Genomic DNA, 72089 nt, shown 5'->3' with positions numbered 1-72089 from the left:
GGCCCCTGCGTTGGCTCCTTATAGCGGTTGAGAGCTAGTTGGGATAGATGGTATATCGGCGAACATTGTTGGAGTGATAGCAGGGAGTTCTGCCATCGCTGTGTCAGACGACACAGTCCTAGATGTTGACGGTTGTTCAGACATTTCTAGTCTATCCAAAAGATTACCTAGAGATTCTACAGGAGCTTCTGCTGGCGGTAGACTAACTTCTGATGAAGAAGGATACAGAGTGATCCCGACTCCAAATTGCGATGGAGTACTAGTTGGAGGATCTTACGCAATCTCTTCTATGGCAATCAGGCCAGGTGGAAGGGGTAGATCGTTAGGTCCGTAGAATATTACTGGTGCCAAAGAAGGTATGGAATCGGCAGCGACAAATGTTTGAGGAGCAAAACTCTCTGAACCGGTTGTAAATGGAACTGGTTCGGTAACACAAGCGTTTACTCTTAGACTAGGATCAGTACTACTGTCCTTCTATGGCTGTTGAACTTCTTCTATAGAGGCAGGGATTCCAGAAATGTTTGGAGTAACCGGAGTCTCTGATGTTGTTGGAACACTTGTTCTAACTTTAACAGGAGATTTGGAACCGGTTAAACGAGTTCGCTTTGTCCGTACTAGCTTTGATTCTGAAGACAAAGACAGTTGACTGTAAGCCTCCACGAACGACGAGGTTTCAATTGAATTTCTTCCACGATTGCGGATTACTCGATCAATTAAAATAAAGGGGAAGTATGTTTCCGAATTAAATGAATTTTAGACGCTTTGACACAACTTGTTTTTTCAATTTTTAAGAGTCAAGAAAAAACAAAAGATGACTCTAGTCTCCTTCGATTTTTAATGAGCCTGAAGTGACAAGTGCTCAGATGGACCTTTTCTATTAAAGAGTCTGAAAAGGAATGAAAGGGACCACTCTAGAAATCTAGGTAGAGGGATTACCAAACCAATCGCAAAACTGCAGAATACTTTTTACGGTACGGCAGTCAATCTTCCTGAATGCTGTGTTCAGTGCATTGCGATCGATAGGGCGGCAGGCACGGCTTCCTATGGATAAAGGATTAAGCCTATTGGGGTCTCCCAAAATATACTCGATGGTACGTGGGAGCACAAGTCCGTACTGGCACTTATCATCTCAAAGTGGAGGAATCACCCAACCATCAGTGAGAACAACAGTTACCAGGCTTTGCGACGCCGGAATACGTCTCTAGCCTAGACTTCTAAATGTTGTGCGTTAAGTTCCAAAGCGTTGTTAGTTTCATTGAATTTATTTTATAGTTGATCTTGTTTATGAAGTTTGCCTTTTAGGTTCACCGCGAGATGTAGATGTAACTCCTAAAATGCAATCTAAGATGATAAACAATCTTTTTATCTTCTTTGAGCAATGAAAATCCTAGCTACTAAGGAAAGAAAGACAGAATCTTTTCACAAAGAGCAAAGAGCACACTCTAAATGCACTTTCCTAAATCAAACCAATCAGACTGTCTATATGCAAATGCACATGCATGTATTTGTTTTTTACTTTCTCAGTATATGAATGATAAAAAGAAAGTTTATGCACAAATCTGAATTCCTTTTCAAGCGACAAATATCAACAAGTTTCTTTTAGAAATAAAAAATGGAGACGATCACAACACCTTACGATTTTGAAATGAATACTTGTTCTTAACACTAGAAAATTACAAATTCAGACCAAAAACAATAGTAACAGAATAAGCGACCATCAATAGCAATCAAACTCTTTCCTACGATTGAAATCAACACTTGCGACAGTTTCAAATCAAAGGACGATAGTATGATTGCACTACTTTTGCAAAGGAGAACTGAAAATGACTCAACAAACACACAAAAACATTTACAGTTCTTTTGTACAAAGGAGGCGGAATAATAGCAAGGAAAAGTGGTTTCAAACAAACATATACTAATCACAGGGAACAAAATTTAGGAATAGAACTGGAAAGAATGAATCACAGAAACCAACACTGCTCAAAGCCTAGTCTGATCAGAGCACCTGTACACGGGGAATTTGAAATGCAGCGCACCTTCTCCACTCAGGAAGTGCGATGAAGTTCAGATTCTCTGAATAGTACCTACACTGGGCCAGAAACGAGATTATGTTTGGGTTCCGGGTCACAGTTTGCAGTTCAGTTCATGGGTTTTGGTTGAGCAAAAGGTAATCAGTAACGCAACAATTAGGGGTAGATCTAAGGATGATCTAAGAGCTATCACAAGGGCAATCAGAGAGTTTGTGAATCAGTTGTTTAAATCATAAACAGGTCCCGTAGATGGACTGAAGTAGCATTTATCTACTTTGCATTTGCTATGGCAAATGCAGTTCGAATGCTACCTGTAAGTTTATGAAATAGACAACAAGGAATGATAAAAAAACAAACAAACTAACACCTCCCCAGCAGAGTCGCCATTTTGTTACAGGGAAAGTGTCTATATAGAATTGCTCTATCTCACTAAGGTGTGACAGCTGCCTTAGAAACAAACAGAGTAAAGCTACTTTCGTTTTTCCTTTATGAATTATAGATAGAGAGGAACAGAAAGACCAACTTCTGTCTTGCGCTAATCTCCTCATTTGATTCCTCTCTTCCTTGACAATCTTTCACTACTTGTTCCCTTGCACGCCCAGCTTCACAAAGTACCTATAAGATCACAGTAGCATAGCACTATACAAAGACATGGATCTATAATCATAAACAATCTAGGATCAGATGTAAATTGACCATACAAATGCAACAAATATCAATGACACAAGAGTATGGAGGAAAACTTGAATAGCTTTTATTGATAAACAAGAAAGAGCCAAGAGGAGTTACAACCAGTTGTTCTGACCCAGCATCAACCTCTCAGCAAGGAAGCCCCTCTTCACCTCATACAAAGCTTAGATCACCCAACAATCTGATGTTTGTCTTAAGAAACCAACAACAATTCCTTACAATATGCAAAATTCCAGCCTCTGGATCTCTGGGATGAGGGATCCATATATAGATATCTGTAATGGAGATGAGTTAGCTTATGATTTGATTAGTGTCTTCCCTCTAATAGTTCTTGCTTCCACTTGGAGATTGATGATCTCTTACTCATCCTTGGTCAAATTCAGAGAGGCAAGTGTCACAGGAGAAGTTTCTAGAAGCTTCCATTGCCTCTCCACCTCGCGGAATGACACTGCCATTTGTCATTTCTCACCCATCGCACCCCATAGAAGGGCTTTTTGAAATGAAACACACCCAAACAGTGTATTTATGTGAGATGCAATGCACTTGGCCAGTGGAGCAGCTGAAATGATCCTATTTTGACCAATTCTGAGCAGTTTTTCATGGAGAACTTCTGGGAGAAGCAGTAATTTGTTGACCTTGTTCCTTTAGGGGTTAGAACAACACTTTTAGGGACTTATGAGCCCTTGGTTTATGGACATTTCATGCTTGGGATTGTAGGGCTCAAAAATGTCTATAACACAGCTCCTCCCTCATCAAATTACTGAGAAAAGGAAAAAAGAATAAGGACTCAGGTGAAAACCTCTAGGAGGCACCTGAGTCCCATCATTAGGTTGAAAACCTCTTGAGGCGGCTCAATGATGACTAAAACAAAAAAAAAAATAGAATAAGAAGATTCCTAGGTGAAAACCTTTCTTGAGGTGCCTAGGGAAAACAACTAGGGTGAAAACCTCTCAAAGGCAACCTAGTTGTTTTAAAATAAATAAATAAATAAATAAATATATATATATATATATATATATATATATATATATATATATATATATATATATATATATATATATATATATATATATATATAGATTAATCATGAAATTTCTATTCGCAGGTGGGCAAGAAGGACTATCAAGGAGCAAAAGAGGATCCCAAGGAGACCCCTGCACTCACATATTTATCTTTTTCTCTCATTACCCTACATCCCTCCATTATTTTTTTCATTTTTCCACTCCATTGCTTCAATTTATAAAAAGATTGTGTTTTCTACAGGATCCCCTCGAAACCTACAGGATGACCATGTAGGAATTATAGTGACCCAAAAATCCTACAGGAAGCAATCCGAAGGCAAGTGATGGACTTGTTAGGTCCCTAAAAATCACCCTCTTCATGTCTATCACCACACCTTGTCCACCATCATCATCCCTGCATTCACCATTCAAAAAAATTAGTTTCAAGAGTTTTTTTAGTCTTCAAAAAAACAGGAAAAGAGGAAAAAGAGAGGAATAAAGAGTATCACCTGAGTATTCTTTGCTCTCCACACTCCCAGTCCTTCTTTCCATCCTTGTCACCATCCTCACAGCCCCAAAAAGAAAAATGATTAAAGAGTTCTGAGGGAGAAGCAGCTACAAGACATCCTGTAGGAAATCATGTAGCAGCTTATCCCACAGAATACCAATCACACTAGCAAAAAGTCTTCACCATGATGATTTAGGAGCTCCAAAGCAACAACATCATATCTTTAACCACAACTACCTACAAAAAGAAATAATCTATTAGCAGACAGCAAGAGGAGGAAGAATAATGGCATGTATCAAATATACACAGCAACACCTCTGGTCTTTGACAACTGCAACATAGGATTGGAACCACAGATAAGTATCCCACTCACTCTCTCATATGCATCATGTAGTCAAAAAAATATAACAGTTACGAGATAGTTGGTTATAAGTGAAAAGGTGGCCAGTTAACTTGGCCACCTTCGTTCAGTCACACATGCACAACCAAGGGTCCTCTCACACGTGGCTACAATCAACTCAAAGAGAGAGAAGGAGTAGGACAAAAAGCGGTTAAAATATGGATCTATAAGGTGGGAGCTGATTACAAGGAGTGGGAAATGATGAGGTGGTAGTGGGGACCAACAGTCCAAAAATGGAAACATACCTTTGCTTCCAGCACACCACCTCACCCCGAATAACCATAAGAGGAAATAAAACATCATTCCCATGCATTCATGCATTTCACCTCCTCTAAACTCCCTCACTCAATTTGCTCTCATACCTATACAACCCACTGGAAGCAATACTCCATCGTTCACTACACAAAAATTCCTACAGAATTGCAAAGGAATTCCTACAGGAGCATGCATAGGAATTCCTATAGGATACACAGAGACTTCTATAGGATTGGCAAATAAGAGATCAGAAGGGATATCATGGGATTTGACCACTCGAAACAATCCGAAGAGGTAGGATCTGTAATTACATCCCTCTTTGCAAGTAAATGAACCAAGAATACTCTAAATTTGGTTGAATTTAGCAACTGTGTGAAGGGAATTTCATATATAGTCATCTCTATTTTGGTTCTGCATTTGAAAATTATTTGAATCCTCTCATTTTCTCTTCAAACTTCACCAGCAAGATGACAGGAGGGTTTAATGGGAGAGAGCCCATGAACACTGTGAGAATCCAAAAACAACCCCAAGTGCTTGAAATCTTCACAAGACATAATTGGATGGGGTTTTTCGAAAAATTCAGAGGGTATGATGATGAGGTGGCTCAAGAAATTTCTCTCTCCGTCACTCCACACACCAAAATCCATGCCACTATTGTAATAAGGGGCCTCACTATAGATCTCACCCCTGAGCTCATCAACACAGTCACCACACTTCCACTAGGAATACAATGGAGGAAAGAAGACAAAGGAGATAGCCAGGTTTCCAAAAGAAAATTCTTTTTAGAAGGTGAGGAACCCACTGAGGACAAAAATGGAGTAAGGAGGGAAAGTCTTCCATATCCATGGAATGAGGTAGGCTACCAACTAATCAAATACATCTCATGTGAGGGTAGGTATAGTGTTTTCTATGGCTATCATTTCAGGATCCTTGAAGAATTAAGATTTGGAGCAGAGACACCCCCTCACCAAAGGCTCAACATACCATACTTCTTGCTTCAATCACTCATAGACTCAATCATCAATGTGAAGGAGGGAGTTTCCGAACAGTTAACTCACCTTGGGTTGATTAGGATCCTCATAGACAATGTCCTCTAGAACCTCAGAACTCCTATAACATGGACAATTTTCAGAGACATGCCAACAGAGGATGACATCAAAGCTCTCACTTATGATGTTAATCCTACTATCAGTGAAGAAGAAGTAGAATAGGAAGAGGAAGATACAGAAGGAGATGTGGACGAGATGGATGAAGAAGGAGCTGACACAGAGGAAAATGATGAAGAATAAGAAGAAGAGGGAGAATAGAAGGAGAACGATGAAGAAACATAGGAGGAAATTAAGGAGAAAAATGATAGAGATGATGAAGATCTACAATAAGAAGAAGACAGGAAGGACATAGAGGAAGAAGGAAATGGAAAAGAGGGGACAAAAAACAAGGAGTCACCTAGGGTGCCTCCATAAGCCACTAAGAGAGAGGCAGCAACTTCCCTCACTGCTCTTAGCACCCCAATCAAAAAAAAAGGAAAAAGACAGAGGCAGACTCCACTATATTTCAGGACAAGAAAGAGCACAAGAATAAGAAAAGGGAAGCCACAAACATCAACCAAAATTCCTATTGTGATTGAATATTCCCCTACAAAAAAAGACAAAATGCCTTCCCCTAAGTCCCCTATCACCTATGTGAGGAGGCCTACTACTATATCAACTTCCTCACAGGGTAAGGAAATCCTACAAGATCCATAGAAAAATCTATAGGAAGCAAAAACAGTCCTACAGGATAGTCTGCTGAATCTATAGGAGGCACAAAAATTGGAAAGGAAGGTAGGAGAGCAGAAAGAAACTAAAGAGGAGAACCCAGATACAAAAGAACACAGCCCCCAACCTAACCTGGACTCTTATTACAAGTTTATTAAAGGAGGAAGGGTCATACCTCAAAAATTTTCCATCCCACTGTTCTTCGAGCTTGAGAAGGAGAGGGACAGAACTCACCGATGGATGCATATCACCAAATGAAAGAGGGTGGAAGACATTAGGCACATGGAAGAGAAAATCAGTGAAATGAGTAGAGAGCTAAGTGGGTTTAGAGACAGAGAAGTTATAATGAGAAATCAACTAGAGACAGAAAATGCATGGCTGAGGGGACAACTACACGAAAGGGAGAACCAATTGGCATGTATGGCTAGCCTCTCCTTGGAAGCAATCTAGTGTAGGATGCCAGCTAAATCCTATGCTCTCTACCTCAAAGAACAATGGATGAAATTTCAGATTAAGACCCTAGCACAGAGAGGAACCATGACATTTCAGGACTACAGGCAGCTTATTGATCTTTGTGATCAAAGTACATTAGAGGATAGGGCCAAAATGGCTGAGTTTTATTTGCACAAAATGTCCCTCATAGACATGAATGTATGGGACCCTAATTCCAAGCCAGGAGATCTATAATTAATGGCTTTGGAATCATGGATTAACCATGAGGAGTCAAGAGCTACAGAGATGTAAAGGATATTGGCAAGAGAGAAAACTGAACCTCTTCTGACCAAAGCTGAACAATCAAATCCCATGGCCCTCATTAGTACCCATAATTTGACTGCAAATGATCCTCAGCGGGCACCTAGATATCTTGTTGCCAAAGAGCAAGCAATTTCACATTTTGAGGACATGTGTAGGTTGCTAGGAGATTATAGTATACATGCTTGCCTGAGGAGATGGAGCACACTGCCATACAACTTAAAGATAAGAGAAAATCACTCTCATCAAAGGTTAAGTGAGGCACTCAACATGACACTTATGTATAAAAATCTATGCAAAGGTTGAAGGTCAATTGGATAGGCCTAAAACTCAACCCACCACTACTCTTAGGGATGCTAAAAGGGAGAAAAGAAGAAGAAGAAAAGAGCCAGTGAGAAGAAGTATAAAATAAAGCAGGCTTCTATGAACAAGAAGAGGAGACCACAGCAGAGGCATGGGATGTCAGAGAGGCTACCGGAGCCATGAAGGATATGGATATTCACTAAGTTTCTCAGAGGATGAGCAACACTTTCAGTAGGGGTGAGCATGAGCCTCATCATTGGGTAATTATATGGGCCTTAATTCAACTCCTAGCTTAGTCAAACCAACTATTCTCATAACTTATTGCATGCTTTTGATTATGTTTTGTTTATGGGGTGAGTTAGAGTTGGATATTATGCTTTATGGTCTAATGTGCATTTAATGCAGGATTAAAGGAGAAAATCAAGGAATTTTGGCAAAGACCAAGGTCAAAAATCGAATGGGATAAGGGAGAGGGATTATAGGAGGTAAATCCTCTTTTATTATCCCTCCATTCAAATATTCCTCCATCAGCTCGAAGTGCAAACAACCAAATCATGAGGACTAGAAGGCAACCGAGCAAGTGAGAGATAAAGCAACAGTTATCTCGAGTTTGGGAGTTGAGCCTCCCTAATTTTAAGGAAGTCATTGGGGACTTTAGATGTATAAGTAGAGAGGCCTAGGAACTCAATAGGATTCAAATTTTTTATTGTAAAACTCTAATCTATTTTTGAGCTGCAAGACTTGTGACAATTCTTTTTGGTGTAATTTGTTGTCTAGGACCCAACCCTAGCAGCCAAGGCTCCTCTTGGTTGTACATGTATTCTTAGTGTAGATTCATAGCTTAATTGTTAATTTCCTTATTAGATGCATTTCCATTACAAGTAGTGTATATTAGACTGGTTGTGTGATAGTTTGCTTCCATTTGTGCCTTATTTCAATTAGAAGGTTAGCAAGGATTAAAAGGATCACCACAAGGTTGTTAGCAGGTGTCTCGGCCTCACTTCCTCCCTCTGGGACCATGACTTGAGGAAGGGACCCTTAAGCAACCCCAAAAACACAAATTTCTTGTTCTTTTATGAGCTTTTGAGTTTCTTATCTTTAAGTCAGTATTTGGTTAATGTTGCAAGGTAGATTTCATTGTCATATTTTCTATCTCATTTCTGTAGTATCTCTCTCTCATGCTTTCATTCCCTTCAACAAATTTCTTCATGCATAATATAGGCAGTTGATTCATTAGTACTATTTTTTTAGTTTATGAAAATGTATGTTGTTGCATAACTTTTTGGAAGACACACATGTTTTATGCAGAGCAGTTGCTTTAGGAGGAGACAAAGACTTCATAGCCAGCATCCACCTTAGCCATTCCTTGTTTTCACCATCACCCTCACTAGTTTTTCATCATTTTTCATTGAAATTTTGCCAAACACATTGAGCGAATCTAGCCATCTCTTATCTTCGATATTAACTCTTGAGTTCTCCTAGACCTTCTAACACTCCATTCCACTCATCACACACCTTTCCTAAGCCTACTAACACCTCCAACACCTCACATTTAGCTCTCAGCTGTATCCTATAGGTTTCCTTTAATTCCTATAGGATCATCCTGTAGGTTTCTAGTACATCCTATAGGTTTTCCTGAAATGACTTGTTTTGAGGCCGAATTGATGGAAAACCTATAGGAAGTCACAAAAAGCTTCCTAGGGACCCTCCACACCATCCAACCACTACATAAACTTTCTAGCCATCCTCAAACACTCTTAATCCACTTGTCACATCCATAAGAACAATTAGATTGCATACTTGATTTTGCATAAAAAGACCAAAAAAAGTGAAAATAGATTTAGTTTATTTTCTTTAATTGCACATTAGTCTTGTTTGATTCTTCTTACTTTTGCAACTTAATTAGGGTATGGTGTGGTTTAGCATTTCATTTTGGTCCTCTCCATTACTGCAGTAGACTAACTCTCTTAGAGTAGATTTGTCTTTCTTCCATCAAAGAATCAAGCTTCTTCTGACTCCATGAAAGTCTGGCTTAGAACCCCAGTGGTCTCTTGCCAGCTGAACAGTGACAACAGGTAGAACCATCACTTTTACTTGTGCATACATCATTGTCACCTCCAAGTTTGTACGAACCCCAGGTTGATAAGTAAACATGGTAGCCCAGGACTTGTAGCATCCTTGCTACAACACTGGAGTGCATCATTAATCAAGAAGAATCTAAATGCAGCACATGATAGAAGAAAAGTTATGCAGATCATAACGAGTTGTTTAACAAGTTTCAGGTTGGGGAATAGGTGTACTTACGCATCAAGCCCAAGAATATCTCCTTGAGGATTGGATCATGTGCTACGTTGGCACCTCAATTTTGTGGACCTTTGAATATTATTGAAAGGATTAGACTAGTAGCCCATCGACTTGCACTACTTCTTATAGTGAAAGTCCATGATGTTTTTCATTTGTCATTTCTTAAGAAATATGTTACAGATGTTGATCATGTTGACTAGTCTGTATTACAGGTGTAGCCAGAAGGATAATTCCAACCTGAACCTCAACGCATTTTGGAGTGAAATATTCTTAATCTCTAAAACTAATCAATCGAGCGGGTTAAAGTGCAGTGGAAGCACGTTGGACCCAATGAAGTTACTTGGGAGATGTCGGATCAAATGGGGGTTACGTATCCTTCTCTATTCGATGGTTGAGCGAATGTTTTTGTATATTTTTTGGTGTGATGCTTTGGTTTATGTACATATGGATGTAAATACCACCATGAGATGTGTTATAAAGCTCCAATAAGTGGTATGTGTGTCTTGTCATTATGGTTTGAATGTTGTTATGTTGTCATGTTAGTTTGCTTATCAAAATGTTGATCATGTAAATACTGCAATGAGCTACGTTATAAAGCTCCATGGGAAATATGTTTTTCTCTCAGAAATATTGTTGGTTGTAGGTGTCATTGAACACTAAGGATAGTGTTCCCCCAAGGGGGAGGGTTCTATAAAAGCCTTGGCCAAAAATCCATGTAATAAAAGCTAATAAAGGAAAAATAATAACCATTATCATGGGACACATATTCGAAGTTGAATGTTGGAAACAAATCATAGTGTGGGTCTTCATTTGGTTTATTATGGCTATAGAAATTAGCAAAGGCGATGGAAAAAGCTTTGGAAAGGCAAAGTGGCATTTATTGGCATTTTTATGAAAATAACGGAAGATAGGAGAAGAGGAAGGTGAAAGGTCACATGTTTCATGTGAGGTTGAAAATGAAGGAAAACAATGGAAAATTAAGAAATTAGAGGCCTCATTAATAAAAAGGCTTATGAGGATAAGTTCATGGCTTTTGTCACTACAAAATTTTGTGAGTTCAGTTTTGGATCTAGCATTCTATTCTCTCTCTCTCATACTTTTGGATACTTAGAGTTTTCTTGGAGCACTCTTGGAGGAGTGTGGTAGACTTTGGATTTGCAGCAAGAAGGAAAGGGAAGAGCAAGAAATAACAAGAGGACATTGGGATCAACAGCTACAATGGGTTGCGCTTTCAAGTACCATGTTGCATGTGTTATTTCCTTACTAGTTTTGGCATGCATGGAAAATATATGTGGTTTCTTGGTCATGATTTGTCATTGGCATGGAGGATTTATAGGATTGATAGTAATTTTTCCTATCCTTTCCATTTCCTGGATAGCCATGGTGTCATGGGACTCTTTCCCTTTTGTTTTCTAGTTGGTTCTTATGTTCCTTTGGTTGTGGGTTGAGTTATTAGTTCTTGGAGCCTTGGTTGGATAAATGATTTAGAGCCCTGTAATAGCTTGGGTTGAGTAATTAGTCTTGGAGCCTTGGTTGGAAAAATTCTCTGGATCCCTTGGTGGGTTGAGTTTTTAGTCCTAGAGCCTTGCTAGGAAAAATTCTCTATACCCCGACAATAGATGTGGGTTGAGTTACTAGCCTTGGAGCCTTGGTTAGAACAAACACTATGGAGCCCTAGACAGTTTGGGTAGAGACCAATCCAATGATGTTAGTGATTTCTGACCATGAGGTGGAATCACTAGTTTAGGCTCGAGGTGATTTTTCCTTTGGAAGGACTTGTTTGGTTTTGATGGATTTGGTCTATGAGATCCCACATTCATGCTTGGAATATGGCATGGGGTGGTTTGTTGAAGAGAGATTTGGATCAATTAATTTATGGTCGGGTGGAACATGGAGGTCCCAAACCTGGTTGGCCTTTGCATTGATTAATAAGAGCTCTCTTTCACCTTGTTATTTTATGGGTAAAATACTTGTTTACATGTGGCTTATATGGTTGTTATATTCTTGATATTTCTATTGGTTACGAGTGAGTTTTTTACACTGAAAATGTATGGCTCTCATCATGTTTTGGTTAATCAATGAATACATAATGAATATATGGCTTAATATATGGTAATGCAATTATTGTGATGAGGTGTCAATGCTTCTTAGTGATTCTCAGATAAGTATGAGACTCCTATGCTCATATATGTTGTTTAAAACTATAGAATGCATATTTATGACATGTTTGACGAAATGTATGTCATGACTAGTAGGGGTCCAGTCAAGTCACTGTTCGAATATTTTCACACATATCATTGTTTTGATGTTATTTTTCATTTATGGAAGTTTCATGGAGTTCCGGGTAGTGGCCTGAGGCCTGGCCTAAAAAACTGGCATAGGATCTGAAGTCACTGGCACTGAACTACCTAGAAATGTCCCAAGTATCATGCATTCCTTGCTGTGGGAGTAAATGGAGGGATCCAATCACATTCATACCCATGTGAAGGGAGTTACTAAGGATTTAATGCAACAAATTGTTAGTTAGTCGCAGTGGCTAGTCACCTAGATGGGATGGATGCCTCTCGGGGGTTCTGTTGCTAGTGTAGAAGGTCAGGTTGTTTGTGTTCCATCAGTTCCACTTCCTTAACTAATACATAGGGAGTTGAATCATATCATAGTAACTCTTCGTCACATGTTTACACCAGCTGGACGATTACTTGGGTAGATGTGGGAGGAGGGTGTTACAATTCCTTGAGGGATGTTAGAATGGACTGTGAATTAGAGGATATATTACTTGCATTAAAAACGAATGCTAAAACTTTAGTTTCATTTTCCACTTATATAAGCCTATCTAAACAATTTACATGGAAGTTTTTAGCCCACACTATACAAAATTTCTTAACAATTGTAATATTTCCACAAATTAACTAGTTAGAAGAAGGAGAGGATGTAGTTAAAGGGTACCAAGTTTAAAATAATAAGTATTTTTAATCATCTTTAACCATCCAAGAATGGTTAAACATAAATGGGATGTCTTTGACTCAACCGAGGGGAGAGAAAGAGAGAGAATCAGGTTTGTGATATGATACTAAGAGAAATGTGGACTTTAGAAACAACCCAAAATATACAAGACCTTCAAACACTAAGAATTGATCCAATTGTTTATAAACTTCATGGCCATCTTATTTTCTATTCATACAAGTTGAAACTAACTTAACTAGCTCAGTATCATTGAGGAAATGTTTGGGTAGAAACTTGAAAAATAAGGAACACTATGGACACCTCTGAAAGATGGGACCCCATACTTCCTTAAGAAAAAGAGTAAAAATTAGAGTATTTCTCACTATAGTAAAAGAATCTTCGAAAGAAACTAAAGAGATCGGATCTCCCCAAAAAGGTCACATGATATGAATAAGGAAGAATTCACAATGGGAATAGGAATACAAGAATTACAATCTTTAATAGCCAATTTTAACAAAGTAGTAGAAACAAGGTAGAAGAGGGGATGTCTTAATACGTAAATCTCTAGTCAATAATCAAACCACCCGAAAGACCATCCACATCCACATGGAAGAAAGACCAATTTTTCAAATAACTCTCATGCGCCTGGTTGGATTTGATACCAATACACACAGTCTCTTGATTAGGAAAAAAATCAAGATTACACTTAGAAATGGTCCTTTGAGTGCTAATTGATAGCAGGAATCACCCAATCTTTGTGCATTGAAAGAAATCAAAATCGTTAAATCCCTGTCGAAATGGTTACATTAAATATAATGGTCTAAGAATAAGATGTTTTCAGTCCTCACATAATTTTGGATAAGGATTTATCTCGTGCTTTATAAAGATTTTATTTCCGGTCCTATAGGGTTCAATGAAGGTAAATCCAATGAAAAACCTCTACACGAAGGAGGACCATCCTTTAGTTTTTGTCGAGGTTGTTCGACATAGTTCTTTTTTCCCACTAGAGAAAACAAGGAGAGAGTAGAGACCTAGCCTGAGTTAAGGAATGAGACATGGGAAGGGTCTAATGTAAAAGTGAACTCTAGAACCTCTAAGGGAGGATAAGAAAAGGAAAAAATGGGGGAAGACCTTCTAGGGGAGATAGAGAAGGAAAGGGAAATGGATGCAAAGGAAGGATTGAGAGAAGGAGGAGGAGTCATATTAGAACTTGGGGGGAGGGAAGGAGGCTGACAAAAAATACCAAAAGACTGCTTGAATGCAAATAATCAAGTAGTTAGTGAAGGCATATCAGAGAAGGAAATTCCATATTTTTCGTGATAATTAATCCTTGAAAATAGAACCTTTTCATTTGGGCTAGAAAGTGCCTTCAAAGAATTCAATACTTTAGCTAGAGAAGAGATTGGTTGAGGAGGGCATACTTTAGCGAGAGAAGAGATTGGTTGATGAGTGGAAACTTTTATACAATCTACTTGGAGGTTCCCTACTTCATGGAAAGAGAATAACTTGAATGATAGAATCCAATAATCAATATTTTGTACCCAAACGTGACCCTCCAAAGATAACTCCAGTGGTGTAAGTAGGCCCTCTACATTAAACTCAATTTGAATCCAAGCCCAAAAACTCCTCCTTGGCTTTCCAATCTGGCTCCATGATGACAACGGTTCCAATATTATTCCCAAAGAATATTAAAGAATCAACGTTCCAGAAGGGAATGTAAAATCCTAGGAGTATTGCCCAAACTTTTAGCACCTCCACTAACTCCTAGATTGGAAAGGACATGCACCAATTCAAAACTTTTCCCAAAATGTAGTGGCCCCTAATAAAAATATGATATGTGCGTGCATAGCCTAAAAGGGTCTTTTATGACTCTAAAAATCCATGAATCAAGAGTAAATGTCTTGAACAAAAAACCATCAAATCTACCAACTAACACCTTACTGCAATAATCCATAATGGGAAAATATATTAATAACCAAAAAATCACTTTAATATGTATAATGTGATTCATCAAGAAAATATTTCAATGCCCATGTCAAGTAAAATATTTCAATGTTAACTATATATTTTATCATATATGGTTAAAAAAAACTTATGTGTTATATAATGTGATTGAAAATAAAATAAATTCTTATGGTTAAAACATTTCAGAGAGTCTCATTAATTTACATTTCAACATCTTTTGAGATTTGTTTTTTGATTTGTCCAAAATACATCATAGATTTGTTGGAGTCATATAAAATAATTGAAAAAGAATAAAAAATCTGAGTTGTCTTTAGTGAGACTTTTTGGAAGTATTTATGGTCGGTTTTTCCGGTCTAATTTCTCTAAAATCCGACAGGAATTTATTGAAATAACAAGCTTGATGGGCAACCCCTACACAATCGAAGTGCCCCAGAGGTTTTTCAGGGTGTTGAATCCATATATATATAGTCAAAAAACCAATTTAAATAACACAAATCAAGATTTCACCTCAAATTTTTCTACTGATTCTAGCATTAGAAAGTCCCAAAAATTGCACTAAATACAGCGCCTAAAAAATCTTGTAGTTCAAACATTTCAAATAGTCTCATTGATATATATATATTTCGAAGTATATACTAATTTTTTTTATATATTTATTAATTAAATATAAATATAAAGTTTTAATAATTACAAATATTAATTATTATTATTTAATATTTATATGTTTATTACTTAAATTTAATTTTTTCATTAATTATAAATTATAAATAAGTATTATTTAAATTTATTTTAGTATGATTTATATATTATAATTTTTTAGAAAATGCTTTATAATTTTACTAATGTGGTTTATAACATTTGGGGTTTATGACTCTTGGATTTTATAATATTTAATTTATAACATTTAGATTATAATTTTTGGGGTTTATAACATTTTGATTTATAATATTTTATTTTAAAATATTAAAGTTTAATATTTGGGTTTATAATATTGAATTTATAATATAGGGTTTATAAATTTGAATTAATGATATTGAGTTTATTATTAATGTTTATAATATTGAGTTCAATATTAAGATTTATAATATATGCCTCTAAGCATATGGAAATTATATTAACCACATTCATTAATATGGTTGTGCATTGTGCATGTTAAGATTTAATATTTGGGTTTGTAATATTGAATTTATAATGTAGGGTTTATAAATATGAATTTATAATATACCAATTTATTAAATTAAAGTTTAATATTTAGATAGGATTAATATTTGGGTTTATAACTTTTGGGTTATAATATAAGATTTTTAACATTCAATTTATAATATTGGATTTAATATTAAAATTTATAATATTGAAATTATTATTAGTGTCTATAGTATTGAGTTTAGCATTAGAATTTATAATATATAGCTCTGGGTATATGACAACTATGTCAACCATCAATCACATTTACTAATGTGATTGTGCATTGTGCATTTCACATGAATTAATGTGGTCACATGAACTAAATTTACTAATATGGTTGTGAGTGTGCTTGGTTATGAGTGTATTTGAAATCTGCCTATTGCATTAATGTGACCACATCAACTACATTTACTATTGATCTAATTATATGCTAAATTTATAACATTGATCTAATTATATGCTAAATATACATATTATGGTTTCTTTTGAAAAATTTATTATACCTACAAAAGCAGTTATATTGTTTTTGTTTTTAGTTAAAAAGGATTGAATTTCAATTTGTTTCGAAATTTCTAAATAAATTTAATAAAATTCATTAAAGTTTTGAGAAAATTAAATATTAAAAATTTGAATTTCTATTTTGTGATGTTTAAAATTGAATTGTAAAAAAAAAAACGTATTTTATAAATAAATAAAAAAAAAAATATTGTATACAACCAAGTGTCATAACATTTAATAAAGAGTACGCTGATTTAATAAAGAGTATGTCCACAAAATTCTAATAATGTGACTAATCCCAAAGACATTTATCTACAATATGGATCACAAAATATTTTTATTTTTTTTGAATCTCTCTTCTTTCTTTAGCTTGTAAAGAATCTAGAGTTAAAACTGCTCGTTTGGATCCTATCTCCAAGGTTCATCTCCTATTCATCCAAGGGACTACTAATAGGATTTCCCATGTCCTTAGGTGGAATAATGTTTCTTCTTCGTTCGAACCTCTGAGGACCATTAGAAATGCTCTTGGTTCGGTTAAAGACCCCATCGACCCAAAGGACATGAAAGGCATTTACCTCATTCCATGTTCCTATGGTATTTCGTATATTGGGGAAACAAGTCCATCTCTAAACTAGAGGATTTGTGAACATGCTATAGACATAAAACACAATCGTTCCCACTAGTCAGCTCTGGCTGAACATGTGGAGAAATCCAAACACTATGTCTGTATCGATGAATCCAGAGTCATTTCCAGGGTGGATCATTTTCCACCATAGGAAGCTTAGGGAGGCTATTGAGATTGAGAAGCATCCTAGCAATCTCAACAGAGATGATGGTTGCAAACTGAGTAAAAGTTGGATTTCGGCCCTCTCCTTATGATCCTCTTATCCTTCTTTCATTTTTATTTTTTTTTATGTGTCCCCCCTTTCTTATTATTTTAACATATTTTAATTCTTTCTCTTTCTCCTTGATTCTTCCCTCCTCTCCGTTTATTTATATCCTCTTTTCTAACGCTTTTTAATTAACATCAAATTATATTCATTAATAATTATAGTATAATATTTTAATTGAGTTTCCCTATTATTTTTAACCCCCTTATGATTTTATGTCTATAAATCTATAATATTTATTAATTCCTATCCCTTTGAGATTAATTTGACCCATTTTTTCAACTTTTTAGTTTTTTTAGGGGTTATGTTGAAACTATTATTATTTTAATTTTGTTATTTTTAAATATTCCTATTTCTATTAACGGATTAATATTACCCATTACTTACAGCTTTATTATTATAAACACTATTATTCTTAACTTTTTTCCAATATATTTACCTCTCATCACATTTTTTCAACATTTAGTTTATTTAATAATTTTTAATTAAATTAAATATATAAATAAATAGATTATTTACTTATTTAATTAATTTCCCACTGCTAGTTTTCATTTTATAACTTTATTACTATTATTAGTATTTTTAACATTTATTTTTATTTAATAACTTTTAAATAAAAAATATAAATAAATAAATTACCTATTTGTCTAACTAATTTCCAATGACTAGTTTTTATTAGTTGACCTTGGACCATGATGCATACCTGCTATTTATACCTGAATATTGCATGATTTTCTCACCTTGTCCTCAGGATGAACCACATTAGTTGGCCACAATGTATCCCTACTATTTATACTTGAAGATTGCATGATTTTATCACATTAGTTGGTTCAAAATGTGGACCAATTCCTAATGATGTGATTAATCCGAAAGACATTTATCTACAAAGAGTACATCTATAAAATCTAATTATTTATGCTTAATAATTTATTGGTACACCTCACTTTTTTAATATCTATTTTTAGTATATAGTTTTACTAATAAAAATGTACCAAGACAATAAATTAAATATAATTATTCTATTTAGACAATGTTTAAATTATTTATTTTTTTATGTTTTTATATGAAAAATGTTAATGTTGCATTTCAAAATTTGTATACTTATAATTTTTAATACAATTTTTTAAATAATAATAATAATAATAATAATTTAGTTTTAAGAAATACAAATATGATATTAGATGATATTATATGTAATGTTATTTTAAATTGGGGTTTAGGATTACTATGTAAAATATAACATATATAAATATGATTTTGGATGTTTTTAACTTTATAAACGTTTAAATTAACCTAAAATAGCTATCAATTACATGTTTTTGGAGTTTTTTAATTTTAAATATTTAAATTAATTTAAATTAACTATCAATTACTTCTTAAAAAAAACAAGTACTTAGCAACAATACTGCATATTACACTTTGTTTATAATTTTGTTAATTAAAACAAAATTACAACTATAAACAATATAACATTGTCTTTTAATTTCTTATATTATTTTAAATTTCCTATAGAAATAGGAAAAATAAACCAAACATATTTAGCCATTTCATGAGAAGCATTTGCTAAATTTAGTTCTTCCAATATGTATATATTCAAAATTTGAAATTTGTTAGGAAAACAAAACTTTTCATAAAATCCACACAAGTAATGGCAAACTCTAAAATTATACATTCTTCACTGTTAACTCAAACAATTGCAGGAAGCTAAAGAGAGATTCACGAGAGAATTTTTTAAGAAAGAACAGGACTGCATAGCATTGTTTTCTGATAAACAAACTCTAGAAACTAGTGTTTTACAGTTGACAGATAAAATTAAGGTCATGTATGGCGAATTTGAGAGCGCACATAAATCTTGGGAAGTGGAAAAAGATGGGTGTTACTTACGGACTGCAGTAGCACAAAAGGATATTGAGGAAATTGCTGAAAGTAGATTAATTGCAGAGAAAGCGTGGAAAACAGATAAAGGAGAACGTTTTGTCTTCATTAGGCTGGACGTAGGACATCTAAGAAACAAATTGAAGGCATGTCTGCATTGAGCCAAAGGATTTTTTTATTTGAAAAGATCGAGTTGGTATTTCAATTGAACGAATCTAGGGAAAGAACAACGGAATTACTTTAAAATTTTGAAGAACAAGGGAACATACATGTGTGGGATTCGAAAAAAGAAAAAATTGCAAGGCAATGCTTCAGTGTTACGAACGAAGATTAATTCTGAGGGTAGTGAAGGTAGATTGCTCTAATGGAAAAACCAAAAAATAGAGTGCTGAAGTAGAGTTCTAGAAGGCCCAATTGAATGAGAATATCACGGGAATAATTCAAATTCAGGATGAGAGGGTTCAAAATGAGAGGGTTCTACAATAGTATAGAGCAGAAAATATTGATTTGCAATCTAGCTTGAATGATTTTAAGAGATCTGTTCGAAACAATTGTCCACAATTGTGGGTTGTTGAAAAGAATAATTTAGAAGGTACTATCATAGAGCCGAGAGAAAAACATGAGTTGAATTGATGGCTTGTGTCCCTTGCATGTACAAATGACGGGGTATTTATAGCCAAGGGTGAAACTAGCTCTTATGACTTTTTGACTTCCCTCATGACTGTTTGACTTTCATGACTTTTCAGATTAAATGAGACTTTAGATTACGAGTGGGTGTCTTGGACTTCCACTTTACATTACATTCATTGACAACAGTGTGGCCCATAGGAGTAATTTGGCCGACATGACTCATGACAAAACTCGAAATGATAGTGTTGGTATGTTCATGATGCTGCTGGTGTGCATGTCGAGCTACAGTGTTGTCGAGTGATCTTCTTATGTATCGTAGTTTCGCCTCCGCATGACAAAGTGTGCAATCCTCAATGGTCATTGGGTTCGCTTGATGTTACATGTGCACATTTCTCCTTTGCTTTTACTTTGGCATGCTTGACATATTTGTTTGTTCATGAAAATATGTCCTCACATGTTTCGGCATTCGTACATTCGCGAAACTGTCTCTTCGCATGTTTCATTCGTCCACGAAACTGTCTTGTCAGATGTTTCATCCATTTGTGAAACTGTCTCTTCGCATGTTTCATCTGTTCATTTGTTCATGAACACATCCCTTTGCATGTACTCTCCTTGTTCATCCCATTCGTCGTCGTGTCATGTTTGTTCATGTACCTGTATCTGCAATCACTCAGGACAAGATGACATCAAATCCATAAATCTCCTAGTCTACCATGATGCATCATTGTTCGCTTTTGTATGCAGTTGACTGGGAGAGAGGATAAGGCTACGAAACTACGCGAGGCGAGCTTCGATTTGGGATGCGAGCTCTGGGCACTGCTAGTGAAAATTATGCAGGGGTAATTGGGAGACTAATATGGACAATTCAGATCAGTAGTGACTCTCCGCAAGATCTGACTCAGCTGGAGGGAAGATCTACGCAATTTTTAGTGTGAAGCAATTTGTGAAGCAGAGGGGCTTGGCAGCAAAAAATGTGCAATTTCGGGTGGGAGCAGGCTACGAGCTTCTGGAGGCTTGGCAACAAACGCTGCACAATTATTGGAGGTAGCTGGCAGTGGACTAGGAGGTTTGTTGGAGACAAAAACTGTGCAATTGCTAGGAGGCTAACCTGCTGACCACCTCTGCACACTTTCTGAGCTGAGCGGAGTGTTGGGCTGCTAAGGGGATTTCTCAGAAATCTGCCCATTTTTTTGGGTGAGTAGCCGGTCGGCTTACTAGTGAGTGGCTAGAAAAACTCTGTAATCCTAGAGGGGAGATAGGGATGAACATTCAATATCTTTCCGGCCTGTTTGCGTAGTTTTCTCAGTCATCGGAGTGGGAAAGTTCTACAACTTCTACGCAATTTTTGAGGGGAGTGAGTCCCAGGGTGACTGCCCGGTCAATCTCTCTGGTTGACCAATAGGAGAGTTGGATGATGAGCTTGTTGTCAGCACAAATTGAAAGGGATTGTTGGACACTTCTACGCTGATTTTGGTGGCAGTCAGTTGAGTCGATTGTAAGGTGGAGCTTTGGCTGTTAAAGGGTGATTTGTTCGTCAAAACTTCAAAAAAATGACTAAGTGTGTGAGCAAGTGAATTTGTGTATACGTGAACATTACGAACACACACTCAACATAACTTGATGACAAGACACCTCAGACCATCAAGAAAATATATGTTCAACAAGACTTACTGACAGTGCGAGCAACAAGCACGATGCTTGTGATGGATCGTTGAACGACGCGACGATGCTTGCTCGAAAGTGCATACAACTTCATGTGTGAGTGCAACGAATGTTTACATAGTAAATACAACATGTACACATGAAGTAAAACCTTGTGTATGACTAGAACATGGTTGCACGCGTGACATTGTGACCAATCATGCAAAAGTTGTTTGTTGAATGGTCAAGCAAGGAGTGTGCAAAGACTCAACATGGGCCCATGGGGTGAACCCAAGTGATTGCAAAAATCAAGTAAAACTCAAGGAATGCTGGAAAATTGGATGCGGGCCAAAATTTTGGAGGGTGTTGCAGCCGCAACAACACTTGGTGACACACTGGTAGAATTCTAGCTTCTTTATTTTGGTTCATTGAGATCATAGTGCCTTGGTCTTTCAATGAGTATTAAATCGTTGTGTGGGTTACTTCGTCTTTCCCACTTACCCCATGGGTAGACATGGTTAACCTTTCTCCAATTCAGTCAAACACAACAAAAGTTCCAGATTGATCATAGTGTTTCAAAATCGGGAAGGGTAATTTGGCTTGCGAGTTAAAAATTTTCAGAGTATAAGTTTTCATCTCTGGTGTTGCTTTGCTGCCAGCAGGCCTGGACAGTACCCCAACGGAGTCATGTAGGAACACACACATTACTCCACTTCTAGTGGTACTGGTCAGTACCTCGGTGGAGTTTCATGCTTTACTTATTTGCGCAGGAAGCCTTTGTTTTCTTTCGTCTTTGTATTTTTTAAAGAGGACTGTGAATAGGAACTTATTTATTTTTGGAGCAGAAGAGGAATCCCGACTTATTGAGAGTAGAAGAGGTTGTTCCTTCATAGAAGCATGTAAGACCTCTGACATAGGTCTTCTCGTTTATATTTTTCCCTTCTCCGTTTCTACTTGTTGGATGAGCTTCATCACGTAGAGAAGAAGACTGAGTGCAAACATGGGGTTTCCCAGTGTCGACATAGGTTCATGGTTGGGCACAAGTTTCCCTTGCAGACGGTTTGTATTTTTTGTTAAGACTTCATTGGATGAAGGTTATAGCCAAGCATAGGGAAGATGGACACAGGACTAGCCAAGTGTTGCAGTGTCACAAGTCTCTTCAGATCTTAGCCACATATTCATTCAAAAGCCAAAAATCAGTAAATGACAACACTTATTTTTGGAAAAAAAAAATAGATAGGTGCTAAGAAAAAAAACAAAACAAAACAAAAATAGTAAGCAAAGCAAACAAAGAAAAAATCATCAAGTAGTAAGCAAACTATGTACATGGCACGGGGCGTGGCCCAGCCTACTGAAAATAGTGTTTGAGATCTTGGTCATTGACAGGAAGGTTGTCAATCCTCCCGTCAAGTTATTGCAGATGGTATGTGTGTGGGCCAAGCTTCTCATGGAATGTGTACGGACGAATCCACAGGGACTAAAACTTTGTATGCTTTCCTTTGTCTTCATGGCGTTTATCCCATTTCAAGACTAAGTCACCAACATCGAAGTTAGCTTTCCTTGCAGACTTCTTGTCGAACCATCTCTTGATACGGTTTTGGTGGAGTGTAAACTTTTCTTTTGCTTTCATCCTTTCTTCCTAAAGTTTTTGAAGTGTGTCGATCCTACGCTGGACTATCTGGCAAGGCTTGTGTTTGGATTCTTGAGACAATTGAAGTGCAGGAAAGTAGATGTTGGCTAGTAGGATGGATTCTTTGCCATAAACCAGGAAGTACGTGAGGTATTCAAAGAGGGTTTGGGTGTTATGCGGCACACCATAAAGCATTCATCAAAGTGCCAGTTACGCTTGTCAAAGTAAATGATCCTTTTCATTATGCAGATAAGGTTTTTGTTCATGGATTCTACGAGATTGTTTCCCTGTGGGTAGTAGTTAGATGAGTGTTTAAGCACAATACCATTTTGTAATGCAAAATCATAAAGCTTTAAAGATGAAAAGTATGTTGCATTATCAAACATATGTGATACTAGAACACCAAACCTTGAGATGATCTTCTATTGGAGGAAGTTGATGACCTCGTAGTTGTTCACTTGCCTGAGTGGAACTGCTTCTATCCATCTCGTGAAGTAATCAGTTGGTATGAGAATGTAGCAATGTTGTCTTGATGAATGTGGGAAAATTTCCCCAATGATGTCGAGGCCCCATTGTTGGAATGGTTCAATCACTGGAAGGAGGTGCAGTGGGGCTGCTAACCTTCACATTTTGTTGACACATCATTGACAGATCGGAAATTTGTAGGTGTAGGCATGTGGGCCAGTAGAAACCGACTCGCATAGCTTTCTGCACAGTATTATTTCTAGAGAAGTGACCCCCGGTTGGTCTGTAATGTAGATATTGCAAAATCTTCTCTGATTCATGTGCCTCTAGGCACCTAAGAAAGATTTCGTTGCTATGCTTTCTGTAAAGCATTGTGTGCACAAAATGATAATCTAAAGCTTTGAGACACAATGCCCTCTTCTATATAATGGAAAAGTGAGAGGTTATGGTGCCCTTCTCAAGTTACTGGTGCACATATTCATACCAAGAGTTTTTGTTTATAGTGGGTGGTTCTCACACTACATCATACATTACAGTTTCATGCTCCCAACCAGCAAGATCTTCTTCTTCCTCTTGTGCATGTACTGCCTCAACTGTGAGTTTGCAGAGACCATGACCCTTGAAAGTGGGAACTGGATTGATGTCTAGATCGTACTGTTGCAAACCTATCATCCAGTTCGCACGTTGTTGACCTAGCTCTTGTTGTACAAGTAACGAGCAGACTGCTTGGTGAGGCATATAAACTATTCAATGGCTTTTTAGCAAGTAGGGTCTGAAGTGTTTCACCACCTTGTATACTGCATATGATTTCTTGTTGACGATGGGATAGTTGAGTTTAGGTCCCTACATGCTTGTGATCATGAAGGATATGGAGCGTTCATCGTTCATTTCATCCTTCTGAGTCAGTACTGCAACGAGCGAGTTGTCGGAGGCGAAGGTGTATAATAGGAAGTCTTTGTTGAAATCTGGGCTATAGAGTGTAGGCACTTTTGTAATAGCCTACTTAATGTGGGTGAATGTGTACTTTTCCCTCTTTCCCCAACTGTAAACCACATCCTTCTTGATCATGGCTTGCATTGGTTTAACTATCTGTGCATAATCCAAGATGAACTTCTGGAGGAAATTTATCTTTCGCAAGAAGGAATCCATCACCTTCTTATTGGCTGGGTGATGGATTTGTGTGATAGTACAAACCCGGTCCAGATCAACCTTGATCATGCTCTTGGCAACGATGTGTCCAAGGAGGTTTCTCTTTGACACTACGAATATTCTCCTTTTGGGATTCAGGGAAATCTTGTATTTCCAGCATCACTCAAAAAATTTCTTCAGATGGCGTATGTGGTCTTCTTGTTTTCTGGAGAACACAGTAACATCATCGAGGTACACCACTAAACTCTCTCTAATGAGTCCGTGGAAGGTGATGTCCATGGCATGCTAAAAGGTTGCGCATTCATTCACAAGCCTGAATGGAATTTGTCTGTATGCGAACGTACCCCGCTTGGTACAGAGTTTAGTTTTGAGTCTATCAGGTTTCGCTGCTAGAACCTAATTATCTCATTAAAACCTGTCAAGTAGAGAAAACATTTGTGCCCCAAAAACTTTTTGTAGAATGTGCTCCATAGAAAATAAGGGGTAGTTGTCTTTGTCTAAGGCACAGTTCAAGTTCTAGAAATTAAAACACAAGCGAATTTCCCTAGAATTCTTTCGTACATGAACAAGATTTGAAACCCATATATAATGACGAACTCTGTATATGATCTGTGCATCAAACAACTTGGTGAGCTCTTTCTGTATGAGGGGTTCAAGTGACGAATGTACTTTCCTTAGCTTCTGTTGATATTTCTTGACCCCTTCTTTGATCGGAATGATGTGTTGGATTATTCTCATGTCATAAGTTTTTAGATCATCGTACATCCATGAGAACACATCCCAATATTGTTTTAATAGGCGAACAAAGGCATACCACTCCTCCTGCATGCAACATGTACCAAGATTGATAAACTTTAGATATTTTTCAGTTCCCATGTTAATGAGTTCATGCATCATGGCAGAGCTATGAGTTTTTTTGTTCTTTGGCCCCTGGAAATGTTCTTGCAAGTCATAGAGTTTTTCCAAAGTTGCCGCACCCTTAGGGATGAGGTGGCCTTTCTTGATATCTGTCTCAGCTCGTAAAGATCAGTTGTGCTCGTCTTCGTCTATCACTACATACATGAAGGTGTTAGCATTGTCCATGAAATGTATTATCTATCGATCATCATCAAATATGCCTAAATTAGTTATGTTATTGAGGATAGATGTTTTGTACAAAATTTCAATAGTAAATCTATCCCTAATCTGCAACATTATAGAAGTTACGTTTTCCAAAGCATTTGCAGTAGGCGTTCTTGGTAAAGTAGTGATATTGAATGCTTAGAAGTTGGAGATCAGTTGCCATAACTCTTGCTGGTAACTTTTGAGATGCGGTGATAAAAAGTGAAGGGTGTTGCGTACCTTCCATACCACTATTTCTGAATGACCTACCACTTTGAGCGTGACCATGTTGAGGCTAATGGGTTTTTGCAAGACCAACATGAGTGCTTCATATTCAAAAAAAGTGTTCATGAAATCGACCTCCAAGCCACTCGAGATCAGATGTTTCTTGTTGTTTGGGTCAATCAAGACACACCCGGCTCTTAAGCCATCATGTGACTTTAATCCATCGAAGTACATGGTCCACAATTCATCTATACATGGACCATTCGACGCACATGCACTATTTCTACTGCTACTATTGTTATAATGTACTTTACATGTTTCATTTCCATTAGTTGGGAAAAGAAGGAGACCCAATTGCATGTCTAGTGGGGTTGGGGCTGGCCTTGCAGGATAACACCCTAGCTTTGTTTCCAAGAGGCAGCTGTTGAACATGAGCTCTACGAAGGCCAACAGTTTGTTTTCGCCATTGATGGGAGTGAAATTGTGCCTCATATATCTCTCGGATAAGACCTGGATTTGATTGTTCTTGCGCTTGTATGGAAGCCACATGTGCGACCAGTCTGTAGCAAAGTACCTATTCAACTTGCTGGACCAATCTCTATTAAGCAGTAAGCCATATGCTTCTGGTATGTCCACAACAACAATGTTTATGCAGTTGTGAACTCAGGAATTGTGAGATAGCCTGATGATCACATTGTGAATTTCTCCAATGGTCGGTACAGATGTTTGATCAAGTAGGATGATTTGTGCGGATGTCTTTCTCCACCGCGCATTGATATTTTTAGCAATGGAGAGTGGCATAACATTGGTTGTCACACCAGAAGCAACCAAACAACTGTGAAAATTATAGTTTAATATTTCAAATGAGAGTAGCAATGGAGGGTAAACATAATTTTCTTCTTCCATCTGGAGTGTGTTTAGCACAATTGAAAGTGATCCATGAGGTGTGCTTGCCCCCTTGTTGGTAGAGGTTGCACTTTCTGATGATGTCTTCGCAATGTGCACAGTAGGATGTCCCGCTGACTCTATATCTTAGCTAACACGAAAAAACTGATGTTTGCACAAGTTTTCTTCATTTCATCCACAATGTTGTAATCCAGAGGGGGTAGAATCACTGAGGTGTCCGGGGTAAGACTGGTATTCATGTTGTTTGGCGTAGGATTCTGCAGTTTGCTACTCATGGAATTACTCTTATGCGTTGCTGTCTTCCAGGGATTTATTTGTTTTTTTGCTTTTGGATGGCTGGTGGATCCACTTTCCTCAGCAGATCAAACTTTTGTTTCACTTCCCCAATTATAAGGGGAGCCCCTTACTTCTAATCTTGTAATGATCATTTTTCGTTTGGGGTTGTTTCTTAGTGTTTGTCTTTTGGGCTACTTGAAAGCACTGATACATGTTTACCACATGCCTAGAGCTTGATACCTCATCTGGCACAACATCTTCTTCATTGTCTATATCTCCCAGTTGTTCAGCGTAGTTGCATACTGACCCTGTAACTCACTTCCAGTCCGAACAAGACCTTTCTGAGTGATCATCTTCATGAAATGAACAGAATTTGTCATTCATGCATTGCTAGAGCTAGAACACAGAGCTCTATGCAGTTTTAGTTGGGAGAGGGTTGTTTCCTGATGAAATACTTCCTTGTCTCTGTCTGGGCAGTCAACTGTTTGCAGATGTGTTAATGGATTTTTGTTCCAATTCATACGCTTATATTGTCAAGTTCTTGAAAAGATGAGTAAGGTTTCCAATATCATTTGTATCCATGTCCTTACCCTTGCTCGCCGCAACCTGTGGCTTCCTGTTCAATTCTCTAGAGTCCTTTGTTGGTTCATCATCCTTGATGACTCCAGTTGCACATGAGTCTTTTTCATCAGTGATTGCCTCTTCACAGTTTTCTAACAGTGCTTGTTTCATAACTCACTTGAAGAACTGCACAATGTTGGTTGTCAATGTAGACGTGTAGTAACCAATGGTGATGGAGTCATGAGGTTTCGTGTCTGCTGTGAACTTATTAAATATGCGCAGAAACCTCCGATTGAAATCTTTCAACTTTTATTTCCCCACCACCTTTAGGCTTCCCAAGTCTTTGAGTAACATGGCTAGGGTCTTGTCATCAATGAACTTTTCCAGGAACATACATTTGAACATACCCCAGTTTTGTGTGGAGTTGATAGGAAGGCTGTGATACCATGCAGCCGTGCGACCATCCAACATACATGGGAACAATATACATGCAATGTCATTGTAGCATACCTCAAGTGCCTGCAACTGTAGGTAGAAGTTGCCTAAGTGATCTTTTTCCTTCACTGTGCTGTCAAGATCAAACATTGTGATCATCCTCTTTGACCGCTTTGACATCTTGTGAAAAGAACATACGAGAGTAATGGTCCCTGAGTCATCCATTCCAGACTTTTGTCAGCCATGTCTTCTTACTCTTCGTCCTCCTCCTCTTCTTCAGAATTTGATGGTTCCGGCTCTGAGTCTGTTGGTTTGTGTTTTCCTCCACCTCCTCTGCTGCCTTGCCCTCCACCTCTTGTGCCCGAGTCTGAGCCCAAGTTCATGAGGGTGTCTCCTTTTCCTTTTCGAAAGACTATAATTTCCTCTCTATTCTCAATAGCTTCTGCCAGACCTTCAAGTGTGGAAAGAATTGCCTCTTCCACTGATTATTGCTATGGGAGTGGTTTTTGTCTTTCTTGATCCATATGGAAGATGTTGTATTCCTGGGATCAATCTGACAGCTTTTGCGAACTGGAAAGTGATGGGAGAGACAAAGTGAAGGTGCTAATATGAAATTTATTGTTCAGTTTTGGGAGGTGAGAAGTAACCAACTTCAGATTCGCGCATAGGTGAGAGGGAGTGCAAGATATTGCCTTGACTAGATCATTGAAGAGTGAGTGTGAGGGGACATTGAACCATAAACAGTTGGTGGCCTTGCTTCTAGAACCAAAAATATTGACAGTGTTAGACTTTCCAACATTCAGGGGATCTCCCTAGTATGAAGTCCCAACTAGACCATACACTATTTGGTGTCGGATTCCCGTCCGATATGATGGCCCAGTTGCCATTATCTTAAATGTTTTTCTTAGCTCTTACTTGTCACCACGAGAGAGGGGTCTGCCTTGTCTTCAAACAATGAGGTTTGCATGCCTAGTGAATGCTAGTGTTACTTGTGTCAAGGTTCTTTCACAACAGAGACAACGATCATGGGAGTGAGTCTCAAGTCGGATGGGAGGAAGCCCCAACTCCGTTAGAAACACACAACACAACAGGACGTGCATAGCCTCCGGAAGAGTAATCCACATGGATGCGACAATCACAACACACAAGGAAAATAACACGTACAACACCCAGCGGGTAGTCCGTGCAAGTAGGATGGTCGTTATAATAATATTATGTGAAAGGTTTTGTTTGATGTCTGAGGAGGAAACCAACACCGACAGGACATCGTTGACAAGTTATACAACGAATTTTCATTAACATATATGTATTAGAACAACTGAATGAAATCAATTGTTTAATGCAGGTTAAAGAAACATGTCTTACAAGTGTTCAAGATTAATTCTTACAAACAGTTACAACACATGTGTGAAAGTGTGTTGGCCTGTGAGTAGGCTTCTGAATTAAGTGAAAGTTCCAAGACACATAGATACAACATACATCACTAACCTCGTAGGCGGGGCATTGGAGGCACTACTCACTCCTCAAAGAAAATATTACAGACTGTCAAGGCTATGTGGGAGGAGCTAGGAGCTAAGGTAATAAATTCCCTTGCATGTACAAATGAGGGGGTATTTATAGCCAAAGGTGAAACTAGCCCTTATGACTGTTTGACTTCCCTCATGACTATTTGACTTTCATGAATTTTCAGATTACATGACTTTTCAGATTACATGGCTCTTCAGATTATGAGTGGGTCTCTTGGACTTCCACTTTACATTACATTCATTAACAATAGTGTGGCCCATAGTAGTGATGTGGCTACCATGAATAATGACACGACTTGACATGAAAATGTCGGTATGTTCATGCTACTACTGGTGTGCATGTAGAGTTATAGTGTTGTTGAGTGAAGGATGTCTTCTTTGTGTATCGCAGCTTGGCCTCCGCACGGTAAGGTATGCAGAGTCCTCGACAGTTATTGGGTTCGTTTGATGTTGCATTTGCCCATTGCTCCTTTGTTTGTACCTTGGCATGCTTTACATGTTTTTCCGTTTGGGAAAATATGTCCTTGCATGATTCGTCATTTGTCTGTTCGCGAAACTCTCTTCGCATGTTTTGTTCGTTCGTGAAACTGTCTCATCACATGTTTCATTCATTCACGAAATTGTCTCTTTGCATGTTTCATCCATTTGTTCGTCCACAAACACATCCCTTTGCATGTACTCTCCTTGTTCATAACATTCATTGTTGTGTCATGTTTGTTCATGTACATGTATCTACAATCACTCATGACAATACGACATCAAATCCATAAATCTACTAGTCTACCATGATGCATAATCGTTGCTTTTGTATTCGAGTGACCAGGAGAGAGGACATGGCTGCAAAACTGCGCAAGGCGGGCTTTGAGCTAGGATGCAAGCTCCAGGAACTACTAGTAAAAATTTCGCAGGGGTCACTAGGAGACTAAGATGGAAAATCCAGATCAACAATGACTGTCTGCGGGATTTGGCTTGGCTACAGGGCATATCTGTTAAATTTATGGGGTGAAGTAGTTTGTGCAACAGAGAGCTTTGGCAGCAAAAATTGTACAATTCCTGGAGAGAACATGTTGCAGGCTTCCAGAGGCTTGGCAGGAAAAACTGCGCAATTCCTGGAGGGAGCTGGCAGTAGGCTACGAGTTTTGTTGGAGACAAAAACTATGTAATTGTTGGGAGGCTGACCTTGTGACCACCACTATGTAGTTTTTAGTTGACCAGTGTGTTGGGATGCTGAGGGGCTTGCTCATAATTTTGCGCAGTTTTCTAGGTGAGTAGTCAGTTAGGTTAGTGGTGAATGGATGGAAAAACTGCACAATCCTGGAGGTGAGACATGGATGGACATTCAGTGTCTTTCCGGCCTCTCTGTGCAATTTTCTTAGTCAGTGGAGTGGGAAATGTCTATAGCTTCTACATAATTTTTTAGGGGAGTGAGTCCCGGTGTGACTGCATGGTCAAACTCTCCAGTTGACCAATAGGAGAGTTGGATGATTAGCTTCTAGTCAGCGCAGATTGAAATGGATTCTTAGACACTTCTGCGTTTTTCTGGGTGAAATTCGGTCGAGTCGATTGTAAGGTGGAGGTATGGTTATTAGAGGACGATCCGGTTGTCAAAATTTCAACAAAATGAGTAAGTGTGTGAGTGAGTGAATTTGTGCATACGCGAACACTGCAAACACACACTCAACATAACTTAATGACAAGATGCCTCAAACCATCAAGACAACATATGTTCAACATCACTGACTGATGGTGCAAGCAACAGGTGTGATGTTATGATGGATAGTTGAACGATGTGATGACGCTTGTGCGACAGGTGTTTACATAGAAAATACAACATGTACACACGAAGTGAAATCTTATGTATGACTAGAACATGGTTGCAAGTGTGACGTTGTGACCAATCATGCAAAAGGTTTTCGTTGGACGGTCAAGCAAGGAAGGTGCAAAGGCTCAACACGTGCCCACAGGGTGAGCCCGAGTGATTACAAACATCAAGTAAAAACTCAAGGGAGACTCCAAAATTGGACGTGGGCGAAAATTTTGGAGGGTGTTGCAATCAGTACAACAGGCTACATAAGCTCAAGTTCAACTTAGATTTTTTTCCTGTTTGTGGAAGATTTTGAAATTAGTGTTTTAATGTTTATCTCTATGTCAATTTGTTAACCACAAATAGTAAATTAGACTAGGGAGCTTACGTTATCTCTAAGCACAAAAACATTTAAGAAGTAGAAAGTTGCATTTTTGACTATTTAGTCTCATGTGTTTGTGTTTTTAATGATTTATTCTCATGTGGGAAATTAAAGCAAACAACTATATTTACATGCAACTATGCAAGAAAGTGAGTGAATAAATATAATAATAATTCTCTTTAGTTTCCAATTAATTAACAAAAAAACTCTTTTTCCAACTTAGAGGTAGTTTTTAAGTTTATAAAACTACCTCATTGTGTATTTAAAATATTAGAGTTAACACATTCCTACAATTATGGTATTTTCGATAGTTTATGCTCTATTTACTCTACTAACACTTACATTAATTATAATGAAAAATTAAAAAATTATAATAGGTAGTTTTATTTTAATGTATTTTTTTTCCAACTCAATTTAATTTAATATTTTTACATATTTTGTATATTATTATTAATTTTAATTAAATTAAATAGGAAAATTATATACACTTATTTATTAAAATGTATTTTATATTTAATTAAAATATTATAGAGAGAGAGCCATTTTATAAACACATAATTTATAAGCTATATGAATCATTATTCACATATGTTTTTGAACAACTTATATACATATTTAGTTAGGATATATTATAACCATCTAAGATGTATGAACTATTTTTTAAGTGAAGTTGTGCAAAAAAAACTATATGGTAATTTAAATACTCATTTTTAAAAAGATAAAATGTATCCATTGACAGTAATTGCCAACTATTAATCTTCCACTTGGGGAACTAAACCAATTTCATAAGTTCACAATTTTACCATTGTGTATTCTATAGCATACCAAATTGTCTCTCAAAATGGATGTAAAACCAAAAGCTAAAATAAACCATGAGTTGACAAAGATGACAATGACTACATTATCATAGAATTCTTCTTGAATGATTTGGATCACTTGATCATCATTCAAGTGGGGAATCTACCAAAGTCAGTGGATGGAGCTCATTGTCACTATTCAAAGACAAGTTAAAGTTTTCCATTTTCTTGGCTAGAATGGAGACCTTCCTAACTCTATCCACCTTTTCCATTGATTTTTCTATATAGATGGTCATTTCCTACTAAGAGTCTACATTTTTAGTAAGAACTCTTCCCATGAGATTTTTAATATGCTAGTAAATATGAATGGTTTGCATGTAAGAGGAGATGCATGCTCTGGTAGAGTTTCTCACACTGTGTATTTCTCTATGTAGCTTGTCCCTTCAAAGGGTATATTTTTCTTTATAGTTTAATCGCCCTTGTGATAGATTAGTATCAGTTATTGTAATCATTGATGCAATTTCTAGTTTAAAGGGTATATTTTTTATTATAAGTTGATCTCCCTTGTGATATATTAGTTTACTATTATTGTAATAATTGATGTAATTTCTAGTTTCCTAAGTTAATAGAATTCACTCCATAAAATAAAAACTAAAAAATACAAAAATGGTACAATAAAAAATAATCCATTTCATTTATTTTTATAATGATAAAATGAAAAAAATTGAAAACATTACTTTTAGTTATTCTATAATTTAAAATGAACTATTTAGCTTAAGGTAATTTGGTGAAAATATATGAACTAAAATAAATATATTTAACTTAAATTTATCAAATATTTATATAAATTTATTTTTTCTAATTTATTTAATCTTAATAAATACTTGATGATTAAATGTTAAAATGAATTATAATACAATATATTGATTTTATAATTTAAATTAAGTTATGATAATTTAAATTTAGATATTTAATTCAAATTTAACAAATATCTATATCTATATCTATATCTATATCTATATATATATATATATATATATATATATATATATAGATATATATATATATATATATAATTTATTTAATTTTAATAAATATTTTATAAATTAAAAATTAAAATAAATATTATTCTTTTAATATTTTAAAACATTTTTATTTTAATATTTGAAAATATTTAATATTAGTAGAATTTTGTTTTAATATTTTTCAATGATGATGATGATAGTGGTTAACGTCCACTGAGACGAAATTGGTCTATCGGACCTATAATTTTCTTAGTTTTTAGTTGTATGGCTCCTCGTCTTTCTTGGCGAGATTGGTGTTGTAGCTTTCCTTTTTTATCTACGGTGTTCCAACTTCCTTTATCTTGCATCTCCTTCATCTCTTCTGGTTCTTGGGACATTGGTGTCTTAGCTTCGCGATCTATTGTGTTCGTTCTTTTGAAGATAGTCAAAGAAAAAGTTTGGTGTAGGAGACCTGCTTTGTTGTTAAATCAAGATTTATTTTGTGTGGTATTTGAATCCTCATAACTATTGATGCTTGAGGGGTTGTCGAGTTCTCTTTTTTGTTGTTGGGTAGGGCTTTCTCCCTACTTGTCTTGAGAGTTGTTTCTTTCTTGCCCGATTTCTTGTGATTCAGAGCTTGCTCTAGAGTATTCTTCTTTGATGATAGTGTAGTGTTTTTTTGTGCTCCTTCCCACCATGTAGATCTGTGGTTGTTTTTTCTAGTAGAATTTTTCTAGGAGGCTTTTGGGCAACTTTTGGCTAGATGGCCTGTCTCAAAGCAGGATCAACATCTGAAGAGGACACTTTCATAATCGAGTTTCTGGTTCCACACATAGTCTTTACTTGTTAGGTTTATTTCAGTTGGGAATCCGGCACTGAAGTCCATTTCCACACAGATGCGTGCATAGGTGGTTCTGGCATATTCCTCTATTTCTGGGCACCTGCAGTAAAATTTCCCAATTGCATTTCCAATGGCTTTTAATGAGGAGAGATTCCAGAGATGCAAGGGTAGGCTTGGCAATCTCACCCAAATTGGTGCTGAGGTTATGACTGTTGTTGAGGAATCGAATGATGGGTTCCATGGCTTCATGAATAGGCCTGAGTTTTCCCAAAACTAAGGGTCAGAATCTAGATACATTGTCTGCTTTCAGGATTTTCAAAATCTACTATAAAGAAACCCCTAGCACGGGGGTAGATGTTAATTTCATCAGAAATGGTAGGCTTAAATACCTTCGAGATCCAATTGTGGAGAGCCGTTAGCCGCGGCCAAAAACCATTGAACCAATAGATTAGGGCACTTTCGGAAAACTTCAAAGCCTCATTGGGTGAGGCCTGGACCACTTGGACAGTGGGAGCTGGGGCTTCACTAATGATATGGGCAGGAGCTTGCCCTCTAGAAGTGGACGGAACTGAGCTAACAACTATTTTCACGAAGCAGGGAGCCATATTTTACCTGTCCGTAGAACCCAACCACAAAGAAATAAGATAGAAGATTAGATCTGGATCTAGCTGTAGAAGATTGAATAGGTGGTTCATCTATGAAATTGGTTGTTGCCTTTGATAACCCCATAGTGTGAGACAGCGGAAGCCGACCCAGCCACAGAGAAATAAAGTAGAATATTAGATCTAGATCTAGCCGCAAAAGATTAGATCTAGAACCCAACCACAGAGAAATAAGGCAGAAGATTAGATCTAGATCTAGTTCTAGCCGCAGAAGATTAGATCTAGAACCTAGCCGCAGAGTCTAAGTAAGACTTTTAATCCTAGCTTTGATAAGAGAGGAAAAAGCATGCTGCTGGGTATACATTTGATCCAAAGCAGTGCTACTGGTTCTGGGTGCCCTTGTTTATCAGAATAGAATTGCAGAGACGAAAATATAGTTCTTTCCTTGAAGCAAATCCGACGGGAGTGACGGCCTTGGCTAGGATCTGGTAGCTTTTTTGAGGAATGAATTTGTGCCAAAGGGAATCGCTATCAGTTGCAGATGTGAAGAGTCTGGAGATGGTTGAGAGTCTACAGACGTCACGGCTATTATATCTATCCATTAGAGTTCACAGTTTTAAAGTATAAAATTTTATATTTTAAAAATAGGGGAACTCTAATGCATAGATATATGTATGAATTTCATAAATTACAAATTTTATGCTTATAAAATAATAAAATATAATAAATATTTATATTTTTTTTAAATGAAAAATTATTTTTGTTTATTTTTTTAAATGAATTTTTAAAATTTAATTAAAATAAAAAAATTCATGTTATTAATTTATAATTATTTATTTTAATTAAAATTAATAAATGAATATATAAAATTGAATTATTTATTTTAATTCAGATTAATAAAATGAATGTGTAAAATGAAATAAAAAATTAAATTTAAAAATAAAACTTTTAATTCTTTAACACATTAAAATAGAATATTATATTTTTATTTATGATTTGACTAATATTTTTTCCTTAAATAATATGTTGATGTGTAAAATATGTAAAATTAATATATTAATCTAAAACTTAAAAAGTTATAAAATAGGAATAATAAAAAATTACTCCTCATGGGTAGCACAGATGGTGATGGGATGTACTCTTAAGTTATTCCATGATGTAAACGTCCTTATTCAAAATTTTAGAATTTCATGGGCGAAAATTCAGTCATCTTGAACTCCACACAGGCAAAAACCTTGTCATGTTAAGGGTTGGTGTGGCCCAGAACGAGGGTGATTTTGACAGCTGAGATAAGTTGCGGACTATGATTTTGACAGCTTAGATGTGTCATGGACTATCAAGTCATAGGTCACAGCTATCACGGATTGGGGTTACAGACTGTCAAGTCAAAGGAAAGCCTGATGTAATACTGTCAAGTTCTAGGTCACAGACTGTCAATTCACAGGTCACAAGAAATCATAATGTAATCTTGTCAAGTCACTGATGCAATCTTTAACATGCATATATACACAAAAATAAAAAATAAAAAAAAATTGTATTCAATACGTAATATAAATTAACGTTATTCATAACATTAAAATATTTGTCGAAACTTATTTCTTTCCTACTGACAAGAACGATAAATTTCCACCTCCAAGGTTATTGCACTTAAGGTAACACTTAAGGTAATAGGCACAACATAGTTCTCATCTAACTTAATCATTATGGTGAGCGTGTTGTCATATAAATCAATCATTATGGTGAGTGTACACTCCTCCGGACTTTCCTTGATGAATGCGGGTTTCACCACCATCAATTTGCAAGTTGCTAATCCAACGACTAAGTTATGGCTAGAGGGATTGTGGTAACTGCCTACCTCCCCTATCCGACATTCCACAACATTCGAGCAACATTTCCTCGAGGAATAGGCTTTGCAATAGGTGAGGGTTTTCTCACCTTAGGGTTTTGTATGTCAGCTAATTTACCTATTGAAGCATCGACCCAAGATTCAACTAAGGCTACATCTTGCCATTGCAGGACGAGGAGAGTTTATAGTGGTGTTTCCGATGGGTTTTGCTCGTTCTAGAGGTGTTCTTGTTACAACAAGGTTACCTTCCACCTTTCTGAAGATCATTCGACCACGACATCCTTGTATGAAGATCCTGAGGAGGTCCATACGCAGGTATGTGTATTGGTAAGCATTGGTCCATTTATAGCTTGACACTAGGTTATCATTTATAAACCCTGTTGACAAAGATCTTGCCGAGGTTCCACTTCAAAGTTCCTCAGCCATTACATGCAAGATTTATACTTCCATAGTTTCAGTCTTTCCAAGCTAAGGGTTTATCCTTACTTATTTCATTCTAACTCTATGCAATTGGAGGAGTCCTCATAAATTTCTCTTACAAATTCAGGTCCAAAGCACTCTTAACCTACAGGTCTTGCATTATTTTTCTCTAGGTCAATTTTTCTCACACCATTTTGAGTCCTATGGTTTGGATTGTAGATTTTGTTTTCCAAAAATACTGGTGGTAATTGTTGATTTGGGGTAGCATCGGATGTGCTCTAGCGGAGAGAATTGGTGGAGAGGCTAAAGCACATGAGATCTCCAATACCCATAAATGGTTTTGGTAGAATCTAACTAGTTTGGGAGATATTAAAATAATTAATATTTTTAATGGAGTCCAGATATTAAAATAATTAATATTTTTAATGGAGTCCCTAAGTCTAAACTTAGGGAAAATAAAATATTAATGTAAATTAATATAAAATTAGTTAAAATGGCCCAAAAGTCATGGATCAAGCTAGATCTAATCTTAGCCATTTATTAGGGACTTAATCTTAGTCGTTGAGTTGTCAACAAGAAAAGTATAAGAAGAGGCATGAGGGTCACTTGGAGAACACACCGAGTTGATCAAGATTTTGATTTTCTGGGGCAAGGTTTGCTGAGGAAGTTGAAAGAGTGATCAGAGTTACAGTTGAGTGGTAATGAATACAGAAGAAGAGAGGCAAAGATAGTACTAGGACGATCAGTGCAGAAGCCGAGAGAGAGGGGCGTAGAGCCAACCAGGGCTCACGCATAGGAAGCCAAGAGCTATGCAATGCCTCAGAGAGCAAGCATGGATGTTGCAGAGGTTCTAAGGGTTGAAGCAGTGCCTCCAGAGGTTGACTCAGTGCTAGGGTAGCACTGGGAAGACACTAGGACAGAAAGGGCTAACTCAATCCTTAGAGGTTGACATTGGGGTTTTTGTGGGGCAGATTGGAGCTAGAAGTTGTCAAGTGTTTATCCAGGGTTTTAGCCAAAACATCTATCTCCGACTAAGAGGTACTACTGATGGGATGATTCTCTATTGGGTGAGCTGGTTTTTGTACCTAGATTGTATTCTGAAATTGCTTAATAATTAAAACCCTCAGATAGTTGCACCGGTTTTCCTACATTGGGTTTTTCCAGGGACATTAGTCCTTGAACAATGGTGTTACTTGTGTGCTTGTTTTGTTTCCTTCAGTTGATGATCTGTAATGTGTTGAGAATGTACTTGTATTTATTTTCAATATTTACATGGTAAATAACTTGTTAATTAATCAGAACAAGTAGACAGAAAAAAAATCAGAAAAGTACATGAAGGGTTTCTAACAGTTAGACTTAGAAATTCCAACATGGTATTAGAGGGAGGTTGCATATGTAGAAATTCTCGCTGTAGATTAACCTGATTATGCAATATAACTAAAGAAAAATACTTAATCTACTTCTACAATAGAACTTGCAGAAGCTTAATCGACTTGAGAAAGATCAAACAGAACACATATAACTGAGAAGAAGATTCAATCAGACATGAAACATAGAAGAATACTCTGGGGAAAGCCTGAGCTAAAAACCCCGCTATCTATATTATCATACAAGGTGGAAATACATAAAGATAACACAAAGCTTTAGCTCTCACAGCTAGCTAACTCTCAGTACAATCCTTTTGGATGCTCACAGGCTAACACGGTTTCTCACAAACCTTCTCCTCTGCCCTCCAAGCCTCCTATTTCCTTGCACAGTTTTACCCTGGGTGATCCAGCTGTTACCAAGTGTAACACTGATCTCACACACTACTCCAACACACTGTCAGAACTGCACAATCCTCAAGGAACCTTGTTCCTTTTGCATGGATGAGTTCCTTTTATAGGAAAATTCCTCCAACTAATAGTACATTGTCCCTGCCTTTAATCTCAACTGGGTCTTTGTCTGAACTGACATGCATGAGTTATTTATGACAGAATATTCAGTTATCTGGAGTACACTAGTTTCATGCATGCATGCATTAACTGACTGAACTCACAATTAGTTCCTCCAACTGTTTGGAACTAATTTAACTGGACCTAACTTAGTTAGCTGAGCTAACTAATTTCAACTTAAATACAACTCATCCTTATCTCCTTAACAAAGGGATAACTATTGCATGAATTCACAAATAATTATAGCTTGAATTTCTCCAACTAATTAATCCAAGATGAATTAATTAATTATTTTTCAAGCAGCTGGTGAGACTAAATTCAAATTTTAATTCTCAATTTTAATTCAAGGACAAATTAAAATTGGAATATTCTATTTTTGGCATTTCTATTTTTAGCATTTCTTGTTGCTATTTTCAACACCATATCACATGAGAACTGAGGACATCAGTCGAGCAGAGTAGCAGTAGCAGAAAGCAACTGTCCTGAGTGACAGAAGATGTTCCTAGTAGAGAAGCAACAAGGAAGGGGTGACACAATGCCTACGTCATCAAGTTTGAGCTGGGAAGAGGATCAGTGCAGTGGCAAAGGGGAGAAGACTTGACCTACCAAGTGCCTGGTCATCTTTCTAAGTCAGAAAAGATTGATGCCTATGGCCAGGATGTGTGGATTTTGCTGGTGTCATATTGCGCAGAGCCTAGAAGCTTTAATCTTCAGTTTGCTAGGGCTTAGGAGGCTTTGGGTAAGTTGCAGAGTGAAGCTTGTGGGGTATTGTAGTCAGAACAATACCTAACATGGCAAGACCAAGGAGGAGGGAGTTTTTGCCAAGGATTTCTAGCCAAGAGATCTAGATTAGTGGTGCAGCTGCACTAACGATTAGAGTGCGGGCATGTCGACATTGGTAGAAGGGTTTCCAGGAGGGAAATCGAGGCTCAGAGGGAGTCACACCAAGAACTTCCAGGAGAGAAGTAAAGGAGCAGCAAGATGGCAGTGAACAGGGTAAGAAGACTAGGATAGATTGGACAGAGCCTCAAACTTGTAGTCTGGAAGGCTAAAATGTTGTCCGTTCTAGACAAGAATCATGTCAAGCACATCACCTTGAAAACGATAGTGATACCAGTTGACCTAGCTGAGAACAATAAGTACGAGGAGACAATGCCAAGGGTCAAGAGCATCATCCCTTACGGGCTCAAGGACCATGAAGTACCACATATTTCTGAAAAGGACATGACAAATGCTATGTGGGAGGCCCTGACGAAATTGTATCAGCAAACTTCCATGCAGTGGAAGATGCTACTAGAAAATCAATTGTGGTCATATCAGATGTAGAAAGGGGAACTATTCAACATCTTCCTCGGTCAATTGAAGGAGATTCGAGATGAACTAACTTACATAGGGGCCACTTCGAATCAAGAATTAATGGTGAGGATGCATTGAACACAATCTCAGAGAACTGGGAGGTATTTTTCTAGAGCATACTGGGCAGATCGATCCTTCTAGATTGGGAGGAGCTATGGGCATCTTTTCATCAGGAAGAGATCAGAAGGCTAACCAAGGCAGGAAGCAGTGTCAAGGGGGTCAAAATCAAGAAGGAGGAAGAGGACGATGCTGCCCTAGCATATGAGGAAAAGCAGGAGAAACGAAAGAAGAAAGGCCTCTCCAAGGTCAAATGGTTCAACTTTGGGCAATTGGGTCATTATGCGAGCTAGTGTCCAAGGAAGAAGAGTAAGGGAGAGGCTTCTGAGACCAAGGTTGTACCAGCAAGGGCAAGAAAGAAGTGGAGACAGATGATGACTGTGCCATGAGTGTTCACGCACGTCATGAGAGGAAGTAGGGAAACATGGAGCTGTAGTAAGATAGACTACATGTGATGAGGGGCAAGATCCTTGAGGTACCCAACCTATTGGATTATACCTTGCTACGGGAACCCTAAAGAGGAGTAGTAGAACTAATGGAGATGTTAGATTTGGGAGATCAGTTACTTACTTCTCAGTAAATGCGTTGTAGTGCAACAACTAGCAATGGCAGTGCTATGGGTAGCACGATGCACCATGATGAGAGGGATTACAAGGCAGATGCAACAGTGGAAGTGGCAGGGTCATGGGCAACAACACGGATGTAGCAGTGGTAGTGGTAGGGCCATGGGTAGCATTACATGATGCAGCAGTGTATAGGATGTTGGGTAGCAGGCCTAGTATCAGTACAAAGATTGATGCTAGATGATCAGGGTGAAGTTCATTAGGGAGTACTATTAGAGCACAGTTCTCGCTAAGAGGGAGTGTTGATTTGGGCTAGAATCAGATTTTCTCTAGCCATGAAAATTGGTGGGGAGGCTAAAGTACATGAGATCTCCAATACCCAGAAATGGTTTGGGCAGAATCTAACCGATTTGGGAGATATTAAAATAATTAATATTTTTAATGGAGTCCCTAAGTATAAACATAGGGAAAATAAAATATTAATGTGAATTAATATAAAACTGAGTTAGAATGGTCTAAAAGTCATGGATCAATGCAGATCTAATATTAGCCATTGATTAGGGACTTAATCTCAGCCGTTTAATTGTCAATGAGAAAAGTATAAGAGGAGGCTTGAGGGTCACTTGGAGAACACACCGAGTTGACCAAGATTTTGATTTTTTGGGGCAAGTTTTGTTGAGGAAGTCGAAAGAGTGATCAGAGTTGCAGCTGAAGGGCAATGAATACAGAAGAAGAGACACAGAGATAGTACAAGGAGGATCAATGTAGAAGTCGAGAGAGAGTGACGCAGAGCCAGCCAAGGCAACTAGGAGTTACAGAGTGCCTCAGAGAGCTAACGTGGGTGACGCAGAGGCTCTAAGGGCTGACACAATGCCTCCAGAGGCTGACGCAGGGTGAGCTAGGGTGATGTTAGGCAGACACTAGGCTAGAAAGGGTTGATGTTGGGGTTTTTGTGGGGCAAATTGGAGGTGGGAGCTGTTGGAATGTTTATCCGGGGTTTCAGCCGGAACATCTATCTCCGAATAAGAGGTACTACTGCCAACATTATTCTATGTTGGTTGAGTTGGTTTTGGCACCCAGATTGTATTCTGAATCTGCGTAATAATTAAAACCCTCAGATAGCTGCACCGATTTTCCCACATTGGGTTTTTCTGGGGACATTGGTCCAAAAACAACCCTGTCACTTATGTGCTTGTTTTGTTTTGTTTCCTTTAGTGGATGATCTGTAATGTGTTGATCATGTACTTGTATTTATTTTCAGTATTTACATGTTAAATAACTTGTTAATTAATCAGAACAAGTAGGAAGAAAAAAATCAGAAAAGTACATGAAGGGTTTCTAACAGTTAGACTTAGAATTTCCAACAATAATATAGGATTATGTTTTGAGAATTACCAAGATGCTAAAGGAATATTCCTCTGTCTGGTTGTCAAGACAATGAATAAGGATGTATAATTTATTTTCATTTCTGGAACGATTCTACTAAAAATTGTTGTGCTCTTTGTATTGGGCAATGAAATCGAGTTCCGAACATTTTTGTTGGCTCTTCCTGATAATATAGAAATTATGAATAATTATTTTTTGCTTCTCTTTATGTATAAGTGTGTTCTTGATAATATGCAAGTTTTATGCTTAACAAATGGGTATTATTTTTTATTATGATGATGGAGTGGCATAATAATGTGTACATTTCCCCTTTTTCTAGGTTATTGTTTTTCTCACTCTCTTTTCAAGATTCACGCATTACAATTGAATTAGGGTTAATCATGGGCATTATGGGTTTCAATATTTTAAGTTTTATCTATTCTTTACTATCTTGCGTAGCATTTTTTGTTAATTTGGTATTAAGATATTTTATCATTCTTATGTTCTAGCCATGTTGTTTCGTATGTAATCAACTACACACATTCATACATTCGTCTATTCGAATTAGAATTGGTATAGTTATAAGCTTATTTAATCTTAGTATACAGGTCTGTAGATAAATGTACAATAGAAACTTGAATGCTTTGTATTAAACAGAAGTATGTGGTTTAATCTATACAAGAAATATGAACAGGTAAGTTATGAAAAGAAACCATACATTTCTAAGGAATATAGATACCATTTAGCTTTTTACCACACGAAAATATATTCGGGGTCTTTATGAGACATTTCTTTAATCATATCGAAAAGAATTTGATTGTGGAATAAATCAAGATAAACTGCTAACTTTTACAAATCACATTTAAGTTCCTAATGAAAATTATATTAAATAATTTATGATGGATAAATTTCATAGGAAACTGTATGCTACTCATCCTACCATAAACTATTTTCAACGATCAAGAAAAGTTATTTCTTGCCATGCCTAAGAAAGGACATCACTAAATATTTGGCTAAATGTTTAGAATGTCAGCAAGTGAAAGTAGAACATCAACATCCCGTTGGGTTACTTCACCCCTTTCCTATTCCAGAATGGAAGTGGGAAATGATCACTTTGGACTTTATTACAGGTCTTCCCAGGACCACAAAGCAACATGACTCCATTATGGTTGTAGTTGAGAATCTAACTGCTTATTTTATACCAGTAAAGTCCACATATAAGATTGTTGAAATTGCTTATATATTTATGAAAAAAATATTCATATTACACGAGATACCCAAGGTGGTAATCTCTGACTGAGATGTAAAATTTGCATCTGCATTTTGCAAGATTATTTTCTCTGGATTGGGTACACAAATTCAGTTCAACACTGCCTACCATCCTCAAACGAATGGGCAGACCGAATGTGTTAATCAATTTCTAGAATATGTGTTAAGAATGTTTGTGATGCAACAACCAAGAAAGTGGGAGGATTACCTCCATCTAGTTGAATTTTCTTATAATAATGGATACCATGAGTCACTGGGAATGAGCCCCTTCAAGGTATTGTACAGGAGGAAATGTATAGTACCCATAGACAAGAGCAACCTTGTCAATAAATTAATATTGTGTCCTGATATGCTATAACCGAGATCGAGTAAATAGTTAAACAGGTTCGCCACAATTTGAAGGTTGCTCAAGATAGGAAAACAGCTTATGCAGATAAAATAGAACCCACATAAAGTTTAAGGAATGGGATCTTGTGTACTTACGAGTTAATCTAAAGAAAATCACTTTGCAGTAGAGAGGATGTGATAAATTATCACCCCGATACTATGGTCCTTTTCAAATTTTGGAATGAATTGGACCAATAAACTTGCGCTACCAAGCCATATCCAAATCCAAAATGTCTTTCATGTTTCTTTATTAAAAAAATATGTGTACAATCCTAAGCATATAATTAATTGGGAAAATGTGCAAGTAATTCAATTAGTGACTCAAATTTTAGTGTAGGTTTATGTACATCAAGTTTAAAAAAAAAACCTAATTATAATTCGTGACGATGAACGGGTCAAGCCAGAAGGAGAATTCCTAGGACAACCTCTTTGTATTCTTGATCAGAGGGAAACAACATTACAAAAACGAGTCATCACCCAGGTTAAAGTGAAATGGAATCACTTTGGCCCTCAAGAAGTTACTTGGGAAGAAGAGGATTATATGTGTAAAGCTTATCCGACTTTATTTTTATGACTTGAGAAGAACACCCGCGATAGTAAAGATGTAACACCTAAACTACATGGACAAATTTCTTTACTGCTTTAATCTTTTACTTTTACTTTTACTATTATTTCTTTAATAGATTATGTTTTAAGTGAAAACATGAAAGAAGTATGGCTCATAGAACCTCTTTTTATTCGCGATCATAGAGAAACAATGTTACACAAACGAGCCATCACCTAAGTTAAAGTGCAATGGAAGCACTTTGGCTTGGAAGAATCTACTTGGAAAGAAGTGGATTATATGTGTAAATATTATCTGGCTTTATTTTTGTGACTTGAGAACAACATTGGGGACCGTGTTCCTCACATGGACAAATTTCTTTACTTCTTTACTCTTTTACTTTTACTATGATTTCTTCATCATATTATGTTTTAAGTGAAAACATGAAAGAATGTATGGTGAGTTACCCAAAGTAATTTTATAATAAATGAAATAAATAGACATATTACAAAATATATTACAAAATTGGTTGCATTAACCCCCTGAGACAGTTATGGTCGTTACCCATCCTTTCCCGCAAGACGGGGAATCCGAGGAAATCCTAGGGGCTGGAGGAGAGAGGAAGGAAGGTAATTGACTAAAACGGAATGACATTAATTTCACAGTGATTCAATTTAACCAATGAATACCAATATCTGGAGGGAAGAGCTTAGAGGAGAGTCTAGACGTCATCGCCAGACTCATGGCTAGGTGGTGAGATCTTCGAAGGAGTTGAAGTTATTGAGACAAAGGAAAATAGATAAGTAAAAATAAGTTGTTAATCTTATTTAATCTCACCTATAGATAAATGTACAACTTAGTTTTTAAGCTTATACCACTATTTGGAGGGGAAGAGCACGGGGGAGAGTCTAGACATCATCACCAGACTTGTGGCTGGATGGTGAGACCTTGAAGTTATTCAAACAAAGGAAAACAAATAATGTAGATAAATGTACAATTCAGTTGTTAAACTTATTTAATATCAATATACAAGTCTGTAGATAAATGTACAAAAGAAACTTGAATGTTGTGTATTAAACATAAGTATGTGGTTTAATATATACAACAAATAGTAATAGGTAAGTTATGAAAAAAAACCATACATTTTTGAGGAATATAGATACCAATATAATATAAACTTATAACTAATTCTAATTCGAATAGACAAACATATGAATGTATGAATGTGTGCAATTGATCACACTTGAAACAACATGGCTGATGAAATTTCTTAATACCAAATTAACAACAACAAAAAATGCTACACAAGATAGCGAAGAATAAATAAAACTTATAATATCAAAACCCAAAACACCCATGAATACCCCCTAATGCAATAGTAATGTGTGAATCAATATTGTGCGAATCTTGTAATGTGTGTGAATCTTGTTATGTGTGAATCTTGATGAATAACCCTTAATGCAACAGTAATGTGTGCATCAATAATGTGTGAATCTTGTAATGTGTGTGTGAATCTTGTAATGTATGTGTGAATCAATAATGTGTGAATCTTGTAATGTGTGAATTGATAAATAACCCCTAATGCAACAATAATGTGTGAATTAGTAATGTGTGAATCTTGTAATGTGCGTGTGAATCTTGTAATGTGTGAATCTTGAAAGGGGAAATTATCCCACTCCATCATCATAATAACAAATAATACATATTTGATAATCACAAAACTTGCATATTAATCAACTCGAACTGATGTAACTTCTTGTAATGTGTTCTTGTAATGTGTGTGTGAATCTTGATGAATATCCCCTAATGCAACATGATGTAACTTCTTGTAATGTATGTCCTTGTAATGTGTGTTCGAATCTTGATGAATAACCCCTAATGAAACAATAATGTGTGAATCAATCATGTGTAAATAAATAACGTGTGAATCTTGTAATGTGTGTGTGAAACTTGTATTGTGTGAATCTTGATGAATACCCCTAATGCAACAGTAATGTGTGAATCAATAATGTGTGAATCAAGTAATCTGCAAATCTTGTAATGTGTGAATCTTGAAAAGGGGAAATTATCCCACTCCATCATCATAATAACATGTGTGAATCAATAATGTGTGAATCTTGTAATGCGTGTGTGAATCTTGTAATGTGTGAATCTTGATGAATAACCCCTAATGCAACAGTAATGTGTGAATCAATAATGTGTGAATCTTGAAAAGGGGAAATTATCCCACTCCATCATTATAATAACATGTGTGAATCAATAATGTGTGAATCTTGTAATGCGTAATCTTGTAATGTGTGAATCTTGATGAATAACCCCTAATGCAACAGTAATGTGTGAATCAATAATGTGTGAATCTTGTAATCTGCGAATCTTGCAATGTTTGAATCTTGAAAAGGGGAAATTAACCCACTCCATCATCATAATAACAAATAATACATATTTGATAAGCACAAAATTTGCATATTAATAAACTCGAACTGATGTAACTTCTTGTAATGTGTGAGTGTGAATCTTAACCCAGAAAAGGGGAAATTATCCCTCTCCATCATCACAATAACAAATAATACCTATTTGATAAGCACAAAAATTGATGTAAATTCTTGTAATGTGTGAGTGTGAATCTTAACCCAAAAAAGGGGAAATTATCCCTCTCCATCATCATAATAACAAATAATACCTATTTGATAAGCACAAAACTTGATGTAACTTTTTGTAATGTGTGAGTGTGAATCTTAACCCAAAAAAGGGGAAATTATCCCTCTCCATCATCATAATAACAAATAATACCTATTTGATAAGCACAAAACTTGCATATTAATCAACAACTAGAATATTAAAGCTGGACGAAAAAGGGGAAATTATCCCGCTCCATCATCATAATAACAAATAATACCTATTTGATAAACACAAAACTTGCATATTAATCAATGAATATTAAAGTCTGACGTAACTTCTTGTAATGTGTGAGTGTGAATCTTGTAATGTGTGAATCTTGAAAACCTTGAAAAGACAGTGAGTGGAACAATAACCCAAAAAAGGGGAAATTTACACATTATTATCCCACTCCATCATCATAATAAAAAATAATACCTATTTGATAAGCACAAAACATACTTGCATATTAATCACCTTGAAAATTTACAGATTATTATCCCACTTCATCATCATAATAACAAATAATACCTATTTGATAAGCACAAAACTTGCATATTGATCAACAACTCAAATATTAAAGCACAAAACTTACATATTAATCAACAACTCCAAATGTAACTTCTTGTAATGTGTGAATCCTGAAAACTGTAATGTGTGAATCTTCCTTGTAATGTGTGAATCTTCCTTCAAAAGACAGTGGGTGGGACAATAACCCAAAAAAGGGGAAATTTACACATTATTATGCCACTCCGTCATCATAATAACAATGTAACTTCTTGTAATGTGTGAATCTTGAAAACCTGTAATGTGTCAATCTTCCTTGAAAAGACAGTTGGTGGAACAATAACCCAAAAAAGGGGAAATTTACACATTATTTTGTCACTTCATCATCATAATAACAAATAATACCTATTCGATAAGCACAAAACATACTTCCATATTAATTAACTCGAATATAATATACCTGATGTAATCGTTGATGCACTAAAATTTACACATTAATATGCCACTCCATCATCATAATAGCAAATAAGACCTATTTGATAAGCACAAAAATTGTATATTAATCAACTAGAATATTAAAATACTTGAAAGCCTCAAAAGGATGCACTAAAATTTACAAATTAATATTCCACTCCATCATCATAATAACAAATACCTATTTGATAAGCACAAAAATTGCAATATAATCAACTAGAATATTAATCAACTCCTTGAAATTGTCAACAACTCAAATATTAAAGCACAAAACTTACATATTAATCAACAACTCCAAATGTAACTTCTTGTAATGTGCTAATCCTGAAAACCTATAATGTGTGAATCTTCCTTGTAATGTGTGAATCTTCCTTCAAAAGACAGTGGGTGGGACAATAACCCAAAAAAGGGGAAATTTACACATTATTATGCCACTCCATCATCATAATAACAATGTAACTTCTTGTAATGTGTGAAAAAGGGGAAATTTACACATTATTATGCCACTCCATCATCATAATAACAATGTAACTTCTTGTAATGTGTGAATCTTGAAAACCTGTAATGTGTGAAATCTTCACCCAAAAAAGGGGAAATTCATTGATGCACTAAAATTTACACATTAATATGCCACTCCATCATCATAATAACAAATAATACCTATTTGATAAGCATAAAAATTGCATATTAATCAACTACTTGAAAGCCTCAAAAGGATGCACTAAAATTTACAAATTAATATGCCACTCCATCATCATAATAACAAATACCTATTTGATAAGCACAAAAATTGCAATATAATCAACTAGAATATTAATCAACTCCAATAATAATAATAATAATAAATTATTAATTTTAATGTCCTCATCATCATAATAACAAATAATATTATTAATTTGATGCCCTGAAAGATAATACAATACTTTTATTAATTTATAAAAGTTTAATTTAATAAAATCATGGTTTCTTGAATGGTGGGAAAGTAAGTGACATTTTAGCTAGAAATTTTGTATTATAAAATTATAAATTAAACATTGTATATCATGAAAGATAATACGATACTTTTATTAATATAAAGAAGTTTAATTTAATTAAATCATCATGGTTGCTTCATTGGTGGGAAAGTATGTGACACTTTAGTTAGAATTGTTGTACATTGTATATCATGAAAGATAATACAATACTTTTATTAATTTTAAAAAAGTTTAATTTAATAAAATCATCATAGTTATTGAATGGTGGGAAAGTAGTAAGTGACACTTTAGTTAGAATTATTGACATTAATTTAAAAAGGTATAATCTAATAAAATCATCATGAATGCTTCAATGGTGGGAAAGTAAATGACATTTTAGTTAAAATTGTTGTACATTGTATACCATGAAATATAATACAATACTTTTATTAATTTAAAAAAAGTTTAATTTAATAAAATCATCATTTCTACTTGAATGGTGGGAAAGCAAAAACATTGTATACAAAGAAAGATAATACAATAGTATTATTAATTTAAAAGAGTTTAATTTTATAAATAATAAAATCATCATGAGTGCTTCAATGGCGGGAATGGTGGGTAAGTAAGTGACTCTTTAGTTAGAATTATTGTACATTGTATACCATGAAAGATAATACAATACTTTTATTAATTTAAAAAAGATTAATTTAATAAAATCATCATTGCTGCTTGAATGGTGGGAAAGTAGTAAATGACACTTTAGTTAGAATGGTTGACTTTCATTAATTTAAAAATGTATAATTTAATAAAATCATCATGGATGCTTCAATGGTGCGAAAGTAAGTGACACTTTAGAATTGTTGTACATTGTATGCCATGAAAGATAATACCATACTTTTATTAATTTAAAAAAGTAAGTGACACTTTATAATTGTTGTACATTGTATGCCATGAAAGATAATACCATACTTTTATTAATTTAAAAATGTTTAATTCAATAAAATCATCATGGTTGCTTGAATGGTGGGAAGGTAAGTGACATTTTAGTTTGAATTGTTGTATTATAAAATTATAAATTATATTTTCTAAGAAAACATTGTATACCATGAAAGATAATATAATAAAAAAGTTTGTTTTAATAAGAAAATAATCATGCCTACTTCAATAGTGGGAAAATAAATGACACCTTAGTTACAATTGTTGTACATTGTATACCATGAAAAGTAATACATTACTTTTATTAATTTAAAAACAAAAAATTTTACTAAAATCATCATGGCTTCTTGAATGGTGGGAAAGTAAGTACCACTTTACTTAGAATTGTTGTATTCATTCACTTCAGATGACTCTCTGATTTATTTTCATTTATTCATGATCACTCTTTGATTTACTTTCAATAATAACACAAATATTTATTTTATAAGTATATTGCTTCTTTAAAATTCAAAAGATAAAAACTCCTCATCTAATCTAATTTATTATCTGTAAGTAACAAATTTAAATCTAAATAAATATTAAAATCTACTAATAAAAATATCTCAAAAATAATAAAATTAAAATTCATGAATAAAAATATCTAAATAAATATTAGAATTTACTAATAAAAAATTTATCTGCAAATCTACTTTTAAACTTAAACTTTTTACAAATATCTTTTTTAAATATTTATTTTAAAATTAATATATTTCTAATCTTTTAATCTTTATTTAATTAGTAATATACGTTTTCTTAAAATTCTAGAAGGAAGCTCAGGATTGACCATTGCAGAGAAAATAAAAATCATCAATTTATTGTTTAGAATATCGCCCAAAAGGAATCTAAACTTAGTAAAGTGCCTATGACGTGCAAAGAGATATCTTCATTTCATGTATGATTTGAGCTAGTAGTTACAGAATATATGAAAATTGAAAAATAAAGTGCGGCAGAAATAGATTTCAAGTATGTAAAATAGGTTGGCATGTTTTATGTTTGAAAAGTTTATTGAGGTTTAGTGAGTGGGTTGTATGTTTTATGTATTTTTGAGTTGAGAGATTTATTTTACATGTATGTAAAATAGATTGGTATGTTTTATGTATGAAAAGTTTATTAAGGTTTAGTGAGTGGATTGTATGTTTTATGTATTTTTGAGTCAGAGATTTATTTTACAATTTAATATGTGATATTTTATTAAAGTTGAAATTTTGTTTGAGAAAAAAAAAAAAAAACAAACAAACAAAAAACTAAATAATTTTGTAAGTAGGTTTTAATAATCTGCAATTAAGATAAAAGTTATTTATACAAATATATTCTCTATCATAAATAATTCATGGGCAGGACACCAACCTCACTTATAGATTTCAAGTATGTAAAATAGGTTGGCATGTATTCATACAAACATATTCTCCATCACAGATAATTCATGGGCAGGGCTCCAATCTCACTTATAGATTTCAAGTATAACATATTCTCCATCATAAATAATTCATGGGCAGGGCACCAACCTCACTTATAGATTTCAAGTTTGTAAAATAGGTTAGCATGTATTCATACAAACATATTCTCCATCACAGATAATTCATGGGCAGGGCTCCAATCTCACTTATAGATTTCAAGTATAACATATTCTCCATCATAAATAATTCATGGGCAGGGCTCCAATCTCACTTATAGATTTCAAGTATGTAAACATATTCTCTATCATAAATCATTCATGAGCAAGGCACCAATCTCACTTATAGATTTCAAATATATAATATAGGTTGGCATGTATTCATACAAACATATTCTCCATCACAGATAATTCATGGGCAAGGCACCAATCTCACTTATAGATTTCAAGTATACCATATTCTCCATCATAAATGATTCATGGGCAAGGCACCAACCTCACTTATAGATTTCAAGTATATAAAATATGTTGGCATGTATTCATACAAACATATTCCATCACAGATAATTCATGGGCAAGGCACCAATCTCACTTATAGATTTCAAGTATGTAAACATATTCTCTATCATAAATAATTCATGAGAAAGGCACCAATCTCACTTATAGATTTCAAATATGTAATATAGGTTGGCATGTATTCATACAAACATATTTTCCATCCCAGATAATTGATGGGCAAGGCACCAATCTCACTTATAGTTTTCAAGTATACCATATTCTCCATCATAAATAATTCATAGGCAAGGCACCAACCTCTCTTATAGATTTCAAGTATATAAAATAGGTTGGCATGTATTCATACAAACATATTCTCCATCACAGATAATTCATGGGCAAGGCACCAATCTCACTTATAAATTTCAAGTATGTAAAATAAATTGGCATGTTTTAGTATGCGGGTTTATATGTTTTATGTATTTTTGAGTTGAGAGATTCATTTTACAGTAATTCATCAAATTTTTTCTTCTATATTATGTAAACAACAAAAAACTAAACAACCTTCTAAGTAAGTTTTAATAATCTGCCATCAAGATAAAGGTTGCCCATACAAAGATATTCTCCATCACATATAATTCATGGGCACCAATCTCCCTAATCTCACCACCGGTTACAAACATATTCTCCATCACAGATAATTCATGCGGTACCAATCTCACCACCTGTGTCTTGTCCATTGTCCTCGTCCACCCCTTCTTCCGTTTCAGTTTCGGTTTCCGTTTCAGTTTCAGTTTCCGTTTCCGTTTCCGTTTCAGCGTTAGTCTCGTTGTCCCAGTCGTCCCTGTCGGCTTCCGTTTCGGTTTCAGTCTCATTGTCCAAGTCGTCTACATGTTGCCAGGGAGATTGATTTTCCAAAGCACAAGTGAGATGAAGATCCATCTCCCAACCATCGCAACAACAACGATAGCACCATCCAAATCCATCTTGGTAGCAATAATCACAGCTAAATTCAGGAGTCTGTGTCAATGTAACGGGACACTCATGCATGGTGCAAATTATCTTCTTGGGTGATTCCTTAGCCAGCTCTTCCACCATCCTTTCAAGATGAGCATCAGTGAAGGGATAGGCCCGGGCTCCATAGGTACCGATTGTACAGTGGGCATCATCTCTCACAGTTCTTCCTTCTGGACCAATCACAACCAAGGATACGTCTCTATGACCGAAAATCTCCTCGGCATGCCTTTTATCTCCAAATGGAAGAGCCAACCATGGCATGCTCCTGTAGTGATCTTCAAAAGTCTCTTGATCTTCGTCACCAGAGATTAGAACAATCTCAAACACTCCACCTTTTTCTCTGATTTCATTGTATATCCTTACAATCACTTCAGTCAAACAACATGAGTACGAACGGGTACAAAAATACAGACCAACTGTCTTGCCCACAAGCTCAGCTACGGGGATCTGTGACAAGAATCAAATGACAGTAAATGAAGACGCAAAAACTGAAATGGAGTTAATTGTTTTTCTAATCTTTCAGAATAGTTTAATAGATTACAGAGCGAGCATCAATGAATTATTAGAGTGAAATTGCACTAAAAGAAATTAAATGTAAAACACTATTAAAGAAGAGTGACTAGGGAATGACTAGAATGAAAAACAAACTAAATCTAAATTGACTATGACAGCTAACAAACAATGAAATGAAGTTATAATGAGAATAAATAATCAGCATCACCCAAATTGACTATGACACCAAACAAACAATGAAATGAAATTATAATGAGCATAAATAATCAACATCACCCACATGGACACCTTCATGGTTGATTACAAAGTCACGCTCATCAGAAACCAAGATTGACTCCAGTGTCTGTGATTCTCGTTTGGCTTTCGCCTTCGCCTCCTCCGCTTCAATCTCATCTAGCCGCTCTTTTGTAAATGGGTAATACCTGGTTCCAGAATTCATTATGTAAAAATATCCACTTTCTGGCATTTCCCAATGTGATTTCCCATCTGGATGTACAATAGCCACGTTTGGAGTAAACGGAAGTCGGAAGTAGCGAAACAATTTCTTTGTAGTTTTGTCTCCAAATGGCAAAGCCAGCCATGGCATCGTTTCATAATGCTTTTGAAAGTCTGTTTCCTCTTGGTCATCCGAAAGAAACACAATCTCTATGGCCTCCCCTCTTTCCCGAAGCTCATTGTAAAAGCGCGATAGGTATCGAGTGAATTCATAGCTGTCAGGGGATGCCTTGGTCGAGAAATACAGCATTACATTCTTCCCCAGAAGCTCCGCTACCGGAACCTATTGGCAAATACCCAAATTGACAATTAGACAATCATGAAATAGAATCTGCGCACCTATTTTTCCTAAATAGGTACCATACACAATTATTGCATATTTAACCTAAATAGGTGCGAGACACAATTGTTGCATAAGAGGCCATCGCCCCATTCAGAACATGTAGTCATTAGGCTTAAGACATAAATGCTATATTCTCTAGGTTTTCAAACACAATTGACCAATTCAATACATGCTTTCATCCTCACAATAGTATAACGAGGTCACCTTTAGGTTTCATTTACATTCTAAGTCTTCATTCATTCATGAAAAACTCTCATCAACTGTCCTAATCAGAGTTCCATACAAAAGAAAACACAAACAAAAAAAGAGGGAGCACAAACCTTTCTCACACGATCGAAAAAGGAAAAGAACCCACCTTTCTTTCTCCATGGCCAATGACAAAATCTCGCTCATCTGACACCAGAAGGGACTCCAGAGTTTGTGCATCCCTGAAGGCCTTCACTTTGGCCCTAGCCTCATCAATTTTCTCTGTAGTGAATGGATAGCCCTCGACACCAAATTCTTCAAAAAGCTCCACGCCATAAGGGGTTATAGTTTTGCCATCTTTATCCAGAATGACAAGGCAGGGAATCTGATTCACCTGAAAGGCCTTCTTAAGCTTTTTTCTTGAATTCTCATCTGAGAATGGCAGGGCAAGCCATGGCATTGTGTGGTGAGATTCCTCGAAAGCCTTCCTATAGGTGTCTTCGGCCACATCAAAAACTTCATCGAATTCAGGAAAAATAAAGACAATCTCGAAGTCCCCCTTCTCCGATAACTGTTTATATATTTCGGACAAAACGGCAGTGAAATCCCTGGATGCATAAAATTGATCGGCAAAGTACAGACCCACATGTTTTCCTTCCACTTCTTCAACTGTCACCTGTGCATTACGTTGCTTTCAAAACAAGAACAAAATTTTCGAAATGAATTAATGATATGATTGCACATATAAAAGTATAAAAATCATACCTTTTCTCCATTGTTTCTGATCAAGAAATTATGTTCCTCATTGAAAAGAAAAGACCTCAAACTCTGTTGGGTGGCTGGTTTCTCCTGCTCATTGAGCTCAAGCATACTAAGCTATAACAGAATATCTCTCTCCCTCTGTTCCGAGTAGGCTTTCTCCGGTTTTTTATTTTATTGCGTTGCAACTCAGAGAATCTCCCGGAACAGAAAGGTTATTTGTTAAGCCCTCTCTGCGGAGATGTAATTACTTAAGCCTTCTATATATATGGAGGAGAGGTTGTCAGTTACATCCGTTAATATAACAGTAGCATGAAAAAAAATCAATAAAATAATTACGCCGTAAGGCGTTCCCTTTGAAATCAACTTCCGTCTTGCCCACCTGTCATTATTGTGCACCGTGAGATTATTACGCCGTAAGGCGTTCCCTTTAAAATCAACTTCCGTCTTGCCCACCTGTCATTATTGTGCACCGTGAGATTATTACGCCGTAAGGCGTTCCCTTTAAAATCAACTTCCGTCTTGCCCACCTGTCATTATTGTGCAGCGTGAGATTATCTATTAGACGATTGGAAAAGACTCAACCGTTCGATTAGGGAAGTGGTTAAGAGTTGGAAAAGACTCAACCGTTCGATTAGGGAAGTGGTTAAGAGTTGGTTGCAAGTTGTATACGGTTCCAAAGCATAAGTAATGGCTCAACCTGATCCTTGATGCCCTTGCAGATGGCAAGACTCTTTTAAATGCCGCCAAGAAACAACCAGAGCCAACCAAATCCAAATCGATGGTGAATCTGCTGAAATCATCATCATCTGAAGGAGAACAGAAAGACGCCGTCTGCGAGCTCCATATGTGATATTGTGCTTGGTATTTCATCGATGTGTACAGTGGTGATGCCCAGGTTCAAATCCCTGCCATCAAGCAAGCCGCTGGGTTCTAATAGCCTTTCTCCCAGCCCTAAAGGGTTTCTTGATTTGGCCCGCCTTTCCTAATCTAGCGCCCAACAGGCAAGCAGCCTTTGTTTATCGCTATGCTAGGGTATTCTGATGGGCACTACATATAACCCCAACCCAGGCAGTTTAGAACCCATCAATGGATACCGAATTCATCTATTAAGCGTCTTAAGGTATGTAAAGATGAAAGTTTGATAGGGTTTGATTTATCAGAAGATTATACGGTTAAAGAATCAGCAGATTACTATGGCTATTATCTCAAATAAATATGATCTTATTCTTTGTATGCTGCACAATGCAGGTTTCCTATATCAGTTCCAACCTTGGAAATATGGGATTGGCCAATCTTCACAAGCCCGTAAGGGAACAGAGACTGCTGAAATCATCATCATCTGAAGGAGAACAGAAAGACGCCGTCTGCGAGCTCGGTATGTGATGCTGTGCTTGGTATTTCATCGATGTGTACAGTGGTGATGCCCGGGTTCAAATCCCTACCATCAAGCAAGCCACTGGGTTCTAGCAGCCTTTCTCCCAGCCCTGAAGCCTTTCCTGATCTGGCCCCCAACAGGCAGGAAACCTCTGTTTATCGCTACGCTACGGGATTCTGATGGGCACTACATATAACCCCAACCCAGCCAGTTTAGAACCCGTCAATGGATACCGAATTCATCTATTAATTGTCTTAAGGTATGTAAAGATGAAAGTTTGATAGGGTTTGATTTGAGTTGATTTATCAGGAGATTATACAGTTAAAGAATCAGCAGATTACTATGGCTATTATTTCAAATAAATATGATCTTATTATCAGTTCCAACCTTGGAACTATGGGATTGGCCAATCTTCACAAGCCCGTAAGGGAATAGAGACTGATAACATCATATTTTATCTCATTCAGAAACAAAAAAATGTTAAAAAGTGCTTTGGAAGAGGTACAAAACACATGAAATCTTGCAGAGAATCCAACTCCATCCTATGAGAAATCCCCTCAAATATAACCTATAACAGTTGTTGAAGGTTATTCGTGCATGAATCAACCGGAAAACGAAGTTATACCAAACCCTTCCTCCTTATACATGTGGGCTCACTGATGTTCAAAATTCCTTATTTGATTCCTGGGCTTATTCCTGGGCAGCAATGTCCTCTATGTGTCTCTCTGTTGCTCGTATCGGGGTGATTTTGCTGTTTGAACATTATGTCCTTGCGCTTGCAGACCCGGAGATGTAAAAGATGTAAAAGCCTATGTGAAGCTGTCATTGGTGTGATCAACCCACAGTTGTGAACAAGAAGTTAGGTGGTTGTAATCAATTCCAACAAATTCATTATTTCTTTGTTGAACATCAAATTTCTCATGCTTTAAATCCAATACGTCCGCAACACGATAGTGCTGATATTCTGCAGAGGTAACTACATTAAAGATGTTATTAATTGACTGCATGTGACTGTCAGGAATAACCCCCAATGGCTTGGCAGAGTGAAGCGACATACAAGGATCTGGAGCGTGCGAGGGAATATTATATTTTGTGTTGTTGTTACCGTTGGGTAACGTGGAGGAGGAAGAGAGAAGCCCTCCCTTCCTCTTGATGCAAGAATTCCAATAGTTCTTGATCTCATTGTCTGTACGCTCAGGCAAATGGGCAGCAATTTGAGGCCACCTGCTGCCCCTCAATGTTTAGACCCATTACATACAACTTTTCTAATTTTAGAAACTTCTAACATGTCTCAAGTTATCAACTCCTTTCTTCAATGTGTAGACCCATTACATACAACAACCTTTCTAACTTTAGAAACATTTTCCATGTGTCAAGTTTTATTCTTCTCTAAGACATATATTTTTTCTTTCATTACCACCTTCCATTTGGAACCATTGATAACATATATTACTTCCTAATAACAAGAAGGTCCTGAGTCATTGGTAACCAAAATAGCATATGAAGTTGGTAACCAAAATAGCATATGAAGTAAAATTGATATACCTGGTAGGAGGGTTTCTCTCCCTTGTAGATCTTCAAAGTTTTGGTTGTGGGATTTCAAAGTTTCCCTTAATGTCTTTAGCATTTATTACTTTTTTATCATTAAAAGTTTCTTTTTTCTTACTTGTGTCTATAGATAGTTGGGTTTCCAACTGAATTTCTTGATTTAATGACCCATGTTTTTGCACATATTCTTATTTCAAAGGATCTTCTACACTTTCTGACTTAATGAGAGGAGATTAATCAAATATCACATCGTTGTTGATGATAATGTTGTTGGTAGTAGGAGCCCAAAATATATATCCCTTAGCAACATCATGATTCCCAACAAATATAGCATTCTTTGATCTATGGCCTAAGTTAGAATGTTGATTCTTAGGAGTAAGAGTGCACACTTCACAACCAAAAATATTTAAATTTAAATAATCATTGGGATGAATTTCCAAGATCTCTTCATGGATTTTACAATTTATTGTGACTGATGGTGATGAATTTGCAAGATAAAAAGTAGTAGTGACTACTTTATGTCCACAACTCTTGATGCAAATTGACATTGTTTAGCATGCTTATTGTTCTTTCTATAAGAGTCATCTTCATGCTTTCCTGATCCTTGATGCCCTTGCAGATGGCAAGACTCTTTTAAATGCCGCCAAGAAACAACCAGAGCCAACCAAATCCAAATCGATGGTGAATCTGCTGAAATCATCATCATCAGAAGGAGAACAGAAAGATGTCGTCTGCGAGCTCTGTATGTGATGTTGTGCTTGGTATTTCATCGATGTGTACAGTGGTGATGCCCGGGTTCAAATCCCTGCCATCAAGCAAGCCACTGGGTTCTAGCAGCCTTTCTCCCAGCCCCGAAGCCTTTCTTGATCTGGCCTGCCTTTCCTGATCTGGCCTCCAACAAGCAAGCAACCTCTGTTTATCGCTACGCTACGGGATTCTGATGGGCACTACATATAACCCCAACCCAGCGAGTTTCGAACCCATTAATGGATACCGAATTCATCTATTAAGTGTCTTAAGGTATGTAAAGATGAAAGTTTGATAGGGTTCCATTTGAGTTGATTTATCAGGAGATTATACAGTTAGAGAATCAGCAGATTACTATGGCTATTATTTGAAATAAATATGATCTTATTCTTTGTATGCTGCACAATGCAGGTTTCCTATATCAATTCCAACCTTGGAACTATGGGATTGGCCAATCTTCACAAGCCCGTAAGGGAACAGAGACTGATAGCATCATATTTTATCTCATTCAGAAACAGAAAATGTTAAAGAAGTGCTTTGGAAGAGGTACAAAACACATGCAGTCTTGCAGAGAATCCAACTCCATCCTATGAGAAATCCCCTCAAATATGACCAGTAACAGTTGTTGAAGGTTATTCGTGCATGAATCAACCGGAAAACAAAGTTATACCAAACCCTTCCTCCTTATTCATGTGGGCTCACTGATGTTCAAATTCCTTATTTGATTCCTGGGCTTATTCTCTTTGAATTGGGACCGCGTGATGTTCATGCCCACGGTGTATTGCTCCTACGCCTGTTGTTGTGGACTGTGGAGCAGGGCAGGGTAAGCCTAGAAGCACCTTTGCAGCAAAGGGAAGAGGTATAAGAGCATTTTGTTTGCAAGTCCAATCACATTCCCCCACTAGGATCTGGGGATTCAAGAATTCAGTTTTGCTCAGTGAGTACATCACATGTTACACGGAGGCAAAGCCCTCATCACCAAATAGCTCATATGCATGTGCTAACCACAAATGTCAACGAAATTTTGGGTATCAAATTTTGTCACGGGAAAGTCATGCAGTCTCCATGACCAACCAGAGGATGGACGGCAAGGACATATAACAAAGCAACTCAGACTGATATCTACTTATAATGGGACATAGATTCATCCAACAAGTTGCAGTATCATAAGAAAAGAGATGAAGAAAATAATACTACCTATCCTTTATATTAAGACAAATGTATAGAAAGTAGGATATTAGCAAGGCTTGCAGCAACTGTGTCATTTCTGACAATATGGAACTCTAAAGGAAGGCTTAAATTTTTTATGATGCCATTATGGTACTATAAATTTCAGAAGTTGGTAGTATAGGCAGGGAAAAAAGGAATGAATTGCATATAGCGATTTTGATGATAAGATGTGCACCATAAAATCAAATATTTAGATATCATCAACTTCTATCTGAGATATTGTAACTAATGTCTGACATTGTTTTCCTTGTTAAAGTTGTTTATAAAACAAATTGAACAGATTTAGAGCATTCAATACATCTATGAAAAAATATCATGTCATAATTTTTTTGGTTCTTACTGTATAGAAAGAAGTGGGGTACTCTATGGTGGAGGTGGGGGAAGATCCCTATAAGTTTAATGTATCTGGAGTTAAGACATATGTATACTGGTTGAGAGAACTCTGTTTGCAGTGTGCATGCAGGAAGTATTGTGGCTAGGACTTTAAGTATGAAGTGCTATGATTGCAAAAATTGATGTTCATATGCTGAGGTCTTCTTTCAATTCTTGACTCAGCTGCTCCACTGTTCCCCTGCCCCACTGTAGTTTCGAACAAAATTTGGTGTTAAGCTTCCTCAAAGATGTAAAACGTTCAATACCTAGAAGTTCTTCTAACTCATCACAGTAAGCCACCTTTAAAACTTGAAGTTTTGTCAACTTCACCAACCCTTCTATGCTCTTCAGCTTCAAACATTGAGATGCCCTCAACTCCTCCAAAGATATCAATGTTTCAAGACCTGACAGCTCCTCTACTTGATAACACCTGCTGATATTCAGATCTTTAAGTTTTGAAAGACCACAAAGCCCTCCTATTTTCCTCAATGCACTGTAATTGATCAACTCTGACTTTATTAGTGTTGTTGGCAATGCCCCAACGTCCACTGAATCATGACAAAAGTTCAAGCCAAAGTTTTAGGCTGAGACGTTGAAGGTTGGGGCAAATACCTTCATGAAAGGAAACCTCCGATATCCTTGTCTGGAACAGTTCAAGGTGTCTGAGGGAAAACATACATTTTTCAATGGAAGTGTCTGTTTTATGCAACACTCTTTGCCCTCTCAAACCTGTTAATGTTTCAATTTCCCCTTCAACTTTCTTGAATGGAAGTTCCTTTAATGGACATTTCATTACTTATTTTCGTTAATGTGGTAAGTGTTGTACATTTCACTCCATTATTTTCAACTCTCTCAATTGAGTCAAGAGTCTAATGGAATCGGGCAAACATATCAATTTCTGTCAATTTTGTAGACAGAAATTCTCTAAACTCCTTAGGTAGCCGATGGAAGGTGGCAGCATTTCCAGTGAAGGGGTTCCTAATTTCAGAACACCCAAATTGAATAGATTTCCAATGGCACTTGGCAATTCTTTTATGTCTATACCTAACAAATGCATTTCTAAAATTATGAGAGCGTGAACGGATAAGAGATGCCTTCCGAGCTTCTCTTTACCTTCATCAGTGTTGTATATTTGCATGTTCAATTGGGTCAAATCGTCGATAAGTATACTCTGCAAGGAATTTAAAGAATTCCTAGCAGCACTTTCTCTGACATCAGACAAGAAGCAAGATCGATTGTAATATGATCTGTTACGGTTGAAGAATTCTTTTGCAAGGGTCGTCTTGCCAACTCCACCAAGACCCACAATTCCCACAACTCTAGCATCACTGCTTTGCTGCTGCAATAGCATTGTATTTTCAAAATCTTTTAATTTTTCATTTAGACCAATTAGGTATCTGTCCACAATTAGTGGTGTTTTTCTAACCTTTTTCAACACTCGTTGCACGACCTAATCAACCAGCTGCCCCTCATTCCTGAATAATATAGCATAACATGTAAGAAAACCCTACAAAAGTGTCATATATCTAATCTATCCAACATGAAATTAAAAACTAAGAAGATCAGGAAGAGTTTGAGGTCCTCACTCACCCATCATATGCCTCCAGCTCGAAACCACTTATTTCTGCAACATCAAAAAGTGCCTTCCTCCATTTTTCAACAGTGTTGTAGTCATATCGCTACTTTTCTTGATGTGTTTGAGGGTCCAATGTTTTAAATGCCACCAAGAAACAACCAGAGCTAACCAAATCCAAATCGATGGTGAATCTGCTGAAATCATCATTATCAGAAGGAGTACAGAAAGATGTCGTCTGCGAGCTCTGTATGTGATGTTGTGCTTGGTATTTCATCGATGTGTACAATGGTGATGCCCGGGTTCAAATCCCTGCCATCAAGCAAGCCGCTGGGTTCTAGCAGCCTTTCTCCCAGCCTTGGAGCCTTTCTTGATGTGGCCCGCCTTTCCTGATCTGCCCCGCAATAGGCAAGCAACCTCTGTTTATCGCTACGCAATGGGTTTCTAATGGGCACTACATATAACCCCAACCCAGCTAGTTTTGAACCCATCAATGGATACCGAATTCATCTATTAAGTGTCTTAAGGTATGTAAAGATGAAAGTTTGATAGGGTTCCATTTGAGTTGATTTATCAGGAGATTATACAATTAAAGAATCAGCAGATTACTATGGCTATTATTTCAAATAAATATGATCTTATTCTTTGTATGCTTCACAATGCAGGTTTCCTATATCAGTTCCAACCTTGGAACTATGGGATTGGCCAATATTCACAAGCCCGTAAGGGAACAGAGACTAATAGCATCATATTTTATCTCATTCAGAAACCGAAAATGTTAAAGAAGTGCTTTGGAAGAGGTACAAAACACATGCAGTCTTGCAGAGAATCCAACTCCATCCTATGAGAAATCCCCTCAAATATGAATAGTAACAGTTGTTGAAGGTTATTCGTGCATGAATCAACCGGAAGACGAAGTTATACCAAACCCTTCCTCCTTATTCATGTGGGCTCACTGACGTTCAAAATTCCTTATTTGATTCCTGGGCTTATTCTCTTTGAATTGGGACCGCGTGATGTTCATGGCCAGGGTGTATTGCTCCTACGCCTGTTGTTGTTGACTGTGGAGCAGGGCAGGGTAAGCCTAGAAGCACCTTCGCAACAAAGGGAAGAGGTAGAAGAGCATTTTGTTTGCAAGTCCAATCACATTCCCCCACTAGGATCTGGAGATTCAAGAATTCAGTTTTGCTCAGTGAGGACATCACATGTTACACGGAGGAAAAGCCCTCATCACCAAATAGCTCATATGCATGTGCTAACCACAAATGTCAATGAAATTTTGGGTATCAAATTTTGTCAGGGGAAAGTCGTGCAGTCTCCATGACCAACCAGAGGATGGACGTCAAGGACATATATCAAAGCAACTCAGACGGATATCTACTTATAATGGGACATAGATTCATCCAACAAGTTGCAGTATCACAAGAAAAGAGATCAAGAAAATAATGCTACCTATCCTTTATATTAAGACAAATGTATAGAAAGAAGGATATTAGCAGGGCTCGCAGCAACTGTGTCATTTCTAACAATATGGAACTCTAAAGGAAGGCTTAAAGCTTTTATGATGCCATTATGGTACTATAAATTTCAGAAGTTGGTAGTATAGGCAGGAAAAAAAGGAATGAATTGCATATAGTGATTTTGATGATAAGATGTGCACCATAAAATCAAATATTTAGATATCATCAACTTCTATTTGAGATATTGTAACTAATGTCTGACATTGTTTTCCTTGTTAAAGCTGTTTATAAAATAAATTGAACAGATTTAGAGCATTCAATACATCTATGAAAAAATATCATGTCATAATTTTTTTGGTTCTTACTGTATAGAAATAAGTGGGGTACTCTATGGTGGAGGTGGGGGAAGATCCCTATAAGTTTAATGTATCTGGAGTTAAGACATATGTATACTGGTCGAGAGAACTCTGTTTGCAGTGTGCATGCAGGAAGTATTGTGGCCAAGACTTTAAGTATGAAGTGCTATGATTGCAAAAATTGATGTTCATATTCTGAGGTCTTCTTTCAATTCTTGACTCAGCTGCTCCACTGTTCCCCTGCCCCTGTAGTTTCGAACAAAATTTGGTGTCGAGCTTCCTCAAATATGTAAAATGTTCAATACCTGGAAGTTCTTCTAACTCATCACAGTAAGCCACCCTTAAAACTTGAAGTTTTGTCAACTTCACCAACCCTTCTATGCTCTTCAGCTTCAAACATTGAGATGCCCTCAACTCCTCCAAATATATCAATGTTTCAAGACCTGGCATCTCCTCTACTTGATAGCACCCGCTGATATTCAGATCTTTAAGTTCTGAAAGACCACAAAACCCTCCTATTTTCCTCAACGCAGTGCAATTGATCAACTCTGACTTTATTAGTGTTGTTGGCAATGCCCCAACGTCCAGCGAATCATGACAAAAGTTCAGGCCAAAATTTCAGGCTGAGACGTTGAAGGTTGGGGCAAATACCTTCATGAAAGGAAACCTCTGATATCCTTGTCTGGAACAGTTCAAGGTGTTTGAGGGAAAACACACACTTTTCAATGGAAGTGTCTATTTTATGCAACACTCTTTGCCCTCTCAAATCTGTTAATGTTTCAATTTCCCCTTCAACTTTCTTGATTGGAAGTTCCTTTAATGGACATTTTGTTACTTATTTTTGTTAATGTGGTAAGTGTTGTACATTTCACTCCATTATTTTCAACTCTCTCAATTGAGTCAACAGTCTAATGGAATCGGTCAAACATATCAATTACTGTCAATTCTGTAGACAGAAATTTGAGGTCCTCACTCACCCATCATATGCCTCCAGCTCGAAACCACTTATTTCTGCAACATCAAAAAGTGCCTTCCTCCATTTTTCAACAGTGTTGTAGTCATATCGTTGCTTTTCTTGATGTGTTTGAGGGGCCAATGTTTTCTTCTCTTCCAGTGTGCACAGGGCTTGAGCATACACTCCGTTTTCACCCTTCATCCACCTAAGATATGAAGGCTTCACACCGATGTGTTTGAGGGTCCAATGTTTTCTTCTCTTCCAGTGTGCGCGAGGCTTGAACATACACTTCGTTTTCACCCTTCCTACACCTAAGATCTGAAGAGGAATCAGATGTACATGCCATTGCAAATGAAAATATGAATTGGAAGAGGAATCGGATGTACATGCCATTGCAAATGAAAATATGATGACACAGAAGGAAAAGGGAAAAAAAAAGGAAACTATAAGTTGGGAGCTATGTTCCTGAGTAGCTTGGGAAAGTGCTCTCCCACAATTTCTCAGTTTAACTATGCAGAATTCTTGCTTCTCCCCGTCTTAAAAGAAAAGAAAAAAATTGTATAGTCAATTATCATTCACAACATTTCTGCTCTTCCCCATCTTAGAAAGAAAAAATTGTATATTCAATTATCATTCAAAACAATAGTATAATTGATGATCATTTCCACATAAAACCATGACGATCTAGCTTCTTGAAGATCCCAAATATTATGATGTTGTAGACCCAGTTGTGTGATATTAATTAACACAAAATTCATTATTCATCAATTGACATGAAACTGCAATCTTCACAATTTCCTGGTAATGTAACCCGTGGTCCCTGACAAGCAGGTGAAAAAAAATAATAGAGATGAAAAATGTTTAGTTGACTGTCATTTAATAATAAAATCACAGGTTTTATGGTTTTATAGAGCAATTAGTGTGATATAAAGATTACTAATTATTCATTAATAACATAAAATGATCTTGAACGTAACCGATGGCCTTTCATATAATTTGCAGAGCAGTAGTGCTATATAAATTCCATCCATTGGCATGAAAGTGGAATCTCCCCCCTTTCTTGATCTTGCTTAACGTAAGCCACGACCCCTGATTGCCAAATTACTCAATTGACTTGAAACTGGCAGTTTCACATTTTCTTCACCGTGCTAACGTAAGCTGTGGCCCCGACCCCAGCTTATCAAATAATTCATAGCAATTGATCTTGGAGGATTCGTTCACATTTTCTTCTTTGAGCTAACGTAAGCTATGGCCCCGGATTATCAAATAATTCAAAGAAATTGATCTTAGAGGATTCATTTAGAAGAATTTGGTTTGATTGGATTTTTTTAGGTGAATTGATTTATATGATTGTTTGGTCAAGTTTTAATTTTTGATCTTTTAATGTAATTGGTTTAATTTAACATATTTTCATTCTATTTATATTGCGTAATTTAATAAAATTGTGTAATCTCAATTGACAATTTATTTGAATTTTTGAATAAATTTTGAAAATTATCAAGAAAAAAACACACGGAAAATTTGTGTAATATTTAGTGATACCTACAATTCACATATATATACACACTCATGTTATATTTAAATTATATAATTTTAACAATCAATATTTACAATTTCATTATTATTTTTTTCTGAAATTTAAAAAATATTTGATATTAAGAAAAAAAATTTCTTAATTCCTTATAGATCATAGAATTTCTTAATTTATTATGGATCACAGAAGCCTAAATTCAGAAAATACTTGATATTGGATGACTCCGAGGAAGTAGAAGCTGCCAATCAAGCACAGTGTCTATTAAAGGCTATTGGAATACAGAGAGACCTTGTACATGTCTCATGACTTGAAATACATTTTCTTTCTATCTTGGCATTCAGATTGTGCTATTTTTGGTGAATCCTGTTTTTAAATCTAGTTTATTTTAATATATATATTTTTTAAATTGATTATTTGGACTATTTAAATAGTCAAAATTTAAGGAATAAGTTTCATGAAGAGTTTTCTTTCAAAGTAAAATTCAAAAATCTGAATTTTATATGTTTGTAGTTCATGGGGATTTTCAACTATTGTTTATATACATCATTTCACTGTAATCAGATCCTCATTTTTCAAACAATTAAGTATATGCTTCCTTGTAACTTACATATAGATAGGCTTAACAAGATTTCCATGTTGACATGGGTGCTTATTTATGTTTGGGTCAGTTTTCAATATCTAAATTTATGGTCAGATAGCCCTCCATCGCAGTATGCATAGGTCAACTGCAGATGAACATGATTGCACCTCGAATTCTCAGTGTTCATCATAAATTGTGAAACAAACCTTTGTCAATTCGTCACATTGATATGGGAAAAATCCTATGCCCACTGAAATATCTCATTAAGGCTTTCCTGCCTTACATTGCAATTTTGCATAAGCATGACTTATGCTTCCAAGATACACTTCATAATAAAACAATAATAGCGAGACTTTGAATTCTATGAAATCAAATTGTGGGATTCTTCTCTTACTCAATAAAAAGATGATGGCTCCCTTGGCCCCAAACACTTCTATCTACAAATCTATGTCATTGCCTTAGGGCGTTTCCTTTGCAACATATGGTGTAAATGCTAGTATATTTATTTTGAATAAATGTAAAAAGTGGAATGTTTTATTGATACAAAAGGATTTTAAAAGTAAATTTTATTTATATTAATTAATTGAATTGCTATTTACACAATTAGATTAAGTACTATGACTATTATGTCTTAGAATAAATAATATAAAATTGTGTTAAATTAAAAATATAAACATAAATTTACATTCGTAGTAGATATGAAAGTTTGAAAATTATATTAATTAATATAATAATTATATTAAAAATTAATATAAAAGGAAATTACATTAAAAATTTTAAAATTACTTTAAATAAAAAAATTGAACAATTTTATAATTGAAAAATACAAATGAGTTTCAAAATGAATTTAAATTTATATTTTAACTAAATTTAAATTAGAAAAATAAAATTAAAGTAAATTAAATGATATTATCGTAATTTAAAAAAAAATATAATAAAAATAATACAAGTGTATTTTAATAAATTTGTTTTTATATTATTTAGATTTGAACATAAAAATATGTTTATGTGTAAACTTATCATTTTATAAAGAGAACACGTTTTTAATATAGTATATTTATGGTAGCTTAACCCAACAATACCCCTAACCTTTTTCTAGACATCTTTAACACTTGATTAAGATATGTAATCTTCTTCTTGGAGCAACTTAGTAGAGACTATCATGATGACAGGAAACCTAGTAGAGACTCTCATGATGAGAGGAATGCACTCATGAGTGATTTCAAAGTAATCACTGGTAAATGAAAAATCATATGGACACGATGCAGAAGGGTTTAAATGAGAAGATATGAGAAAGGGATGCTGGAAAAATATAGAAAAGCATGACCATTGTAGCTAGAAATCCTTCCTCACTTGGCTTTGGACTTGAGAATACGCACAAATAAACTCTTGTGATCCTTAATGGTTGTTGGTTTCACTTGGCTTTCCCATTATGGTAAACAAAATTATACCAGCAACTCATTATATGCTTTGTTTGTCACCTACTAACCTATAAATTTGGTAATATTAAGACTAATAAGATTTTGAGAGGATGTAATGAGTAATCTAATCTTTTGATATAATGAAATTTCTAACTTTCAAGAATTTTTTTTTAGAAAATTAATATTAATTAATATTAATTAGATATGTTTCTAAAATAAAGTAAAAATACTTTACGCTGGTGTAAGAGACAATTATCATATATATATGTTTAATACAAAAATATTGTATTTTTAGAAAAATATATATAATAAAGTTATTTTAAAATGTATTAGTGATGAAAAATTAATATAAATATAGCAGATTTATTAAGTGTCAAGAAGATCAAATTTTAAAGACTATACTTAAAATTAGTTTCGATTCACTTTAACTTTTTCTTTTTATAAATTAGGAAAAAAATAAATTTATTAAAATGTAAACATTTTTTAAACTTTGCATTTTTATAAAATATTATATACTAAAACTTAAAAATTTATACACAAAAAGATTTGGTCTTCTTAAAATTTAACTAATCTAACATTAAAATAAATATACACTCGCAATTATACCAAATTTTGCAAAAGCATATGAAAATATAGCATAAATGAAGAGTGATGTGATATGTTATGTTATCTTTTATAATTCGGGATGTGAAGATTTAAATGAATTAAAAAACTTGGAAGTGCAAATATTAAATTTGTTGACACCTAATCATAGGGATTGGGCGAACAACTGTAATTAGTGTAAATAAATAATAGAGGAAATGAAGAGCCATCGGGGGATGAACTAAACAATCACTCCCTCTTGTATATAATAATGCACAACCTGAATGAATAATACGATTACATTTGATGAGTTACCTCCTGGTCTGACATGGTATCAGAGCCAGCACCATTTCTGGCTTCCCTCTCTGCTTTGTAACTCCTCTCTCGTCACAGTTGCCCCTCTCTGGCAACTGCTGTAGATGTTCAGCTGGTTATGTGAGGCAACTACTCCACAAGCGCAGTTGAGATATCACTCTCTTGGTTTCATAGTGTTAAACATGGGTGAGATGAATGAAATTTTCTTATGACTATGTATCGGTGTTCTATCGGGTATTTTTTTCTATATATACATTTTATCTATAAATCACAGTTAATTAGTGTTAAGCATTAATATTGAGTTTAAGCGCTAAACCTTTTCTTAAGCATCTTTATTAAAATATGAATTAAGGACATGAGTAGTATTTGGCAAGTGGTAAGCAGTATCTTGCGCACCTTAAAGGCTAGAAGTGGTATTCCTAAATTTCATGCGATTAACCTTAGTGGGCAACATGTAGCACGAGAAAACCACTTTTCTCGCACGCTCTTGACTTGTTATGCATCGTGCAAGATTTCATGTGACATTATGCGATAATTGTTGGATCAAGCGAGATTGATCGATGATGGAGATCGGCTAAGCTAGTTGGCAAGTGGGTGATGTAATAGCCATTCGATTAGTCGGGCTAGATTTGATGGTGATCGCGTCAGAAGATGCATGTGAGTTAATTTAAATTTCAAACGCGATGTGGTTATTAAAAAGAGTTTAAGGTTCAGAGTGATCGGACCATCCATTGAATGGGTGATCGGATGCATATCACTTCCGAAAGTGCACGCAGGTTAATGTTAGAAATGGACGCGATAAGGTTATGAACTGGGGTTTTAATTCCTTTTGGTTCCGTTATGAGATTGTGCGACAACTGTTCGATTGCATGGGTCACATCGACGGTGGAGATCGTTTGGGTTAGTTGGTGAGCGGATGACGCGATATTCGTTGGATTTGGAGAAGTGAGATCAAGGGCGCAGATTGAAGCTCTTGATAAAAGGAGAAGTGAACGAGGGACTAAAAATGATTGGTTAGATAAGAGGGACCCTCAAAGGAAAAAATCCACATACAAAACCAGATTTAAGCACAGCTGATTGGTTACAAAGCTATCCAATAGTCGAATTACAGACTACCGCCTCATTTTTGTCAACCTCATGTGTCATTTCTAAAATGCACTCATTGATATCTATTGTGGGAGTGGTTCTCAATGGGACGGAGAACTATCCTGAATGGTTGCAGAAAATAAAACACGTTCTCATTTATAATGAGCTGTGGAAAGGAGTGTGTGTTGGAGATGGAGGCAAAGAGCCACAAAAACATACCTCAGACAAGGAGTTCGCCATTTGGGAAAATAAGAACAACAAGGCTTATGCATTGATTGCAGCATCAGTAAATGAAGAGGTGAGTCGCCATATTTCACCATTTTCAAATTCTTTCGAAGCCTTACAAAAACTGAAGGAACTCTATGACTCACACTCTGCACTTGAAGTTGTTCAACTCATGATTAAATTGGTCACCCTTGAATTACAAAATTTTGATCCTCTTGCTCTTGCATCAAAAGTAAAATATATTATTCGTGATATTAGAGTCACTAATGTTGAACTAGACATTCCTATGATAGCTTTTCTCAAGGTACTTTATCCCACTTACTCAAATTATCTTGAGTCATTGCAAGCAAATGGAAACCTCAAAGATATTACCTTTGACTCCCTTGTGAAAAAAATGTTGAAAGAGAGAAAGCTTTTGGGAAGAAGACAACTCCTCAGTCTTCTGAAGAGGCTGTGTGCCTTGCACATAGAGAGAAGAATCTTGCTCAAGTTTCTTTGAGAGGAAGAGGTGGTCGAAGAGGAAGAGGAAGATATTTCAGAGGTGGGGGGGCAGATACTCTTAAGGAGAAAAGTCATATTTTCACTACATATGTTGCAAAAGAGATGGATCACATGATGCATCCACATGCAAGTTTCCTTGGGACAGAATTGAGCATGAAAGAAACCAACCCAAAGGTAAAACTAATGACAAAGAGAAAGGTAAAGCACTTAAATCTTCTCGCTATGTTGTGGCACACTGTAATATTGGAGTAAATGAAGACTTATTTAATGCTTCGCTTGCTTCTTGGAAAAATGATTGGTTGCTCAAGATGCAGGAGCAACTTGCCACATGACTTTTAGAAGAGATTTTTTTGAAGAATTTTCTGACAATGTTGATGGAGCAGTATAC

The 72089-nt window shown here is 36.1% G+C and overlaps 1 protein-coding gene and 2 long non-coding RNA genes across 3 annotated transcripts; 2 read left to right on the top strand and 1 right to left on the bottom strand.

Moving 5' to 3' along the window:
- Positions 1–53227: 53227 nt before the first annotated feature.
- On the bottom strand, positions 53228–55559 carry LOC149177271 (putative nucleoredoxin 1). The gene is made up of 3 exons (XM_089421708.1): positions 55249–55559; positions 54336–54833; positions 53228–53989 (listed from the first exon to the last, which is right to left on the bottom strand). Exons 1-3 carry the CDS (start codon positions 55537–55539, stop codon positions 53228–53230), a joined length of 1551 nt encoding a protein of 516 aa, XP_089277834.1. The 5' UTR covers positions 55540–55559.
- A 963-nt stretch (positions 55560–56522) lies between these two features.
- LOC149177269 (uncharacterized) lies at positions 56523–60033 on the top strand. Its single transcript, XR_016258097.1, has 4 exons — positions 56523–56961; positions 57090–57475; positions 59384–59784; positions 59923–60033. It is a non-coding gene; the product is annotated as an uncharacterized LOC149177269 (long non-coding RNA).
- On the top strand, positions 57482–58429 carry LOC149177270 (uncharacterized). The gene is made up of 2 exons (XR_016258098.1): positions 57482–58082; positions 58235–58429. It is a non-coding gene; the product is annotated as an uncharacterized LOC149177270 (long non-coding RNA).
- Positions 60034–72089: the final 12056 nt, after the last annotated feature.

The sequence above is a fragment of the Pinus tabuliformis genome, chromosome 4_1 (assembly GCF_031772625.1).
Source record: "Pinus tabuliformis cultivar Carrire ecotype Pingquan chromosome 4_1, CPIR1, whole genome shotgun sequence".
Taxonomy (NCBI): domain Eukaryota; kingdom Viridiplantae; phylum Streptophyta; class Pinopsida; order Pinales; family Pinaceae; genus Pinus; species Pinus tabuliformis.
Note: the sequence above shows the minus strand (reverse complement) of the source record. Positions and strands in the feature narration are given on the sequence as shown.

What these genes read in the sequence shown, in the direction of transcription:
- LOC149177271 (XM_089421708.1), bottom strand. Translation starts at nt 55,539, where the DNA reads ATGCCATGGCTTGCCCTGCCATTCTCAGATGAGAATTCAAGAAAAAAG. An exon ending in TTGGCCATGGAGAAAGAAAG is followed by an intron (nt 54,834 to 55,248) that starts GTGGGTTCTTTT and finishes ATTTGCCAATAG; the next exon opens with GTTCCGGTAGCGGAGCTTCT. An exon ending in TCAACCATGAAGGTGTCCAT is followed by an intron (nt 53,990 to 54,335) that starts GTGGGTGATGTT and finishes TTCTTGTCACAG; the next exon opens with ATCCCCGTAGCTGAGCTTGT.